The sequence below is a fragment of the Pieris rapae genome, chromosome Z (assembly GCF_905147795.1).
Source record: "Pieris rapae chromosome Z, ilPieRapa1.1, whole genome shotgun sequence".
In the NCBI taxonomy this organism is placed as follows: Eukaryota; Metazoa; Arthropoda; class Insecta; order Lepidoptera; family Pieridae; genus Pieris; species Pieris rapae.
In genome coordinates, this window is record NC_059534.1 from 9,530,901 (window position 1) to 9,602,989 (window position 72,089).

Genomic DNA, 72,089 nt, shown 5'->3' on the forward strand with positions numbered 1-72,089 from the left:
AAATAAAATTAAAAATAACAATGTGTAAGGCTTATGTCTGTTATCTATAACATTATTAAAATTACTCACTAATATAATTAGTTTTTTATAACGTTCGTAAATTTTATAAACAATTAGGTATGTTTAAATAATATAAATATTTTTCTTCACAACATCTTCTTAAAAATATTTAAACATGAAATATCCTAGTAGCGAATTATAAAAAATAATTTGTCGCGTTTAGGTCACATAAAACGTATTCATAATTGACATTTCGAGAAACGCCTGTAGCCTGCTTTATAACCAGAAAATCTGGTTGGTGTAAAATCGTTAGTCATAATTTATTGTTAATAAAAGTATAACAACAAAAGAAAGGAAAAAAAATACGATTACAATTTAAAAGGGGAAATATAGTTCAGTTTTAACATGTTTGACGATAACTCCATACATCCATTAACTGGGCGCCGTGACCTTTATTTCGATATATTTTTAGAAATTGAATTTTTTATGAATTTATTTTATCAACCCCTATAACTTTCATGAGTTTAATACGTTCTATAAATTTTAATAAATCCGAAAAAGTTTTATTGCATTGAGAATCTTATAAAACTTTGTATTAAAGAGTACATAATCGCCATTGTTGAATTGTTCACTGAATAGTAAAGGTGGTTTTAAACACATACACATATTACAAACGAGGTATAAGAAAAAGGAGCCTTCAAAATTAAGATCTTCCATTTTTCAGTTCTCTAACCTAAGGCCAGCTCCATTGAATCCTTTTCATTGCCATACGATAATATTTATCCAGTTTAATTATTGTTACAGTCCGATATATTAGTTGACGTAGAATGCGATCCAAGAATTATGGAACAACTGAAGCGTATGTTGAAGAGAGAGGTGCAAGATTTTGAATTAGTGTCATCGAACACAGGCGAGGAGTTTCCTCCTCCAACACCGCTTTCGGCTGCTGCATCATTTGGTGAGTTTTTGAAACTGCCGATTGCACCTACTTCATAAAACCATAATACTCGCGTGTGTATGACGTGGCTTGCGCATGAAATCGTAGTAGTTGGTGGTCAAATCCTATATCATAAATACTACAATAAAATACGTGATAATTTATGGGGATGATGCGTACGAATCACGGCTGTGTGTATTTTTCTTCCTACATCTTGCATCTATCAATTGCTTCGACAGTGATGGTAGACATTGTGAGGAACCGCAGCAGCTAAGACCATATAGAGTTATAGAGCCACTATAATTTTGTCATATACGTATACAAAGTATATCCTTTCTTGAGCCTATGTTACTAATTTAATAAATTAGCCATAGCCTGGCTACAAGAGCTGTTACTGTGTAAGTACGATTTCTAACACTGCTTTTTTTTATGCATAAATCTTTGATTTTTGTGGCGTTTAGAAGGTATTCGAATTTTATTTAAATTTATAATGATGCATGATACTTGTTTTGCTAAAATATGCATTTTAAGAAATAACATTAACAGTTTGTTATTTAACTTGAAAATAATCGATTTTATCCTACCTATTTCATTTATAAAGCAATTTGGATAAAAATCTAGCATCTTTTCTTCAGACTAACAAACACATAGAAGATTATCAATAATCTACAGAATCTAATCTAAGAAATGTAATGATTTCATTACATATGCTTTATAGATTTCGGTGAAATGCCTTGGTTTCCCCGAAAGATTGCGGATTTAGATCGGGCTCAGAACGTGTTGATGTATGGCTCCGAGCTGGATGCTGATCACCCTGGCTTCAAGGATCCTATTTACCGGAAGAGAAGGGAACAGTTTGCAGCCATTGCAAATAATTATAAATAGTAAGTTAGCTATGATTATTACCGACATAATTATGATGATCATATTTAACGTCATTTTTAATTCAAGCGGAAACCCGATTCCTCGCGTGCAGTACACGGATGTCGAAATAAAAACTTGGTACGTATTCTTCATGTTATATAAAAATCTTTCAATCTTTAAGTCAATTGTACTACTAATTAATGAATTTAAGTTCATAATCATCAGTATTTTTCGGTTTAAGATATTGTATTTATCATTACAATATTCACTCACATGAGAAAACATACTTAATACGAGTACAGTTAAATGTTACGCTTATTAATTAATTGGTAATAATTATAATAAATAATTAATAAAATACAGCAATTATTTTTTTTAACAGTTACACAACACAAAAATCTATCTAATGCAAAAGTAGCAATTATTATTATTTTACTTGTATTGCATTTGAGTTTAATAATCCTTTTACTACAGAAAACTATTCATAGCATCCATATCATTAATTTCTATTCTGTTGGCTATCCAAGTGTTGAAACAAAAGAAATAATATTTTTAAAAATTTATAATAAATCTCAGATCAACCGTGCCAAGAACTAATAATGAAACTCAACTGCTAAACAGCTTCGGATGTAAATCAAACTTGAATTTGAGACAAATGATGTGGTGAAACAATAAATTAGTTTCCCAAGAGCGAGACACTGCTAACTTATTTGTAAAGTCGAACTTCAATCCTTGTGCACCTAATATATGTTTTTAAATGCTAAGAAACAAAACTGGAATTATTTATACACTGTCATTTATACGGTAAATTATAGGCTTTTAGCTTTAAACATTCTGATGATATATTTAACTAATTTTAGGAAGCTGAGTTTTTTTTATTTGACCTACATTTAAGACAAAATCACAGAAACTGCAAAATACCTACAGCAAAAAAGATATGAATTTTTAAAACCTACTGCAGAAAACCTTAAAAAAGGAAAAAAAAACTACAAAAAATCGCGAAACATACATGGGGTATTTTCGTACACACCCAGGTGTGAGGAATCTAAAAAAATTAATGACGTCATTAGTTTGACCACTCTGTATTTATGACTAAAGTTCTTTTTTTAAAGACGTTTAAAATGATGCAAAAGCAATTCTTTCATAGCATATATCAATGCTGTAGTCTTTTAAAAATTATGTAAAAATCTTATACGAAACCGGGTCGCTTATTTAAACCACAATAAAACAGTCTACAATGCGCATTTATTTGTAGATAAAAAAAAGTTCAAATGTACATAAGATAAGAGGTATTGGTTTTATATGTGTTATAATATCTTTGCTACGCCGAGGTATCTTGCTACATTCACTCTAAGCGGCCTTGACTTTGATTAGGGAGGTGCCGGGGTCTCGATAGATCGAAGGCTTTATAATTGAAATCGAGAGTGCCAATTAATTACCGGGTCAATTGTATCAATCGTAACATAACGAGGACGTTTTGTTACGATTTCATCAAACAAGTGACGTAACAAAAACTAAAGTTTTGTTTGCAATCCTATTATTTATCATTTTGTTTGTCTTTATACGAGTATATCTTTCATTTATTGAGAACATATTACTACTATATAATTGCTATTGACAATATTTTCTATTGATTTCAGTAAAAATCTTAATAGACATCATATTTCAAAATAATTCCGCATCAGAATAATGATCAATTATATGCATTGTGTTCAGTGATAGTCTCAGATTACTAAAATTGCAGTGCAAAGCGCTCGTAAGTTTATAATATGAATAATTAACATTTTAATTAACCTCAGGGGCGTTATATTCCGTGAGCTGCATAAGCTATACCAAAAACACGCCTGTGAGGAATATTTGGAGAATTGGCCGCTTCTTGTCAAGTATTGTGGATACAGGGAGGATAATATACCTCAGGTATCAGTATCTTTTCTTTAAATATAATTGGTAAATTAAGATAGGTTGCCAAGCAAGATTTTTATAACGTTTAATCTTACGTGTAGGTACTCCATGAATTGAGAATATTTAAAAGATATTGTCTAAACAATTATTTCATTGTTTATTTTTTTAGATATTGGTAATCAGGTGGCAGTTCCTGCATGAGTCAATAGTATATGTATATACATATGCAAAACCATTTTTTTTTGTGTTCTCGTATATCTGCAATCGGCTATCAGCCATAATTCGCCATGATACCGCCGCACATGGACACTCTCGATGCTAGAGGGCTCGCGAGTGTGTTGCCGGCCTTTTAAGAATTGGTACGCTCTTTTCTTGAAGTAACTTAAGTCGAATTGGTTTGGAAATACTTCAGTGGGCAGCTGGTTCCACAAGGTGGTGGTGCGCGGCAAAAACAGCCTTGAAAAACGCATTTAAATTAAATTATATTCGCATATCAAGTTCTATTATTATTCCTGTAGCTTGAAGATTTGAGCACGTTTCTGAAGCGCAAAACCGGATTCACACTCCGGCCCGTAGCCGGGTATCTTTCAGCGCGAGATTTTCTTTCCGGTTTGGCTTTTCGCGTGTTTCACTGCACACAGTACATAAGACACTCGTCTGATCCATTTTATACGCCTGAGCCGTAAGTACCTTGAATATTTTTATAGAAGAAATATTTTAATTAATAATCCGAAGTATTTATTATCACAGTATATCAGGACACCATGGAAAGTTGAACAACATTCATCATTCTCTATCTACTAATACGACACGATACTGAATGTGAGGCAAGATGAATCAATACTACTGTAGGTACTTATTTGCTTGTTTGGTTTCTGTCATGGCGAGTATGGAAGGCCGGATTCAAATATCACCAATATTCAATGTATTTAGCATAGCTTTAATGATTAATGCGAATAATGGAGCAGTGTTGGCCTAGTGGCTCCTGCGAGCGACTACCTGAGGTCGTAAGTTCGATCCCAGGCTGTGCACCAATAGACTTTCTATCCATTTGCGCATTTAACATTTGCTCGAACGGTGCAGGAAAACATCGTGAGGACACCGACATGTCTTATACCCAAAAAGTCGACGACGTGTGTCAGGCACTGGAGGCTGATTACCTACTTGCCTATAAGATTTAAAAATGATCATGAAACAGATTCAGAAATCGGAGGCCGAGAACTTAAGCGCCACTGATTTTTTTAATGATTAATGAACTACATTACATACTTAATGTTTAACTCGTTTAATGAAGGTCTTCGGCGTAATGGCTGATTATCTTTTAGCAATGCAAGTATGTCTAACATATATTTCACTGAAGAATTATGATCAAATGATTTATCAATATAACAAAAGAAAATATTTTACTTCAGAGATTGCTGCCACGAGCTTCTTGGACACATGCCGCTGCTTGCAAATCCAAGTTTCGCCCAGTTTTCACAAGAACTCGGCCTGGCTTCACTCGGTGCTTCCGATGAAGACATCGATAAATTGGCAACGGTGGGTTTTACTTTTTTCTATTGAATAAGACATAAGAGAACTTTCATTTTCTGTATGTTATTTGGAATAATACTTATCAACAAAACAAAAGAAAAATTATTAATGTCAAATAAATCAGATTTCAGCGCTTTCTCTATTATTATACATACGTAATTATTATGTGAAAGAAAGATGTTTTCTTTCTTTTTTCCTAAGTACCAAATTTGGGGTAAAAATTACGTTGATATTCCATATTCATAATATACCTATTAATGCAATCACAGATAACCTGTCCGTAGAAGCTTACACCTTTTCTATAGCACAATATCATATTAATAAACAAATACGCGTTTACATCTGTTAAATAAAGTATTCATAATTATTGTTCATAGTCTTCATACGTTCTAATAATTGTATCATAATTTTTAATATAGTATCAATCTTTAACAATTACACATACATAGTATATAACTCTGCAACTTACACAAAGGTAATATTTAAATTTATCTTTCTAGCTATATTTCTTCACGGTTGAGTTTGGTCTATGCCGTCAACTTGATGGGACATTCCGGGTCTATGGGGCCGGTCTTTTGTCATCAGTTGCTGAGTTGCAGCACGCGATATCAACTCCTGAAAAGATAATGAGATTCGATCCAGATGTCACCGTGAACCAGGAATGCATTATCACGGCTTACCAAAACGCATATTATTACACAGACTCGTTTGAGGAAGCTAAGGAGAAGATGAGGTTTGTTTATGGTAGACGGAAACAACACAGAAATTCATAGTTGCTTCATTATTGAGAGAATATAATATTGGGGAAATAAAATAAATGAATGAAGGATTATTATACTTAATTCATGGTCGTGCAAAACTATTCCAGGGCATTCGCTGAAAGCATTCAGCGTCCGTTCGGGGTCCGTTACAACCCATACACTCAAAGTGTTGAGGTATTGAGCAATGCGCAGAAGATCACCGCCTTGGTTCGTGAGCTACGTGGTGATATTTGCATAGTATCTTCCGCTATTAAGAAGATCTCGGCTCAAGATTCCACTCTCAACGTTGAGACGATTGCTAATATGCTACATGCTGGGCTGCAAGTAAGTATAAAGTTTTCTTACATTCAACACTGATAAGACTCAGGTTTTTGTTGTAAATACTTGCCTAAACCTAAATTCCAACGCATGCAACAAATCTATTTAATGCATTGTTTTAATATTCTAGTATCCGTCTAGTAAGACATTCTAGTATGATAAAAACTATTAAAATGTGCCTTGCAGGTTAATGATAGAAGCCCACAAAGTGCTTCAGGTGGAAGTTCACCTAACTCTGAACGCGGCCAGTCTCCAAGATCTGATGCTTCTAAGTAAAATGTTTCTGAATATTATAACCTGTGTAAAAGTTATTGCATAGTAAAAACTAGTTTTTCTTAGTTGATTAGTAAATTTAAGTTTAGTAAATTTTTACTACATATAAAATGGCGACAGAATCCTAGTCAGTCACGGATTTATACCTAACGAAATTTTGTTCGCTATCCTATGTGTAGGATTATAAAAATGTTAAACAACTGTTAAATTTTATTAATTGTTTTCAAAAAGGTAATATGACATTTAAAATACGAAATAAATTCAACGATGTATTTTCCTAAATAATTTATGTATCGTGTAGTTGACAAAATATTATTATACAAATAAACTTAAGCATATTATATTATTAATGTACTAATTATTCTTTCTCGTGGGTCACTATGTATACGTGTAGCGATAGTGTAATAGTGAAATAATATGCTTTAAAATAGTATTTATTTTATATAAATATAAAATATTTTTTAACATCGTATATCAATCTAGCTATTTCCATCTAAATTATAACCAAATTGTAATTTTGTAGATGTGATTTATTAAATAATATTTATGCGAAAATAAATGTCTAACTATATATATTTGTAAAAGTATAATGAAATATAAATTGAACTATATGTTTCGTTTTATTTCAGTTTATCACAAATATAATTAATTTTATCTATGTTGTATTAAACCCTCACCAATGCAAAAGCCTGTCGAGTTGTGAAGTCTATTGGTGTTCTTAATTTAAAAAGGAATCCATAGATGGCGCTGCAACTAAATAGTAAAAAAACATGATTAATAATGAAAAACTGTAAATTAAACAGAATCCACTGCAGAAAAATCAGAGGTAAGCTAGAGACGAGTATAGGATTACTTTAGAGGAGGCCAGAAAAAATAATGTTTACGATACAAACTAAATGTATTTTTGCTAATACCAAGATATAACTATTAAATAGAATAGGGTCATATATCCGAGCGTCTATGGAATTTGGCCAAAAATTCAAAATACACAGCGCTAGACAATACTAAAATAGTTTACGTTATACACCTGCGTTCGATTTGTTATCTATTCAACCAGCAATCTTAATTATGTGTGTAGTTTTTAACTCGCCCTTACTATGATTCTCTAATCCAAAACATATTATTTTGATGTAAATTATATGCATTTCTTATTGTTTTTGGCTGGCTTAGCCTAGTTGCTTTGACCGTAGGTTCGAACACTGGCTGTGCACTAAAGTAATTCCGTTCTATTAAACCTCTCGCGCACGTTAAAAAAACATGAAACCTTAGGCTCAACATTTTGACCGCGTATGTTGAGCTCAGCAGGCCGCTTATTTGCTTATTAAAAGGCAATGATCTCGAATTAAAAAGATAAATCATGTGGATTATATTTTTGATTCGAGATCATTGCTGTGTAGCCTAGAACATGAATGAGGTAAACAAATGAGATACATTTTGTATTCCTAAAAATCGAAATACGACTTACAGTTTATGTGTATTTTATTAATCAGAACTATTTATTTGTGACACAAATAGTAAATAAAAAATCAGTGGCATCGGATTTTGTATCTGTTTCGTGATCAATTGTCATTCAAGGCAAGGTGATCAGCCTCCTGTGCCTGACACACGCCGTCGACGAGACCCACGAGAATGTAAGTCACGTAGGTACCCACGATGTAAGTGCGTGCTCCTATTTCACCCTGCCTTCTGTTGATAGAGGACATATCTTTATTTTTAATTTATTTTATTAATGATGATTTAATTGTTGTAGATTTATTTTTTTGACGTTCATAAGTGTACATTATGTTACCTACATGAATTTGAAGTTTGGGGTCTATGTCAGGCCTGTTTTCTCACGATATTTTAGTAGAAAATAAGTAAATAAATTTTCCTTCACCGTTTATCGATTATCGGTACGGACAGCTCTCCACACAATCGTGAACGTTTATTTACTGACTGTCTACTGTTGTGATAGACGTCTATCGAAATAGTTTTTAAAACAGATTTGAGTTTAGTATTGGTAATGCAAATAAATATTATTTAAAAAACTTAAGAATTTGATGTTACGCATGCTTATTAAAGTACATATTTAAAATGTTTTGAAACAACATGTCTATACTGCACCCGAGACCACTACATACTACATGCATCATTATGTCATATGCTATTAGGGCATATGCTTTGGTACCATAAATAATAAACAATACGATTGCACTTAGTACTAGACATTACTACCGCTACCTAAAATCTCCTTGGTGACTCAGGCGTGTGGATCGTATTGAATACAAAAAATAACCTTCCCGATTTTTTTTGTTATATAGGCAGTACTTACACAGTAGTACAACAGTACTTAAATGCGAGATGTTTGCCATTTAAATGTATTATGATTTAAGATAAGATAAAGAAAAAAGTTTTCCTAATGTATTTTCTGTGACAAAAGACATGTCTTTTAATCAATTTTAAAATTTGAAGATAACTTCTTTGAATTCATTAAATATACTCAAAAACTATTGCGAAAGCCCTTAAGATGTTAGTCATTATAAACGTTGATATTTCTACGGCAGTTGGCTTCCTTCCAATAAATTTTTATAACTAAACCGACGAAAGTTAAATGAGGCCGTATTATAATTATTTATTCTTCGCAATTATTATTTTATTTTAACAATATCAAAAGAACTAAAATTTCAAATAAACTACAATTTATTATAACCTATTTATCAGTTTCAGCCTTAGTTATACATTTCTCTTTTGTTTCGTTCATTATTTTCTTTCTACTCCAGCCCGTGCAGGAAGACATCGCTAGAAAATAGCGTACGAGCATAATATGTTGATTGCTAAATCAAAAGGAAAATCCATTGTACAACTAGAGCAACAAGTGTTAACACAACTTAGAAGTTTTTGTATGAAACTTTGATGTTGTACTAAATAGTCCGGTCAAATTAGACCAAAAAATAAAAGTGAAGCTGTATAAATTCCCATCAATCTGAAAATCGGTATGATTGTTTAAAATACAATGAAAAATAAAATTTGAAAGTTCCCATCATTTTCTTGTAAGGAAAATTTTTTATCATCATCGTCAAGGTCAAAGGTAAAAAAATGAGTTTTTCGCGATTTTCATCAAAACGGTAAGTTTCATCATAATAAAAATACTTGTGACAAAAATTGTAGATCATAAAATTATCTACAAAAAATGTATCATTACTTTTTTCTACGAGCCACCTTTATTCTTTTTTATCACCTTTATATTAGTATTTCTATGATAAAACTTACCGTTTTGCTGAAAATCGTGAAAAACTCATTTCTTTTGGCCTTGAATAAAAAAAATTCCTTACAAGGGAATGACTTTCAAATTTTATTTTTCTTTGTATTTTAAACAATCTTACCGATTTTCAGCTTGGTGAAAATTTATGTAGCTTCAAATGTCTAAATTGACCGGACTATAAAAATAAAGCTCTAGCTATCAGAGCTTAACTGATACGTGAAATGCAACTGATAACCAGAATGGATATTTGGAGCCAAGCATGACTCCCATATATCCCGGTATTCGACAACTCACTAAGTATCGACAATCATATCGAACATATCAAACAAAAGATGTTACGTAACGTCCGTAAGCGTCTCACCTTGGTTTTATGTCTTTAAGGGTTAAGAAGTCACATGTGATGACGATCCTTGGCAGTGCTTCTTCAATTTAATTATAACCACTTGAGTTTCTGTCAAAATTGTATGAACGTTGGCAACTGATGTTGTGGTTTATTAATAGATAAGACATTGAAAAATTTTACTACCGATAAAACAGATGATGAAAATTATACCTCACATTTGGAAATACTTAAAACGTAAATAGGGTAAAGCTTTAAATTTTATTCATATTATTTTTCTATCAAAATCCAAATTAAATTACATCTACTTTAGGTCAGTATCATTCACGTCCTATAAGATTATAGGTCATTATTTTACTAATAAAAGATTTTATTAGTAAAATAATGTTCAAAAGGGTTTTGCGAAATTATGAGAATATGTTTGAGTATAATACTAAAAACATAGTTGTCATTTTGTTTCATGTTCTTTGAAACATTTAATTATCTAGGCGGGAGTCGAACTCAGCACTTCTATTCGTATGTCAGGTAAGTAACTAAGCATTGCCATTTATTAAAAAAAGAGTTTTTCGCAATAATACTCGTTGCTGAGTTTCATCAGCGGACGTCCAGGCAAACTATAATCCCTCCAGTAGCAGAGCTGATGTGTCAGTATATATGTGTTTGTTTACATCTTGTGTTTTATATGAAACTAGGCGTAGATATGTTTTGGCATAAAAATCAAATAGATATCCTGCGTCTTCAAAAAGGGATCTATGTTAAGTTATTCAGGAGGGCTGTACATTTATCCTTCAACACAGATGTCGCTTCGCTTTTCTGGAATATAAAATAGTCCTCGTTGGTAATGACCTGAATTATTATGCAACTATTTAAAGACACCCCAGTCTCTTTCATTCAATGACATCAAATAACTGAACTGGCTTTCTATTTCGTTCAAAAGTAGTTCTCATGACTAAACCTGTCAGGTCCTGATAAGCCCCATAATGTTGAAACCTATTAAAAAGACACGTAAACGTCTCCACAGGTCAAATATATCCACAGGCATGGCTTAACGCAATTTCTGCCGTGCTCCACCATATGTGAAACCAGCTGCCCACTGAAGAATTTCCGTACCGATGCGACTTAAGAAGCGTACAGAAATTAAATGAAAGTCTTATTAGGAAAATGTCTCTTCATGTATCATACTTTTTCTTGTAACTGAATATTATTTTATATTACGAAAACAATACTAATATTATATATATATATATATATATATATACTTTCTTTCTATATTGTTGAGCCTGTAAACCTTAGTTCATATAATGTGAAATTGTTTTACTAAAATAAGTCTTACACATATTATTTCTACAACGTTCGAAGATTGTTAACAGAAACAACTATATAATTACATTAACGAATTATGATATTAATGCTAATTATTGTGTTCATATTAAAAGTGGAACATCACGATAAATCGCATCATAGATATTTTTAAACACATAATTAGCCTAAATAAATACCTAATTAATATATAATTTTATTAAAAGAAAAGTGTTTTTTTAAAAATTTCAATAACTCTCGTTCCACATTAAATTTAGAGGAAGGTGAAAGCCATCATCCCGAGCAATTTAACATGTAAAAAAAGGCTTAAAGATATCGTAAAAGACTGCTGATATATTATAATTTCATAATATAACCGATCAAAATTAAAAATAGCATACCTACATATATGCATCTTTACATATTATATTTAATGAATCACTTTCTATGAATATTAAAACCTCTTGCAAATTTAACCAAAATATAAATATGTTTCGATTAAGATTCTTCTGGCGAAAAAGTCGAAATTCAAATGTCAATAACCTTCATCATGTATATCACTGCAATATAGCAAGTTATCATGCATCCTTATTATTTATACGGGACGTTGAATTTGTTTAAATGGACGGAAATTAATTAAAATACAATGAAATCAGAACAAAACCTTTTTTAGTCGCTGTTCCCCGAAAGTTTACTATTTATTCATCCTATAACAGTTTACGTAATTAAAAACAAGACATATCATATTATAAAGTATGAGAAAATATATATATATTCTCCACAATGGCTGCTATAAAGATTAAAAAGAACGTTTAGTTAAAGTGCTCAAGATTAAAAGAGATATTAAAATTCTTTATAAAGCCTCTTTGACATTGACTTTAAATAGCTGGATGGGTTCAAAATTGGAAATGACAATTAATTATTATGTCACTCCTGAAACTGTTCCGTACAAACTAATCGAAAACTTTAAAACTACAATTGTATAGTATCATAAACGTGAAGGTACCATCGACAAGACTGATAACGAAAAAATTAACACTTCTTTCGCATTGCAAATTTGAACGACATGACAAGAATATTGCAATTCAGCATTCTAGGCAAGGCTCACGAAAACAAAATTGAATAAAGATAATATAAAATAAAATAAAAAAGCTTATTTATTTCTTGTAAAGAACAAAGTAAATTAATACTATTTATTTTTTAAGAATTTAAATACACATATTTTTTAAGAAAAGTAAATTATACCTATTTTTTACTATTATTTTTTTGTTTCTATTTCCTAATTATTTTGCAAGAACCCTTCCACAGTTGAATGCCTCCTCCACACAAAACAACAAACCTCAATCAATACTCTATTATACAGAATTATATGTACTGAGAATTTGCTCTGATGTTAAATCATTAATTAAACTGATACCAACTAAATCCTCTTAGAATTGATACCGCAAACATTAAGTCGATCAGATCGTGATTGTATTGTCACAAGTGGTTTGTGGCTGGTAAATGTTGTTGTGATCAGAATTGTGCATATTTTTATTACATAGGAGAAATATTTGTATTTTGGTAACGAAAAACTCAAAATCTCGACTAAATTCAAAATTTGTTTCCTACATTCCCGTGTAATATATATGTTATGAACCTGGGAAAGATCGCAAGTATACAATAAAAATAATGTTTTGCACGATAACCCTTGTCCTAAAATTTATGTTTCGTAATATTTTTTCTTAACTAGGTCCTAAAAATTACCTAGCGTATGACGTTTAACTAAGCCACATTTTTTACCTTTCTTCCAAACAAACACTATGAAATAAGGGGGTCTTCCTTTATTCATATAGGTAAACATGTACACTTATGAACGTCAAAATTATTACAAATTAAATTAATTGTAAATTTACATTTACAACCAGTTCGCAAGTTAAGGGCGTAGAGCGGGTAAGAGAAACTAGCAAGAAACTTTCCGCCACTCTTTTCAATCTGACAAACCAGCCTTCAATTAATTTTTCATTTAGTATTGGCTGATATTTAACAAATAATTCCTGAGATATCATGATATAACTTCCACTGCTAACGAGATATGTTATACGTATGTAAGAAACACATTCTCAAAAATATTTTCTTCAGTTGGCTACTGAGAATGACGAACGAAAGAGTCCTTCAACGAATCGGGACGACACAAAAGTTTATGCAGGCTGTTAAATTACGAAAAGTCGCATATCTCGGTCACATTTTACGTCATCATCAATACGACTTGTTGCCGCTAATAATGATAGGCAGAATTGAACGGCAAAAATAGTAGAAGGCAGTATTCGTAGTTGCGGCACCTAGGGGAGTGTACCGCCATTAAACCCACCGTGCAACTGTTTAGACTAGCGCCATATAACCGGCAATACAAGTTGTTAACAACCTTTGGCAAAAAAGTGACACCAATAGATTCAATTTCAAATTTATTTATTCTTAAAGGCAACACAATGTACACTTTGGAACGTCAAAAATAAATATATATGAAATGCTTCTAATTTTACATTTACTGCCAGTTCTCATATCAAGAGAGTAGAACGGAAGAGAAGAACTGGCAATAAACTCACCGCCAGGCAAGAAAAAAAAAACATATCCTAAAATTGTAAATAATTCAACAAATTTTGTGTAAAACTAAATAAATCAGTCAAGTAAATGGGCGTATTTCATGCAGGATTCTCTTCATTATTATTCATGATTTATTTCATTCAGGATTTTATTTATAAAACATTAAACTTTGTGAGATCCTCCCTGACGCAAATGCTCGCACAAGTTATATAAAACAAAGGCAAAACTTTTCTTCATTCATTGAACTATCCGTGAATGGGAGACGAAAATAGCTACTTATTCACAGAATAATCAGGAGAATGGTTCCATTAAAACTTATTTGTCCTTAGTATTTAAGTAAACAGAGGGCGTCTAGTCCGGGCACAGTATAATAGACAGTAGGTTTAAAAGCCCGTTCGGTTTCAGTTTTAAATTCGAATAATTTTCAAATATTAACGCGATTTCAAACCGTATTACGACCGGACTATTTAATTAGTACCATCACTTTTCCCAATTCCAAACTTGCAACAATAAAAACATACCAGAATAGATATATTAACATTAAAAGAACAGATAATTCTATAAAAATAAATATCAATCAAGAAAATATTTTCTAAAGTGGATTCGTCTATTAATAATATATGAGGTTATTCCACTGATGTAACTAATTTGTGGCGTGGGTTAGTAGGTCAGCTACCGCAGGTACTCCACCTTTGTCACTTGTCAGAACTAATAAACGTACATGAAAAATATATTAAACATGTTACGGTTAATATTAGGGTTCTATTAAGATACTCTCGGAGCGGGCGTGTTAACAAATCTATTTGCCTTAGTCTACGGATAAGGAAAATGTACTTCTTTTGTTTCTTATTATAGTGAGTTATTCCTTTTAAACAAAGGCTAAATGCTACTCTATTACTACTCAATTTTGGCTTCATATTGTTACAAAAATTCTAGGACTCATAAAGTGTACTTATGAGTTAAGCTCTTTTGTTTATTGAGCATAATTGCCTTGCAAACAAGATACTATAAATATGCAAGATATAGTTACAAATCTTAGAAAAAAAATCCTCAATATTAACTCAATGTAAAAAATATATATTATGATACACGAATAATATAACTGATATCATAATGAAACAGTAACGAGGTATCGATCCATTTCTTTGAATAGAATTCGTGTAGAAAGATATTAACTGCAACCTTTTAATCTTAGCCTCAGAATTCTGTATATTTTTCGAGATCATTTGTGTGCCTGACACCCGCAAAATTAATGCTAAGGTCTCTGGTGTAACAGTAAAAAATAATTGATCTTGAAAATCAGTTTTTACTAGACGATCATTATAGAAAAAGGTGGATATATGATATAAATAATCTCATCTATAAATAAATTATATAAGATATATATTAGATTTTTTAAAATTATACTTGGCTTTTTATTATTTTGACTTCTGATAAATCGCAATAAGTAATTATATTTTATGAGTTTTGAGTGGTTCTACAATATAATAATATATAAATATAATATATAAATAAATATTGTACAGATATTCTAATCATTAAAAAAATATAAATATAAATTTAAAAGTAATCCAAAATTAAAATTGTATTCTCCTGCTCGATGTCCATCATCTTTAAACTTCCGATTATTTAAAAAAATAGGACAAATATAAGAAGGAATGTCAAAAACAATTACTAAATTACATAGCAACAGTGGAGTCTACATATTACAGATTAACGTTTAAACTGTTATCTGTTTAATTTTACATCAGGCAAAGATCAAAGCTTGAGATGTTTGGATAAAATCCAGAACAAATTAGACGGTTTTTTTCATAATCTGAAAAATCGATGATTAACTGAAAAGAACAATTCAAAATTCAAATGAGATTCAAAACGTTTTAAATGATTATTTAAGTTGGGTTTAACTGTCTAATGATGCCTCATTCAGTGGGAAATAAGCGAATAAATGCCTTTTGAATCTTATGAAGAGAGCACTTCAGCCAACGTTGAGTACGTTGCAGTTTCAGCAGTTTCAAATCTGATTTCCAACGCTAAAAGTCTAGTTTTAATAATTTATTTTGATTGGGTAATTTAGATTCTATGTAGTCGCAGTAAAGTTCAAATTGTAAATACGACACGAATCCGTAGACTACAGACTTGAAGGGCAGTATACTTGTAGGGATAATTCTAAAAGCTTGTAGTGCGTTACTGGTGTTGTCGTAAAATAAAATTGGGACACTTTGTGGTAAGTATCTGCTAATGTACATATCATATGTATTATTAATGAAAAGTAAAGTTTAGTTACATAAAATGCCAATATCAAGCCACTTATTTATCAATTCATTGACCCCATAATTGGTTAATTCTGAACTTTAATTTGCTCGTACAGCCCTTGTTTGGGTGGAAAATGTTTTGACTAGAATTGGGAAAGTGTGGGACATTGAAGCTGGCAACATCGTTCTTAGTCAACAGCAGTAGCATTTAGTTTTCGTCGCGAATCACCGTTCCCATTTTACATTCAATATTCGGGTACATTTACGCTTTTATATCCACGTAACTATTTTACGACAGTTTTAAAGTTTATTACCACGTTCATATGATTGAAATACGCCATTATAATGTTGTAAATAGTTTAAATGCTTTTAAACAATAGGTTATTAATACGAAAGCTTGATGCGGAAACTTACAATTTAAAGTTATATGTTATACTTTAATATGCGATATTAAAACTTTTATATTAAATTATTTATTTCCATTCTATCTGTAATTTTCATTTATTTATTATTTTAATATTAACACATCTAGATGTGATAATAATTGTGGTGTTATTACTATCCCAATCAACACAATTTCTTTAAACTGTTTGTTTTGTCATAAAGGCTCTGTACGTTCAGATAACATTCAATAAAATATGACTAATTTGTGAAAATAAATATTTTATTTTAATTATTTATAACAACACGCCTTGCGATATATTTATTATTTAGAACTATAAATGTCCTCTGTGACCTCGTATCGTAATGCTTAATTATTTCGAATAATTAAAAATATCATGGGAAACGAAAAATAAACGTTACCACAACATACATGCGTCAAGGTCGCGGCTTGCGTCGCGAGGAATTGGCACCGGCGCGTGCGCGTCGCTTGTGACGCTGGCTGGGACGAGACGTCCAGTTACTCAGTAACCGCTGGACATGACCAAATTATGGATTATCAATGCGTCGTCGTATATACGGTCATCAATATCGCGCCGCCCAAACTTGCTGCCCAAACCTCCGAATTGGGCGGCTGCGTCGACTGGATTAAAAACAAGATTAAAAGGTATTTTTTCATTGTGATTCCATTTTTTCCTAATACTAATATTAATCCTCAATATTTTATTAATCTTAGTTGCTGAAGAGTTTCGATGTATGGCCTACCGTTGAGAGTATTGTAACATTTTTTGTGTTTTATTTACTTAAATTGAAAATACCGAATATTAACGAAAGAATTTGGCTGAAATAGTATTAATGAATTCGCTTTGCTGTTGACTTACACAAAAAGTATGATAAGACATATTATATATTGGATACACATAATACATATAGTAATTAATATAATTAATAATTAATTAATTTGTTTAAGTGTTTTATGATTTTTAGGTAGTATTATACGGTTTGTAGGTATATAAAATTTTAAATTCTGTTTATTTGTTTTTCATGTTGAGTTACACGAATATTGTTTTAATGTAGTAAAATAATGTATACACAGATTGACATTACATTAATAATTTTTAGTAATAATTTTTACATTAATGTATAAACAAATTAAAAAAGTTTGGGCTCTGTGGCTGTGGACTGGCACCATTTCATCTCTTATATATTATTCTTTAAAGTCAATATTATAAAGTCAATACATGTCATTGCTGTACATGTCCACCTAAAGCTAATTCAAGAAAAAATATGTAACGAACTTCATCGAATTTATTATGATATATAGAATAATAATTCAAAAGAAAATTTGAGCTTAAGATTTATACATTGAAAACGATTTTACGCATATTTAATGCTAATCAGCCGTCTTTTGCAAATGCTGATCAAGCGAGAAAATTATTTAACAGCACCTACATTAACAGTTATCTGATTTTTTGCATGACATAAATATTATTCGAAAGTCTCATTATTTAATATCTAAAAATTTTTTAAATAAAATAAAAAAAATAATTTTCCCTTGGCAATTAATGTTACTCATGTTTGATGGGTCATTCTTAAATAATGGCTTAGTAATTTATTTTTAATAAAATAATTATTAATTAATTAAAAAAGTCATTACTTGATTCTTATCTATAATATTATTATTTAATAGCGGATTAGTTTTCAAATAATTTTACTTTAAGTTCTCATATATAATATTTTTAGGATTATTAAATTCCATTCCACTTCTTCATAATGACCATTTCTGCATCAGATTCTCTGATATTTTTTGAGCTAAATAGAATATAATTATCAATAAATTTATAAGTATTATACAGTAAATACTCTCTTATGTAAGGAAAATTAATTAAAGGCACTATTTATAATCCATAATTTAGTCCGTTTATTTTTTTTTAAATTTCAAATGAATCTTAAGAATGACTAAAGCATTGCAATATTTATGATAATATGTAAATATACTATAAATGCCCTTCGCACCTAACCTGACACTTGTTAATACTAACACATCAAATCTTGTAAAATTTGTTTATAATTCCAGAGCGGTAGCAGTATATCTTCAATCTTTGAAGTTAACGCCAAACAATGGTATCATACACGGGAATCTGGCATGTTTATACTATAAACAAGGCTTTATAGATCTCGCTATAGAGACGTATAGGAAAGCTATTGAGCTTCATCCGAATTTTCCTGACGCCTACTGTAATTTAGCTAATGCCCTCAAAGAAAAGGGTCTCGTGATTGAGGCTGAGGAATGCTACACGAAGGCATTGATTTTGTGTCCCACGCATGTTGATTCACTCAATAATCTTGGAAATGTAAAGAGAGAACAGGGAAAAATAGAAGAAGCAACAAATTTATACACAAAGGCTTTGGAAGTTTTCCCTGACTTTGCAGTTACACATAGTAATCTCGCATCACTTTTACAGCAACAAGGTAATTTTTTCTATTTAAAGTTAACACTGGTTTAACACGATTGTTTAGGTTTTATCATTGACCTTGTATAGGAATAATTAATGTTATAAATGTTTAAACATGCGAGCTCGGCGTGAGGTTGACCCATTTTAGATTATTATTATAATAACTTAATTTGCGACGGTTATGTATTTTATTACTACTAAATTTGATTTAAAATCTAGAAATATTAGCTCTGCGAAATGTTATTTTATGTTAACAAAACTAAATGTATGTCGCCAATAATCGATAACAGTTCACTAATTAGACGCACTCAGCCATAGTAAGCACTTTGATTAATCGATTTCAGGTAAACACGGCGAGGCGTTAATGCATTATCAAGAAGCTATTGATATTCAACCGCAGTTCGCTGATGCCTACAGTAATATGGGAAATACGTTCAGGGAGTTACAACAGACCCAAGGAGCTATCATTTGTTTTAAAAAAGCAATAGAAATTAATCCTTTATTTGCTGATGCGCATTGTAATTTGGCCAGTATTTACAAAGACATAGGTGATATAGTTGAAGCAATAAAATCCTACCAAAATGCACTTTTGATTAGAGAAGATTTTCCTGATGCTTATTGTAACTTAACACATTGCCTTCAAATAATCTGTGATTGGGATGATTACGAGCAACGGATGAGGACAGTAATAAAAATTGTTGAAGAGCAGTTAAAAAGCGATAAATTAACATCAGTACACCCACATCATTCCATATTATATCCGTTAACAAATCAATGTAGAAAAGAAATTGCTGCACGACATGCAAGATTATATTTAGAAAAAGTAAGGGGGCTTACCAAGGCAAATAATTCCATTACAAAATACAAAAATCGTTTACGCATCGGTTACGTAAGTAGCGACTTTGGTAATCATCCGACATCACATTTAATGCAATCTATTCCCGGTCTGCATGATACTTCAAAGGCAGAGATTTTTTGCTATGCGTTAAATCCGAACGATGGTTCAACATTCCGTAATAAAATAGAAAATGAGTCAGAACATTTTGCTGATATATCCAATATAACGTCTAACGATGAGGCGGCAAATATAATACAAAACGATGGTATTCATATATTGGTAAATATGAATGGATATACTAAAGGTTCAAGAAATGAAATTTTTGCTTTGAGATCAGCACCAATTCAGATAATGTGGCTGGGGTACCCAGGTACAAGCGGGGCCTCATATATGGACTATATAGTTTGTGACAATGTCTCATGTCCAATGGAAGCTGAAAATGATTTTACCGAAAAGTTTGCTTATATGCCATATACGTACTTTGTCGGTGATCATATGCAAATGTTTCCGCATCTAAAGAATCGATTTAAACTGAGGACCAATAATGATAGTGTATTAAATGAAAATGTAGCTATAATTAATTATATTGAAGATTTGGATGAGTGTTGTATTGAAAAAACAAAAACCATACTAGTTTTCGACAATTATGAACCAATAGAAGTATTAGAAAAAATTATTAACATTCCTAAGTGTGTCATTGAGTTCGCATCAGACTGTAACCAAATACAGGTAAAACCGTTCCAAATTTAAATACAATTGGAAACAATACAGATTTAATCATTTATTTTTAATCTACGTTCCAGATGAATATTGATAATATATCTATATTGAATGGGTTATCAGTGTTGACATATGATTCTAAAATAGCAAGTGGAGAAAAAGTTTGTGATAAAGTGGTCATCACGACAAGATCTCAATATGGTTTGCCAGATGATGCAATAGTTTATTGCAATTTTAATCAATTATATAAAAACGATCCTAGCACTTTAAAAACTTGGGTCAAGATTTTACAAAGCGTGCCTAATAGTCTGCTCTGGCTGGTGAGTTTTCCAGTGGCAGGAGGACCTAATATTCACAAATTTGCCAAAGATTTAGGTAAATATTAATATTTTTTATAGGAATTAGAAAATGTGAGTGTTCTTGGTCGTTGGGACGGTATCACTTATGACCGAGTAGAGTCTCCTGCCCGTTTGCCAAATCACGTAAAACACTTTCATTTCAGGTTTAGATCCAAAACGAATAGTTTTTTCAAGAATAGCATCCAAGGAAGAACATATACGGCGAGGGCAATTGGCAGATGTCTGTTTAGACACACCATTATGTAATGGGCATACAACCACTATGGATATGCTTTGGGCCGGGACGCCTGTTCTTACCCACCCGGGTGAGACTTTAGCTTCAAGGTAAGTTCCATCCGTTTATTACTTGATGATATGAATAAATTACGTGTAATTTATTTACAAATGAACTCGGAAATGCCTTGCAGTTCTTTATGATTGTTGCATTAAATAATTTTCTATTTCATTAGTTCACAAGTGTGATTTGAACAGTCTATCTTGAATTGCCTAAGCCACTTGACCATCACCGCTGACATATATTTAATTATTATTTAAAAAAAAATTATGGTTGAATGTTATATATATATGACTTAAGCCTTTTGCAGTTTACGTATAGCCTTAATATTTTATCAAGTCATAGTAATATTCTCCTTTATGGGTTACAGAGTAGCTGCATCACAGCTTGCTGCACTTAATTGCACGGAACTTATAGCTCGCGATATAAATCATTATGAGCAAATGGCCATAAAAATGGGAACAGATGTCAACTAGTAAGTATTCAATCGATTGGGTAAACAAGTGACATATTGAAACTTAGGTTTTTAAAGTTAATTAGTTACTGTTAAAATATACTACAAAGGAGGGTAATTATTTTTAAAAACCTGTTAATTAATGTCTTATCAAAATTCAAAAACAGGAAGGTAGGTTAATTTTGACGTCATACGTTTTCCTCGTATATAAGGTTATTAATATTCGATGTCTTCCCACCGAGTAGCATTACCTACAACAAAAACCAACTCAAGCCAAAGTACCAGAAATGGGCTCTGGACTCTCTGGACTTCTATTGGACTCAATAAACTGTTTAATGCCCATAAGTATAGAACAGCGTCTTTCCGCGGTAGATACAATGCAACTAAATGCTGAAAAAAATCTGCCACCTCTAATCCGCGAGATTCAATGACATATAAAGCCTTGAAATGAAATGTAAAGCCTTGACTTGTTTACGCTATTGTGGAATTTGCTTAAAGGAGTATTAAGAATACCCATAGAATTTTGTCACCTGCATACTGATATATCCTACCTACATACCCTCACTTTTAGACCATCAAACAACACATATGAATTAGGTTTTACTAACTTAAATGTATTGAATAATTTTTATTAGATATTATGTACTTTTGCCCATCTGATCATAGCCGAAAAATGTCAAAACAAAAACAATAATTTATTATGGAGAAAAATTCTTAACTATTCTTTATTTGAACACTTTCCTACTTTCTGTCTAAGTCATTGAATACTTACATATGAAAAGTTTAGTTGCATTATTTTATTAATTCAAAACAATTAACAAAGGGGGAACGCTGCTAGTATCTTCGGAACCTTGCCTAAAGGGACTCCTTTTAATAATATTTTTTAATAATTAAATTTTAAGGTTAGTTATTAGATATATTTTTATGTATTATGTTAGTTGCATTTGACTTACTTACTTTGAGCGGTTATTTGCATTTCAATCTGTATCTGCTTTTCAGTCGGAAATATATACGAGCTAAAGTGTACAAAGCCCGCGTGAAAAGCACACTCTTCGATTGTAAGCACTATACACAAGGATTGGAAGCACTTTACGAGAAAATGTGGCAACTTTACGAAGACGGAAAAATACCTGAACATATTGTTGTATGAATGTAAGCTATTCAATGAGTATTTCACGTCTTTTAGAAGGTATTTCGGAATCGGAAAAGCATTACAGTATAAAGAATGCATTTTCAATGCCATAATTCTACCTATATTTTTTACAAAATTGTTGGCATATGCGTGTAACTCTTTCGTATGTTTGATACCCGGCAAATAAAATTGTCTGACAAAATTACTCTTTTTGTGCGCATTTAACATTCAGTAAAGGATAACACCGTGAGGAAATCAACATGTCTCAAATCCAAAAAATCTAAAAATGTCAGACAGACTTATTTCTCTATGAAATATTACTTTTTAGCCCAAGGCCCATTTGCTGTTATAGCGCCACTGAATTGTTTTCTATAACTTTAATATCTATGGGATTATAAATTTTCAATTAATTTACTAGGATTGTGTTCAAAAAGTATGAGTATAACGCTCATTTCATGTTACGTGATGCCATTCATAGACACTCACATTATGATAATACTCACAGAAAAATATGTACATCACCATCTTTTTCCCGTTACGTACGTTATTTTCTTGAGGGATCCGAAGTCAAATGAACTCCTAATGTTTTTCTGAAATCCTGATTTACCAGCTCCGTAGTAAAATTTACCAACCAGATTTTTTTTTATCTCGCGAAAATTAAAAAAAATTTAAGAACACGCCCGGAAAAACAAATTACTTCGAATTAAAATAAAACGAATGAAAAATGAATTCTGGGCTTTTGGGGATATTTTCTTTCCAAGGAAAATCGTACTAGCACTATTTTTTGAACACCCCTCGTACTATGCTTTTAATTTTGCCGGAAAAATACAGATGGCGTTAACACCACTATTTTACCAAATACATATTGGCTAGTGTTTGGTGGAGTTTTCGTACTTAGACTCATAAGGTCCGATGTGCGTTATGTCTTGGCTAACAAAGCCAGCCTAGCTCCTTCCAGAAGCACAGAAGTCTCCTGGGAATTTCTCACGGAGTGACCTCACGGCTCCGAGGATTTCTGTATGTTGGTTAGCTACAGACACGCATTCCAGGCCTACATGGGTGTACATGGGTGACTGATTCATGTGCGCTGAATCAGTCACTCTCACATATGGCTTTCTCTGTCGCGTCTAGGACAAAAAGATGTTTATTATATGTGGTCCGTAGATAATTGTTTTGAGATTAGTTCTGTTGTGGTTTAGAAGTCACTTTATCATTAGCAGATTAAGTGCTGGCAGAGCATGTAAAGTAATAGATTTTTAGACCAGAAACTGACTCCATCTATATATTACGCTACTTTTTTTTGGAAACAATATTTCGTTACAATTTTAAATCTGAAACTACGAATATACGTGAATATAATATGCTGTAATCAAACAAACAAGTAAAGTTTATTTTAATTTGCTGACCAAAACTGCCGAAATATCGAGTTTTATTTATAAGTTCATTCCGAGCATTGACAGTTAAAAGGTTAAATTTTTCAGGTGTTGTCTGTCGAAGGTTTGCCGTCCAGAGCTTAAGGAATTATGACTGGACCAGTTACGAGCCATTAAGGCTTTTATAAGGGCATAGAGTTACCATTTCGACGTTGTACCCAGATATTGAGAGTTTATTTATATAAAGCTAATTAAATAGAACAAAAGATACGTATTTATTAGATATTAAAGTTTACAAAAGGATATTTTAATGTGTTGAAAATATTATATTTTAAAAGCATATTTGATTTTTAATTTATTTACCATAGTATTCATTACCTGCAGCCATACAAATTAAGTTTAATAAATTAAGTATTAACACAAATTAACAAAATCCCATGGACCAACAAATCCGGACTCACTTAAGAACGGACGTTTTTGTATTCCCAACGCCAAAACCAAGTACTTGGTCAACTTTTGGTAAAATTTTGCAATCTATGGATTCCAAGATAGTCAAACTACACATATACAAACTTGCAAATCACATTAAATTTACCCAAGACAAATTTTGAAATCTACTGGGGCGTTACAATATATTTTGTCTTGACTTTGAATTTTCAAATCATAACAACTCTCAGATACACCAATACAACCAGCTCCAATACTTGCGCATACACAACCATTCACGCACTCACACATTCACGCATACTTGATGTCTTTTAAGATAAAGTTGTAATACCAAAATTGTTTAGGGTACATGGTACATGTTTAAAATAGGTTTTACCAAGGAATAGTTGCTATCTGGTTCCCACGACAAAGGGACTTCTTGTGTGGACTATACTAGCAATACATAAATTTGGTACCAACCTACACATCATGTCATGAATAAAGTTTTATATTTTTATTAAATATAAGTAGCTAAGGAACGAAAAAAACACAGAACATGAGCTTTATAAGGTTTAATATAAGTGTACTACAATTTATTATTAGTGGAACATTGATTGCTTTGAGTTATTTTTAAAATATAAAATGGCTCAAAAACATAGAATACTTAAAAATATGTACATGGAATAATTTCACAAGAAATACTTTAATAACAAAAAATAGTTTGAACGTAGATTCAAGTCGTGGTTAAATTATCTTTTACCAAATATTATTTTTTGTAGCTACCGAGATCCTATATCCATAAAAGTCTCATTAAAAAAAATCGTTTGCTGTTGGGTGAATCACGAGTTCTCAGCTCATTTGCCGAAATAGTTCAAAATGTTTTACTTGGAATTCTTTGAAATTCTAAATACGTTTCTTTACACGCAGTTACATCGCTTTAATATTTTTCGATCAAAAAGCCTATAATTAAGCTTGGTACATTGCCATGTCACGTATGATAACTCCTGACTACATTAATGACATTTATGTTGACAATAATTTAGCAGTGACATTAGGATTTAGGATGATGGTAAGTATTCGAGTATAATAAATTAACAATATTCAGCTAATTATTTGAGCTTACATGTAAAATGTTTATTTTATATCATGTGAATCGGGTATTACAGGCTTCTAGGGTTTAATAGTGACTAAATATAACAAATAAAATTTAAAGAGACAATCTATAAATAACTGTAGATTTTTTCTATTTTCATAAGTAATAATTGATAGTAGAAATATTTTATAGCCAGGACATTTGAATGCTTGTTATCTGAGATACAGAAAATCAAGACAACAAGAATCTATGACATAATTATTGGATTATAATAATATAATATGTACTTGAAACACGATAAAAATATTAGTTATTAACAAAAATGTGTTCGTTATTTGTCTTCAATAAAGAGTTATCTATTATTTTAGCTTGTTTAACATCAATTTGGACTATTCTGGCCAAAAATTGCATTTTTAATATAATATAAAATTTCAATATTTAAAAATACATCTAAGCAACAGAAAGACACGTTTTCACAAGACAGATAAACCTGGAAAAGACACTGATTTAGTTCCTAGCAATAACTAATTATGGCGGCTGAGAGGTAAACCCGCCTATCACTATGCTTAAATTATAACCACTATTCATAAACGGAAGACAAGAATTTATAACATATTGCAGTAATAACGGTAAAATATTATTTTATTTTTCTATTACAATAAGAAACACATTAACATTCGAGAGTCGTAGATGGCACTTAATGTGTCGTTTCTAAATCTAACATATTGTGACCCATCTTGCGACATAGACAACAAGCAAATGCCGAAACGATCCATGAAAAATTATCTATTTGTATTTGGAAGCTTAGTCGTCTTCAGTCTCTGTCTGTTACATCGTATTTACGATATGACAGAAAGAGACGAATGCGCATTTAATTTGAATCAGTAATTTTAATTTCTATGAGTAAGAGAATAATTATTAAAACTTTATTGACGGGTTCACCTTTCATCAGCATAACTATTGACAAAACGTGATACTAAATATTTAAAAGACATATGTGATCTTAATATGTTGTTGATATTAACAAAAATGGATGAGTTTTATATAAGACACTATTACTTAATATATTAGAGCCTGATAGCCGAGAAGTGACGAAGCTTTCTTCACTTAACTTTTCCACTTAAACTTTTTTCTATGCTCTATGAATATAAGGAGTTGGATTCGTTTATACGTTAAAGAAAAAAAATCCCAGTTCAAGTGAACTTTACTCTTAAATTATGAGTCAAATGTAGTCAAAAATAAGCAAGATTTTAAAGACTCGTTAAGTGTTCGTGGTAAGTTTATCGAATATGCCTCGGGAATTTACATTAATTTTTATCAACGCGTTTTTAATTAGCGCCATTGATTTTGTCAGGCCTAATATGTCTAAATTCATCGAGGTTATTCAGGCTCTTAAGAATGATCATCAGATAAGAAACTCTTTGTACTATGTTACATAAAAAATATTAAATTACATGCAATAAACGATATTTATTCTGCTAACATTACATAAATTAAACGAACACAATTATTGTACAATATTTCATTATTAATTACTATATTATGTAAAATTTATATATTTTAACACAAATATAAATATTCTCAATTATTTAACGTAATAACAAAACAATGAATATATTTTTTTTAAATTTATATCATGTATATACTGTTAGTATAACTTACAGCAGTACCTAAAGTCGTTCATTAAACCAAAATGAAGCCGTGTAACGGTTATCATCATAAATTATAAATCAATCATTTTCATATCTACGTATATATAAATTATAATTAAAATAAGTTGAATGGACGACTTTAAGTATTCGAGCTAAAGTAATAAAATTCAAGAATCACCAATTACAATAAAACAAACGCAAAATTATGTATGATTTTTTTTATAATATTGTATCTAACTATAAGTTTTGACTAGAATCATTCTTAACTAATTAATTTATTTTTACATTGCCTAAATTGCTTACTGGATTTCGATAGATAAATAATTAAATCTAAGTACGACTTTGATCTTTATACATCAGTCTATAATATTTAGTGTACGGCGCTATTTATCACGACCTCAGAAAAAAATTCATTTTAGTACTGTTACAATGATGAATAATTTTTCATTAATTAAATACTACGAAAGCTAAGTATGTAGATCGTTAGCTTATGTTTAAATTTAGAACGGGATTTAAATTTCGAACGCTTCGCTGACAACGCAGGTGCCGAATGTAATTATTTTCTAAGATCGTGACAAGCTAAATCTAATTTCCCGTCTTGGAATTTAAAGTATAAAACTGTTCTACCGTTCTCTATATAATGAAGGCACCCTTGACGCTATATTGAAAAATAATGGAATTTAATTGGGTGCCGCATAACATAAAATTTCGCTTTGTGCGTGAGTTTGTGAGCTTATCTAAGTGTAAATTTCGATCCTTATGACTAATTACTACACATATTTTAGAATTTCGTTTCAGAGAGACGCATTAACTATAATAATTCTAAATAGGCCTATGCTAACCTATACTGTAACTAAAAGCGATAGAGGTGCCGATACAATATAAGGTGTAATTTTTACATATCCAAACAATATCAAAATTTATTTTATTTATATACATTATCCTATGAAGTTTTATAAATGTTTCACTTTGAAATACTTGTATTGCTATTTAATTTTTATAATTTAGGTTCGGTTGGTTGAGCTTCTGTAAAACGTCATCATTATACGTTCAAAATTAATTGCGTATTCAAGTCAATTTTCCATCATTTACCCGTCAAAATGAAATCAAAGGTTGCTTACCTTTGATTTCATGTTGTGGTTTTAAGACTTTGTTCATTTAATAACGATAATCATGAAACAGAAATCTGAGGCCCAGATATTGACAGAATTTTTGAAGTAATACATCTCTTGGCGCCTTTGGATAAATGTTTAGAGTAAATTTTTGCGCGTGCACCCCGTCACAAAAAACAGATAATAAACATTAATAAAGCAATAGTAAACATTTTTGGTTCTTTATACTTAAATAAACTTTATATAACTATATAATCAGTTAAAATAAAACTTTCAATGTATTAATTCAATCTTTTTTCTACAAACGTAGAATACAATTTTTGAAAAGAGTTTTATTTTGTTACGCCAAAGAAATTTTTTTTTTTAAATCCAATAAAATGTTCTTAACCGTCACTTGGTGATGATGGCCAGCGTTCTTGATATTACATTGTAACGGGCATGAGTATGTGTTACAAATTATATTGATGATGGTAAAAACAACAATGTAACATTTAACTTAGGTCTTTCGACCGCAGACTATTCGAACCAACCCAACCTAAACAACATTGCTAATAATTGCTTATTATAATATTAAAGTCGTCTAAAAAATATAGTATCTCTTGTATGTGCAGAGATGCTCCTAGATAAGTTAATCCATATGATTTTATTGCGGCATTTTATAAGGCAAAGTACAATCAGGTTGCTATTATCCCTATTTCTCGGCTTATAATACAGTCTCTATAATTATTTTGAACAATCTAGTCAATTACTACTTATTGCAATGTATGACGCCATATAATTAGACATTACTAAGGCTTTTTGTTTGATAAACTGTAACAGGCTGTTTTAAAATGATCAATATTCTCTAATCATTGGCTATTTTAACACTTTATTAAACTTCATATGATTTAATTTTTTGTGAAATATTTACATTACTATATGTATATATAAAATAAAAACAACCAAATCTAACAGCTCTTTGACGCTTAGAAGACGGCGATTTTGTTTTAATTTCATACCGTGATAGGGTGTCTAGATATATGACTAAAACATGTTTGTGTAATTTTGAGTAATTTGCACTAAATTTAAGATACAATTTTATCTTTATTGTACAAATATTGTCTCACCAATGTAAATAAAACTTTTTTGTGCCTTATATCAATGTATTGATAACATAATTATCTTATTCAATTTAATAATCTCTAGCAAAAATCTAGCAAACGACAAAGAAAAAGGTTCTACATTATGCTATCGATAATACAACAGAATATTACGAGCTTAAACTTAAATTCTATTCCGCACATTGTATATAACTTTACCGAGCCTATTTGGTGTTTATTTATTGCACTTTATTTCTTATTTATAAACAAAAATCTAGCGACGACAATATTTTAACATTGTAAAATTATTATTGCATATTTGTATATTATTAACGTTCCGACAGCTATAAGGCATCTATTATCATTACGTAAAAGAACACATTATAATTATATAACAGTGCTATATATAATATTGCTTTTTCGTTGAGGACAATTTGGTGTTTGCGTTGGGCAGTGACATTTTTACAACTCTACAATAACAGCCGAACGGGGAGAAAGGAAAACGAATGACTGCACGATAGAGCATTTCGTTTGATTCTGATTATCTGATGCCCAATCACAATCGAACGAAACGCCGTTGTTCCGTCTTTTGTTTTACATTCACACCCAGCTTAAGAAACGCATCGGTCTATTTTGATATCCGCTTGTGACGTAACTGATGATAGGGATTCTGCGTTTCAGATAATCGAAGGTAAAAGAGCTGATAGTGAGGGAGCCTCTAGCGAGATAGACTAGAATCCCACACTATCAACATATCTAATGCTCAACTGCATTGTATAGAGATTGCAGTATCCAAAGCGTTCTTTCTACAGTGCGACGAAAACAAATTACACACCTATGGCTACATTAGAAATTGCAGCAAGGCTATTTTCACTTTGAAAAATGTAGGTACATTTTTAAATATTCTTTTTTGTTGTCTGAATACTCTTTTCAGTGTCTTTGTCAACTGTTATATTTAATTCATATGAAGGCAAACAGCGTCGCTGCAGACGTCACAACTCTTTTCAAATGTAACTACAATGCCAGCTCGTTATGATAAGAACGTCATGTGATATTTCAATGCTGTGTGTATGGGCCTATTTAAGAACTTATAATTTTAAACCAAACAACAAATGTGATATATCTCACCCGATATTTTAATTGTCTGAATTGATTGTCACTGTGTGGAGTATCGCATTAATCTGTGTAAAATCATAGAAGTGACAGATTTTCAGCATAAACAAACTAGCACGTTAGTTGCAAGAAAGTATTTCCAGCTGACACTATTGAGTAAATCAAAACAAAAACAATGTAAAATAAAACGGGGTTAAAATCAATAGACAAGATAAACGGCCTTTCATTCACTGATAAAGATATTGTTTTGTCTGAATCTTATTACATTGTTAAATGAAGCACATATTTGGAGTTTATTCCTTAAGAATCGATTTTCATATATAAGGCGCCCGGTATGAGAAAAATATGACAGATAAAATCTACTGATGAATGACCTCGTTACTTTTTTGGTGCGCAACTAATTTGGTTGGATTATTTAAAAAATAAATGATAATTGTCAGATAATAATAATTACATAATTTATCAACATTCCTAATGAAATATTTGTACACATCTGAAATTGACTATTGTGAAAAGTTTAATGTAAAATATTTCGCCGATTAGTTATAATAAATGTATATAAAATGAATAAATATATATTTATATATATATATATTATTTTCATTAATTTGTTAATTTACCCTTTCATATGGTATTAATCTTATTTTAAGTTGGATAAACTCTTTTTGCGTATGTTTAGACAATCGTACTTAAGGAGTAAACTCCAGTCGTGCGTCGGAGCTGACACACACTATTTTTTTTATTAACTATATTTTAAAAAGATTTATTACTTTAGAATAACTTAGTTCCACTTTATGATTGAATGATGTTTGTAAGTTTATAATACGATTTATGGTTTATTAGTAATGTATTATGTAGAATAAATAAATTAATAGAAAATTAAACGTAATGCTACATCGCCTTTTATTTTCTAGCACTAACTACAAGAATACATTATGTATACTATGTCCTGCATTTATAAATAAACAATAAGCCCAATTTATTGAGATGCGTTTGCATTAGTTACATGTAATGATTAACTATTTTTGACTGTTCTTAAATTGCTTGTATTAACACACGTTTCGATGTATTTGTGAAAGCAGCAATGCCAAATAAGGATACAACGATTTTATTTAAAATGCTGTCATACCTAGATTGATTGATGATTGGTATATTTGGTTAATTTAATTCCATTTCGAGTCATATATCATGCCAAGAATCATGCAGTTTCGATCACATATATGAAATGTCAATAAAATGAACAATACTGCAAATCAAGTTTTCACTCTAACAGTTATAAATGATACATAATTATTACTACATTATCCAACTTAGAACTAAAAATTCATGCATTTTAAAGCTGGTACTTAAAATAAACTATAAATATACAATAAAGCCATGAGATACTATAATTAACTATTTTATGATATATGCAACTACAGTTAAATTTTTATTTATCACATGGTCCAAAAACAAATGTATTACATAAGAAAACTAACAGATAAAGCTAATTTGAGCATTAGAATAAATTACTAAATCGTAATTGATATTCCACTCATTTTGCCACGAAATAATAATTTGAAAGATAATAAAAAGGCTCTTTCAACGTTACAACCATTTCAATCCTATTAGAACAGATTCAGTCATTTCTAGCTCCCGAAGGAATACTTACAAAATCCTATCCACTATTTAATACAATTCGTTAATGTCGTGTAGATTGAAGATCGATTTATATACAATTAATCTAAAGCGATATTCTAGCATCTATGCTACGAGCGTTAACTTCTAGAAGTTTTTATCATTGAAATGATACCGCATTTCAAATTATTATTTAATGTGTGCGAGTGGAAAAATAAGTGGTGATAGCTTAGACCCTTCTATTTATCCTCTTCCAGAAGTACCAGATCGTCAGCTACGACATCGGAAACGTGGAGATATATAATCCAGTACATTAGATTGAAGCAGACAAAGCATACAGGGAAAACGATACGCGAATATTTGTCGATGTCCGACGGAGTCATTCCGAGTAACTTGCTGATGTCCTGAAAATTTAGAACCAACATCTAAGACATTAGAAGGGACCATAAGAGTAACATTCGCAAAGACATGATATTAAAAATCAACAAGAGCCATTATTTTAAATAACGTCTATCATTCGCAATGCAGACGCAAGGCCGCTTATATCAAAGAAAAAAAAATCAATTACTGCTATTACCTTTCCAGGTGGTAAAAGCTGAGGGGCCGGCGGATTTTCTTCTTCCGTATTTCTTCCGCCATTTATGGTGTTCTCCAATATTCCGCCCTTCGAATGTACTTTGGGATCATGCACTTTGAATCGAACTTCCTAAAATAAGAAAATAGCAATTTATTATTTAAAAATTGAGTAGCATTAACTTCACTGACTGGAAGAAAATCATAGTATCAAAGAGTACAGTGGTACAGTGGTTGTTATGAGAAACGTTATAAGAGAAGCATGATGTGCTTAAAAGACTGACTAAATTATAATTTTATAATTTTTATTAACTTCTGAGTATAACTTACTGATGGACGACCGGGGTTACATCTTCCAATCGTATTCATTTTCGAAAGCGTGTGGGTATCTGGTGGACAGTCAACTGGCATTTTCTTCTCTGACGCAATCTTTTGAATCGTCATAAATCTCTGTTTTCTCATTTGTATCCTTTTTGCCATATATCCAACCGTAGCATATTCTGTAACGATACAAACGGTTCTACATCTCTCAATCTGTATCACTTAATAAAAATACACTGCATGGAAATCGCTTTTGCATTAAAAAGTATCGCTTTGCAATCGCTTATAGTTTCAATTATTAATTCAATCAATTACCTAATAAACTCGCGAAGACCATAACGAAACAAGTGCCCAGGTACACGTCGATGGACTTGACGTATGAGATCTTAGGCAGAGCAGCGTTCGTTGAGGACATGAGTGTGGTCATCGTCAAAACCGTGGTGACACCTAGCGCCACGCGAGCAGGGGTCGCGTTACGATTTAACCAAAATGATACCCATGATATGATAACAATTAGACCAGATGGAATGTAAATTTGAATTAAATAGTATCCCATTGAACGTACAAATTGGATTTCACAAGCCAATCTTGAGTAGTTTCCTGTAAAAGATTTTGCAAGATTAATTTATAAACAAATGAATTTAGTATAATTATTAACTGTCCGATAAATTAAAAAAAAACATCTTCCTTAGAGTTATAAAGTTTTTATTGGCTTATTATGATTTTGTGTTGCTAACACAAATTCTGTGTTTGTTGTGCAATAATACAAAAGCAGGACGTGAACAGATTCGTGGTTTTTATGCCCAGTGTTTCATGTTAAGTAATGGTATCATTATTCCTTCTCGTTCGTAGTCTCCAGTCAAGTACCTGTTGTAAGCGAGATCTCCATAGCTCGTTGTCGATGGCCAAGCACCTTGAATTGCGGCAGGGACACCTCACTGGAAACGCCCACAGAATTGGGCCCCTCGTTCCATTTGTAACGGATGTCTCGCATGGTGTAGCCGACTGTGCGCAGCGGATACATAAATGAATGACCCCTGACCCATTGCAGTGGGTTTTCCGACTCGAATCGTCTTTCGGTCGGGTCAAAGCCGAGGACTTGCGTCACTTATACGCGTTCTCATGCTAATATTGTGTCATGTATACATGTGTGCACGTGCCGCAGCTTGCACACGGGCGGAGGGAGACGGGGTCGATAGCGGAGCATGGATGGATAATGCGGAGGTTGCTAATAATGCTGTCTATTAGTTACCTGTCGTTAGCGTTACAACTGTGGCGCGTTGTCGATGTCCCAGAACCCGGAATTGAGGTAACTGCACCTCGTTACTCATCCCGACACTTGCTAATCCGTCCTTCCAATGATACCGAATGTCTCTCATTGTGTACCCGACTCCGGAGACATGCCAAACACACAAAACGCTATCACTTACGCTGCGTAGCATCGCGCTTCCCACTCGTAGCCAACTGATGGGACTCGCGGGTAAAGAGATAGCTGAGCTGATTCGAGTCAAATTCACCTCGAGTCGGCTCATCGAGGATGATAGAAAAATATGTTAACTACATTGCTTCAAAAAATAAACTATTCACTAAGACGTGCAGTGCTGAAAATACAATCTAGGTGCTAGTAAGCGAATTTGCAAGGAGTAAATGCATTGAGTTTGCGTAGGTTTGCGAAGGCTTGCGCGTGGTATGGTGGTTGGTACTGGTTTGCGTGCGGTACGTCTGCGCCCGGCTCTCGGTGGTGAGCAGACACTGCTGCCGCGTACCCCGCCTCCTTCGGCCCACAGGTTACAGCGATGTCTCAAAATCAGTTTAGCATAATGCTCGTGAGGACACAGGCTTACAATGCCTTCCTTCTGCGGGTGCTGTATGCGAGAAGGAGACATCCAACATGACAACACGAGGGAGTCAAACGTGTCGACGTTACGCTTGTGCTCATATATCCCTGAATAGCATCTGTGATAAGAAAGTGGTCACAACACATTGGGAAGCCCAGTGAGAGATTGCACAGTGGTAAGAATTAAAGAAATGATTGCGTCATCGTGAACACGCTGTCAACGAAATCAAGTATTAATTTTATTTTTCTATCATCGTAACGTATGAATCAATACGTATGCTGTTTTTGTGTTATATTAAGCGTGAAACTTTGTGATACAAATACAATTACATTTTGTTTGCTATTGTAAATTTACAAGTGTTAATTGGGTATAGATTTTCTGTGATACTTACAACTCTCTATCTCAATGTGACATAATTGACGGTCCATTGGGAAATATTGAAGATTCATAGGGCAAGATGCTGTAATGGTTAATCTGGAACATGATATATTTGTTCTATAATCAAGAAAAATTTAAGTTGAGTTAGATATGAATTTCCGCCCATTGGCGAGCTGAAGGCATTGGTTAGGTTTTAGTTAGTAAAATTGTAAATTAAGTGTGAGTACATAATCCTAGTTTGAGTAATTGTTGTTTTTATTTTTGGGTTGCGTGTTTTAACAGTATACAAGAGATTTATTTCTTCTACGTTAAGACGTAATATTTCTATGCAAAACCGTTCTTCACGGAGAAGGTAAAGTTAAAAATACAAGAGCGCAGTATACAAATAAATAAAGTGATCTAATAATATTTAAGAAAGAGTCGCATTTAAAATACAGAGGAATTTGTTTGGATTTTGTACATTTGCACTAGGAGCTCACAATTACTATTGCGTCATATATAATATTAGTTATATACAAATCATTCATATTCAATGATGAAATGATGAAATTTGCCGTATAAATAATAAGTGTTTTCTATGCTTAAAGTTTGTATAGATTTTCAGTTTGTTATACAAAAAACATACATTTCAGCATTAAAGCGAAGGATTTTACAAATTATTAAATGATTACCGAATTTTAGCATATCAACTGTACCTTATACTTCTTGTAATCGATCCTGAATAATGTATCCTTATAAATTCGTTACTAGTAGTGGCTATGTGAAAATAAGATTGCTTTTCATTAACAAAAAATGTATCGGGCACCCATATATTCTTAATAAATTCGGAGCCTACTGATAGAGTCTCAACCCCGGCTCTTTTCTTATATGCTAGACGCGGATCCGTCCAAAATTGTCGAAAATAAAAGTCCAATGTAAAATCCTGGAAAAGAAAAGATTCAATAAAACGAAAGTATGAGTTTTATATTACATATGTAATGAGTTTTCTCGTAAAAACATCTAACAATGCATGCCGTCACATTAATATTATAGTGGTTATGAAACTATTAGATAACAAGCTGGAACTTTTAATCACAATTTGTTCTAATTTCGTATTCATGAACGACACTTGAGTGGGAATTTAATAGGTATGGCTATGGCATGGTTCATAAATACGCAACATTTATGTGCAGTGTGAGGAAAAGCTATGCGCAAGAGTGTTTCGAAGTGAAGTCTACGAAATGAAGAAGGTTGCTGTTCACATCGACGTATGTAGGTGGGTGTTCGCCAAGCTGGCACCCACGGCTCGATAAAGCAGTTAAATGAAGCTAAGGCCAATGCTTGCACGGGAATATAATTTTGACATTAAGTTATCCCGTACTTAGTCCTTTATAAAGTCACGTTCAATGTAACCTTATATGTATATTTGATTTGGTTTCCACTTGAGTATTTATTGGAAATGTTTATTTCCTTAGCTTGCTACTAACATAAATTAATAAGCGATCGAAATAAACTAGAGCTATACACATAAATTCCGGTGTTCCAATTAACTGAGGAGCGTGAAAAGTAACGATTACGTTGGCAGATTTCCAGTAGATACGGGTACCACAGACACAAACACAACGAACTACGAAATGACGGACAGATAAAATTGTACAGTCATCGCAAGTCCACCCAGTGCAAGGCTGGTGTTCATAGCTCCAACAGTTTACTAATATGAACATGAGCCACAGTATTGATTGTATGAACGAAATACAACAGGCCCTGGAGGCCTAACTAGTTAAGAATGTCTAATGACCCGGGCTTGAGAGAAATGCATTTGTTGGAGTTACGAGAACTGATAAACACATCAGACATTTTATAATATACATTATTGCTTTTCTTAACTCGAGTTCCATCAATGTATAATTTTTAAATCCATTTGAACAATTTTGAGACTAGAACCGACAAACCACTATAAAATATTAACAAACAGAATGCGTGTAAAATTAATAAAAGTGATTGATTTTCATTTATTAGCGCGTTGTTATTTATTAAGATCATCAACGTGCTACCTTTTGAAATTCAATAATAATACCAATAATTGTTTCCTTCAAATTTTTGTATTCATTTAATTTGGTTTTGGCGATTGACATAAGCTCCAGATACACAATATAGTGGTTTGTCAAACTCAGATAAGAAAGCAACTGTAGACAGGGAATTCTGCTCGACAAAACGAAGACATGCTCGCAGCCTCGTATCTAGGGCTGCTCGGTCGCTCGGCGCTGAGCCGAAGCGGCCGAGACAAGCGTGAGCTGACAGTTAGGAGTACCATGAGCACTTCGGAGACGGAGCTGATAGACAGCACATACATGGTGACGCCAACCTCCACTGGCGGACCTGCAATCAAGCCCAATTGTGAGTACCGCTCGCGCCTCGCGCCGTGAAAACCAAACCAAAGGTCTGAAACGTAATGGGACGAGTTCCCGAAGGACGTCGATCGAACCGTGGTCACGGGTGCTACGATGAACAATGCTGGTGATTGTCTAATGCATGTCTATAGTCTTTGAATAAGGTACCATTTTCACTTCAGACAGAGAGCTGATGGAGAGCACGTACATGGTAACCCCCACTTCCACGGGTGGTCCTGAAAACGATAATATATGATACTTTTGTATCTGTTAGCTATGCTAACGGCTGAAATCCGCACCGCTAGGATCTAATCCTCTAAATTTATATTTTAAAACCTCCACTAGATTTCTACCACTTAAATAAGACCTTATCCGGGTCTCTTTTCTTCTTCTGTCTTTCTTCTCATTCTTCATAAAAACTGCCGGTCAAATGTTACTGAACTTTATATATACATGAAAAAGGTGTTTAAATAATCAAACAATCTACGTTAAAATAAACATTAAACTCTGAAAACTCTTGTAGTGTTAAATAACAAGATGTGAGATATACAATTTTATCTCGGAGAGTGCCGGCTTATCTTTTGTTCGAAGATAGGGTGCTTAAGTAGAAGTTTTTTGATGCGTGAAATTCGAAGGTAAGTACTTCGCTTCATTTTATTTCACGAACATTTATTATTAAACGTCTTATAATAAATTCGAATATAAAGCAATATACATTATAAATTGACGTAAACATTAATTAACATAAGCTTGCTTGTGTGTTTATCGTGTGTAATTTGTAATTTTTACTATATGTAATTTTGAACAAGTTTTCATTGTTATATTGAATCTTTGGTATTGGACCCGGGAAAACAATTTATTGTCGAAGACATCTTGCGTTGTTCATTTAAATCTTCTTAATTATATGCATTTCTAATAGTTTCGGGCTATTTACAGCCCCCCTCTATTTCACTATGCTGTCTGTACTAAAACTATCCTTTCTTGACAATGGACCATTAAAAAAGCAACAATGGCCACTTAAAGGTTTTATAATGTAATTATAAAAGTCCTTCAGTCTCAGTTAAAACAATTTACTATAACAAAGAAACGTGTTATCAAAACTACAATTGCAATTTATTGCTCCAAGTTTATTGCGAGTATGGCGCCACTCGGTTCTAACTATTTAAACGCAAACGAAATGTCCAATATATCATTATAGCATCAAGCGGATAAATCATAATCGTTAATGATACTCGGTTTAATGAGTATTGTTGTTCTTATGAACAATTATGTTAGTTTAATACAAGAATAAATGGGTATTGTATAAAAAAAAGTTTCGTAATTAAAATTATCAAGAACTTAGATTGAAGAATATTAGTCATATCAAATAAACAAATTATTCATTAACGATACTTTTTTGAGAGCATGCAGTTCCAATATTCAAAATGTTGCCTACTCCTCTGTTAATTAAATCACTATGACCTATATATTCTGAAATCTGTTGGACCAATCGGTAAAATCTAAAACGATTAATTTCAGTATAAGTAATAACTTATATTGGAAAATTGGAAATACGTTAAACTTAATATTGAAATCTGAATCGGTATTTCTGCAAACGTGTTTTCGTGTATGATTAGGATATATGATTAGCGATTATAAATATACCTTTGAGAAACAATTAATAATTAGATTTTAATCTTACATATCTTATACCTTCCTGTAAAAATAACTAGAATACTAAGTATAGAAGAAGTATATAAAATATACCATGCATAGTGAAAAGTAAGTTTGGACCTGTTAATTGAAGTTGAGTTGCTGTTGGAAATCTGTTTGTATTGTTCATTGAAAATTTAAATAAAAGTAACTTACCACCATAATTCGGCCTAACTCTTTTATCATAACTTATACTAAAAGAGTCTAAAATAGCTGATATATTAACATCTCCAAACATGCCACCCCCGCCGGAGCCTCTGAAACAGAGAAGAAATTCATTTATTTACACTAATATTATAAAGAGGAAAACTTTGTTTGTAATGAATAGGCTCATAAACTACTGGACGGATTTTAAAAATTTTTTCACCATTCGAAAGCTACATTATCCACGAGTAATACAGGCTATATTTAATTTTGAACAAAAATAGGGTTCCGTAAGATATTAGGGTTTTTCGGACACAAGGTGTAAAAAATCAACCAAAAAGTTACTTATTTTGCGTACCCAGCCTAAACTATTAAAGATAGAACCATAAAATGTTTAATAGTTAGATAGAACCATAAACAGTAATTGTAGATCTTATGAATATCTACAAAAAAGTCCGCGACACACTATACCTATCTATGTCGAGTGAGGCACAATAACCATAACTGATATACATGGCAAAATGACGTTTGCCAGTTCAGCTAGTAATTTATATTTCGTGTTTGTTCCATGATAATACGGTATGTAAAAAATTTAAGGTAGCATATTGGCACAGTTGAACTGTCATTTTCATACAAAGGACTATCCACAGATACCGATCCGACCTACCATGAATAGCTTGTATCGACTGATGGCTATTACAATCCGTCGATTGGTTATTGGCACACTTTTTACACCATTTGGATTAAGATGTCTATGTCAGATGGTCAAAAATGGATTGAGATAGATTATTGGGTTTGCGCGTTAGTAGGCCTAGGTCATCCCATTGTTCACTAAAATTACATCAATCGATGAAATTAATTCACACAACTTGCTGTATAAAAATTATCATTATATGAATAAAATAACATTTAAAACTAGACCAGCCCATATTAAAAGTATAATACGAAGTATAGATTGCAACGAAATTAAAACCTATGCACTTTGTTTAAGGTAAATGTTTCACATTATTTTTTATGTACAATCCCTCTTGTAATTGATTATCTGTTTAATTAACAGAAGCTTGTTTGTGTATTTAACGTGTGTTAATGTAAATTTGAACAAGTTTTCATTTAACTGAATCAAATAAACTGTATATTTGAAATGAAACGAATCATAATTACCAGATTAATTTATTTTATTTTTATTGAACAAACGGGCAGCAGGCTGACCTGATGTTCAGTGAAACCGTCCCGCGGCCCATGAGAGAGAGTTCGCGATTCCGTTGTCGGCCTTTTAATTTTTTTTTGTTTTTATAATTTAGATAAATAATCTCCTTGATATCATTATGTTAACTTAAATAAAAATATACCCCGTTTTTGTATTTCATATTAAAATCATTAATATATTCGTTAAATAATATAATATTCCGATTTTAGTATTGCTCTGTATATACCGTCAAAACTGTTAATATTTACAGTTAAAAACAACAAAATACCGGTTATATTGACCAAAATCAAAGGTCCCTGCTGAATTCTATTGTATTAGGTTCTTATTAACAACGTTATCGGCTGTTAGGACTATCGTTGTTTACGACCAAATATGAGTAGTCCCTTCGTGGTCGTTATAATTGATTTTGACCAACCAATAAAAGAGCTCAATTGTGTCACATCAAATTGACTATTTGTTAATAATTTCGATTATAAAATATAAGTTCATCACTAATTTATATTTATCACTCTAGCGAAAATAAATGAACGTGAGAGATTTCTTTCGCCCCTAGTATAGGAAGAGTATTTCAATATAACATCTATAAAGGCATAAAGAGGCAGACATCGCTTAATAGCGGTAAACCCGCTCGTTGGACCTATCTATGGAGCTATGGAGTTTATTGCCAGTTCTTCTCTTCCGTTCTACGCCCTTGATTTGAGAACTGGCCGTAAATGTAAAATTAGAATCATTTAATGTATATTTCTTTTTTTTGACGTTCATAAAGTGTACATTATGTTACCTATATGAATAAATGATTTTTGATTTGATTTATCTTTGATGCCTAACTATTGTTGTAATTTATGCAACAATTTCTTATATTTTTAAATTAAGAAATAATTTTAGTTAGTTTAATTTTGCAAACCTCTGATAGTTTTCAACGTGGTACAATCAACGTTCAAACAATTCAACTCGCTATGAATTCTTCATTTCGAATTGTTCACAATTCGTATTGATGTAATCTATTTGGAATTCAGGCTTATCGATTCAACCAATATTGTATTTTATTCAAAAGATTAGAGATTAGTGATATTTTATTCAAAATTATTAAGTCGTTCAGATTAAACATTATAAAATTAACTTAAACTAATTAAGGAATTTTAATTTAATTATATAAATACTATTATTCTTTCTTTTTTTAATCAAAATACAAGTATGAGAAAGTTCTGTTATAGCTAGAGAGTTCGTTAAAATAAACGCATCTCAGGAATTACTTTTTTGAATAAAAACATGGGTTTGAATTGGGTAGTAAAAAACGTGAGCTTCGCTTGTAAACGATGGAAGTTTCAAAAATCATCATAGTCTTCATTCGCTTCACAGAATTGTTGAATAATATCTTTAAAGGTGGATATTTGTTTTAAATGAAATAATTATTTTCAAGACATTATCTATAATTATATATTAATCATAATTCATGGACTGTATCATCATGAGTAAATTTTGATCAAATAACGGATAATTTCTTCATATTTTAACACAAAATCGTGTTTGACCCCTTCTAGGCAGCATCAGGAGTAATAAAACTATGTGTGTATCTACTCGTGCATGAGATATGAAATATTCCGGTCATTTTCTATGATTTTAGAAATTGCATACTTTATAAACCAGACATAACGAGACTGCTTGTCGACTCTCGACATTTAGTCTGAAAAGTTCAACTTGCTATGCTAATAGTAGACTCGTCGCCCGGCGAGTCATTACATTACTACTTTTCAACCACTTTTCTCAAAAAGGTATACGTCATTTCTGGAGTTAAGTGTAACAAATACCTTTTTGTTCAGAGGGCAAACGGGCAGGAGGCTTAGCTAATGTTAAGTGACCGCTACCCATGGACACTTACACAGCCATAAGGCTCGCACGTCCTATCTTGAAGGACCCTAAGTAAAATTGTCCAAAAACGCTTCAGTGGGCAGGTGGTTCCACATATTTATCTACTAAATAGGCATCTTCTTTTTGCAAAGATTGCTCCACATCGGGAATATTGGGTATTTCTACAAAACAAGAATTGCTCGAAACAGAAGCTCCGGTCAGTTGCTATCTCATATTTGCATTTCATATAGTTAGGTATAATTCACTGAAGCCAAGACCATGCATTGAAACGTTATCCGAACAAAAATTCTCCTCTTTTAAAACAGATAATATATTAAATTTTACAAAAATTAAATAAAGCCACGATAATCGAATTTTCACACCAAAAATTACATATCGGTTCACCCATCACTTGAATGTTATTCAATAAATTTAAGCTGTGTAATTACAATAAATTGTATGAATCGTGGAAATGTTGCACATTTCGTATTTGATTTGATTTTACGAATACAGTTTTATTTGTAGAATCGAACGAGAGTATTTTTTTAATAAAAAGTTTATAGTGGTTTTAAGTACCTCGTATATAAATTTACTATTTTAAATATTTTGGTAACATATAAAGCATTTTAATAATAATATTTTTTTTAATTGGTCGAGTAGCTTACGTTTTAGACATAAAACACATACTATAGATTTCTCTTAAATTACGCTTGATTGTAGTGTTCATTAATATCTTAAAGCATTTTAATATTTATTTTGCTTTTTCCTTCGATACGGTTAGACATACATCTTTGGTACAATCAAACAAAACCTATCAAGCTATATTCAGTCTCATTTTTGCATTATTACATAGATTTTTATTATTGGACTCAGATATTATCAACTATTTTGTTAAAAAAGGCACACAGTCTAGAAGTGGGATAAAGTATAGAATACTTTCGTTAGCTACGTATCTGTCAAATATTTGTATAAACGACCTTTTAAAATAAAAATACCGCAGGTAACCATGATTATCATTTATACTAGAAAAATAATTTTAAAGATGGTAATAAAATAAGGCCGCACTCGCATCGGCTGCGTTACCTTGATTATTTTTAATTTTGACAAATACACTATGTTATTTTTTAAACTCTTTACGATATTTATGAATATTAGAAGGAATTTTATTATGTTTCTGAATATGAAAAAAGTTAAATGAAATAAACTATTAATTTCAACTTGGCAGCTCTTTTGATTTAAACTTAACTTAAGGTAAATGCAATTTTGCTTCTTATTAAAATCTGAACAAAGTTTAATTACAAAACTTCCATAGACTTACCGGTAAACAAACGAACAAGGTATTAAAATATTGTTCTGTATATTTTGTGTTGCCTCGATATTTATGTTGTAGAGTAACACGGATTTCAATAGTTGTGTAAATATTTCAATAATTGGATGAATTTGGCACTTACATCAAATAATGATTAAACACAATTATTTACATAAAGTTTCGAGTGATTTCCGGCAACCGTGTTATTTACATGTGGTAGTTTCATGAACTTTCAGCTATAATATATATACCAGGCTAGAAGCCTTTTAACACAATAAAGTGAAAAGGATAATTATAACAATAAAAGGAAAAATGATGCGGGCGATCTGAGGTCTGGAAGGGGAAAGGGGTGAGTTTTAAGGGTAAAAACGGTTTATCTCGATTTACGGAAAAACTAAAACTCATATGGAAAAAAGTCAAAGGCCAAAGTTGTAGATAATAAAAAGATCTCAAACTTTTTCTCATAACCTCAAATTTATGTCTAAAATTTATATTCGTATTTTTTTAACACCTTAAGTCTGTACTTTACAATTAATATCCAATAAAATTCAAAATTTTCATTACAATATCTATTTTCTTTATATAAGCTAGACTAGAATGGGAAAGAGCGAGCTTCAGGTTAAATCCTAAAACAATATTCTGAGGATAAAAAGAGTAAATAGGAGAAGATATGCCCATCTCCTACCTCCTATGAAGTATGTACCGCAGGCTTTTGAAAGTCACATGTCAACATTTCGTTGAGGCCCGGTAGAATGCGAACGCGACCTCGGAGCCTCTATGTCGCGTATTTCTAGGAACTACTCAAGATGCTTTGATGGGTATTCCCAGTCTTAGAATAGCAGATGGTGTGGGTCAAGTCAACAACTTTCGGGGGCAAAAAGCGCAAATGCATACCTTGAATATAAAACAAAATACTTAACATAATATTAAGCCTCAGTGTGGTCCAAGCGGACAAAGTGCCACATTTCTCATTCCCTTAACGAAGATGGCATGGAAAGTACATAAGAGGATTTGATCCCTTGATTATAAATTAATAACTTTATATTTTTTTATTTATAATTATTTGAGTTGCTCACGGAATGCTAGTCTTCTAACGTATCTTCAATAAATGCTACAGACACGGAATTTTGTCGTAAAAAAATTAGGGGACTACAAACAAACGTTAATTATTTAAAAAGCTTGTGAAAACTAGATACATAAGAGGTAAACGTAATTATAATTACTTATTCATGGCCTTTAGTAACACAGACTCCAAAGCTAAACCTTTAGCTCCCCGCCTCATATAATATGAATAACTTTCATTAAAACGGTGAAACCGCATTCTGAGCGTTCTAAAAATAGATGTGCTGACAGGACGAAATCCGCGCATGGCATCCTGTATCACAAACATGAATATGCTAAAGTATTTAATGTTGACGTAAAATAAAGTATTATTCATGCAATAACGTCCTTGCGATAGCGTGGTGAGTAAATAATTTCAAATTGCATGTTAAATAAATATTCTTCATGCAATTTGAAATGATTTATTCCATTTATACAATAATTTTGAATTTACACGAATGTTCAGTGCTGGGAAATACGAGTATAGTGTTACATGAAAATTATTTTTAAAACATGACAAATGGGTTTCGCTAGTTCTAGAACTAGTATTTTAGTTGTCAAGGGACGATCTTGAACGTAATACGTAAGAAATATTTGAATTTATTAAAATTTTAATAAAATCTAGTTCCGATGATCTAGTATCATTTGTAAAATCAAAGAAGTCTAACACAATGAAAGATTGCAAGAAACAATGGGACTGAACATAATTGGATAGATTTTATTTTATTTTCAAAATGAAATATCAAACTGTATTGATAAAAAAACGTGTAGCACTCGGGGACTGTTATTATATATAGCATTTTTTTAAGCAACTCAAGAAATTATTTTTATTTATTTAATTTTAATTTATGCAGTTTCTTTTCTTTGATATTAATTCGATCTACCACTCTACCAGACTGACACGCCTATATAATCCGTCTTACTCACACGAATACCGGCTGCACTGGTACTTACGCTACGTCACTGATCTCGTCAGATAGATGTGAATCGCAGTATGCGTTCTGTCCCGCTCTAACCCGTATTGGCCGCTATATTAGGTCATCGTGTTAGGTTTTTATTTTCGTTACGGAATTTCTTGATTCGGTTGCTGTGCTTAAAGCCCGCGAATATAATAACTATAACATAAACTTATTAACAGTAAAAGATACATGGTAAATAAAATTTCTTCTGTTGAGGATGGGGCTCAGTGCATACAAAATTTTTTTTTTTTGATTGATCTGAAAGAAGCGTGCTGGTTCAAGACTTATAAAATTATACATTCTCGCCTACACAAATTTAGCATAATATTTATTATTCAAAGCATACGTCTCACCGTATTCTAACAGACTAGACATCTAGACGTCTGTGTTATTTTGAAACACGTTTATTCTCATGAGAACAGTTATTTGTACATTGTCTGGGAGAATTCCCGCAGCTAGACTGTCAATATTTTAGTTTAAAGAGAATCTTATACACAATTATAAAATACCTTTAAATAGTAAATTAATTTGAGTATATGCTATAGTTGAATTTCTAGATTATGTGTATGTAAGCGAAATTTAATAACATATGAATTAAATTTAAAGTCTAAGGGTTCTGGGCTGTCTTCAACTCTAATAAATAGATAGCAAGGTTTTGAAGTGTCTGTAATATGACTGACGGCTTCAAGTGATCGACTTTGTGCAAGACGATCACTGCAATCTTATTTTCTTTAACACCCCATATTGTGATTGGATAATTAATAAAATAATATGTGAAATGGCGCAAAAAACTAGCCAAAAGATTTTTTTAAATACATGCTTCGACATTACACGTTCCAAATTCAAAATAGTTGAAAGGTTGAAAAAATTGCATTTTCTTTGTAACAGAACTTATGGCCTGACTGATATTTGTCAACAAATATCAGCTAATTATGGCCTGGCATATGGATGCGCTATAATTAAAATGCAGAAACAGAACATTATAATAGTTTTGAAACTACTGAAATTTCCAAGGATAAATACAGTGTATATAGAGCTCGTGGGTGCGGTCAAGGCCGGCGCCACCTACTCTATACAAGTGAAGTAATTGGCAACATTACGTACTAGCCTTCGCCCGTGATTTCGGCGTTAAATATTTGTTGAATTGCGCAGTTTACGCTGGCAAACATAATAGAGTCCGGTTTGTCGGTCCTGTTAAAATAAATAAGGATTATATATTTGCTTGTAAAGAAAAAACGTTTGAAAATGAAGTTATACAGCAATTTATGCTACATAATAGACAGTATTAGATATTTTAATATTCCAGTAAAACCAATAAAGAGTAATGTATTTAAATTCAGTATTTATAATTCAGAAAATATTTAATTAGACTAAAATTCATCTGTTGATGCCTCTTCGTACACCGCCACAGCGTAAGTACAATTTTATAGAAATAGACTTCACAGAAAAAGAAGCCTTGGTAATAAACAATGATTGTAAGTTTCAATTTCGTGACTTGTTTTAATTTTACCGCATAAGCATTAATATTAGTACTTTTATTTTTAATAAATGCCTAAATATTTAACTCGGTTTGTGAGGTTCGTTAATTCACCGCAACGTTTACAACTATTATTTTATTTAATTGAATAAACAATTTAAATGAACGGTTATCATGGAATGGAATGTTTAATATCAATGTCTCCTTTTTAATCGGCCAGAATCGTCCGATATATTTAGCACCAGTAATAGAAAATCTCTCCTCTCCCCAAAGGACAGTTAAACTTTAGAGTACATAAGTTTATTTTTATACTCCTGTGGAATAAATGTTCGTATGTTTACGCTCAATAAAAATCAGTGATACATAGAGCTATGTTGCTATCATTTTTGGATAAAACGTTATTCATTTCAAACAAAAATTTATCTTTCTTTTCTTGTTACCTCTATTCCGTTCTAGGCTATTTTTTATATTAACTAAAATTCATCTAAATGTAATTAACATCAATTCACTGCACGTACACTATGATAGTTGTTTGTTCAGAACTCAGCATAACCTCTTGCCATAATTAGATCTTACGTCCTACTTGTACCAATAAATAGTTCTTAATTATATTGGAATTCCGAATGTGTACTTAGTGCATTAATTATATTGTACAGTTTAACAATAACACTGTTCAACGGTCCAAGTAAGCTATGAGTGACTTCACCAATTAGCCTGTAAATATAATAATATTAAAAAATAATTTCGAATATCCTAATAAGGATATTAATATCAATGTCTCTTGTCTTGGTTATTTGTTTAGTTTGTGTGGATCTCGGACGGTTCCCTCTGCCAATTTTCGAAAGCATTATGAAGTTAATTTTAAGCGATTGTTAAAGATAAAAGAACAAAAGATCACAAACGAACGTAATAAGTATCATAAAATATAATATCTTCTTAAGTAGATATGAACGCATCCACACATTATCCATAATTACTTTACAGTGAGAGCATAAAACAAAATAAATACAACATCGCGTTCTGTTTGATTGTGATTAGTGAACACGTCGTTATTCCAATCACTCATCTTTAATTTTTTTTTTTTAATTTTTTTCTTTTTTTTTCATTTCATTCACATGCCAAGCAGATCCCACGAATTAAACTTATTTGGAACGAGTTGTAAAAGCAGGCAACAGCAACTCAAATATATCTAACAAATTTAAAATATCAGTTTATATTGCACATTCATAACACAAGTGTATTTTCAGAATTGAATTGAATAACGAAACCCAACATTATTGTAACTGAGTATTATAACATTATGTCAATCAATCACGCATAAAAAATTGACACACTAGAAAATTGTATACCAATTTGTATGAACATTGATAGCTGCCTTCATGTTCTGTAATATTGTTGTTGATAGCTTATTTCTACAAGGGCATTGTTCTGATAAATGCCCATTTTCTTGTTTTGATTTTTTAATGTCAGTTATTAAAGTTTGAGTTTTAAAGTTGAGTTGTATTTATTGATTTCAGGTTTTGCTTATAGAATTTATATTTGAAAAGTCAACGTTGAATCAATAGGGATTGTAAATTTAAATTTCGAACACTATGCATTATAACTGAGTACATATCTTTTTATTTTTTATGTAATAGAAGGTAAACCGATCACAATTCAGTCTACTTATTCAATAAGCTTTTTGCTTGTTTGAATGTAAGTAAAAAATATTTACTCGACAAAAATTCCAATTCCAGTTCCAATAAAATTCCTCACTATTTGAATATCTAGTTATTGGCTGAAAATCTCAAATATTTATACGAATATTGCCAATATTTCAGCGTTGAGGCTATTCCTGACAACATTTATGAAATTTTATATGAACACTTGACGTGGGAATAAAATATTCCATTCCGAGAATTTCATTCATTTCTTTATTATTTAGATTTGTAGATAATAATTTTTACAAAGTTTATTTCTACAATCAAGTTGCATACAAATCATACATCGTTTTAATAATTGTACAATATTAGAAATTTAACAGTTTTTGCTTGTTGAAGGTCTGCTGAAGCTATTTACATACACGAATACATTTTTGAGGTCAGACCGACACGCGAATCCACACTTTATTTGGGAACAAAATAGGCGAGGCCATTGTATCGTGTATTATATAACTATGCATGCATAGGAAATTTATTCAATAGTAAAACGTTATCAATTGCTTATGGATAAAGAAACATGTAAACTTCTATTGGATAATAAATTATATACTGTGGTTTATTTTCTACTGATATTATTTTTTCTTTTATAGTTGATATTTTTCGCTGCTTGTGTGTAGTTGACATTTCACAACCTGCGGGTCCTGTTTCCGTTTCCAGAAAATACGTCTCGGGTTAAAAGGCACAGAACGAACACACACGACCGTGAAAGCCCACATAATCAGTGATCTTATAATAGTGAACATTTTTAATTACAACAAAATTAATTAGGGCTAAGGGGAACGTGACAGATTGTGCTAATTATATAATTTTGTTAAATTTTAATATAACCCTGGCGATACCGTATCAAATAAACATCCACTGGATCCATCATTATCCATTAATTTCTGCATGTGTTTTATTGATAAAAAATCTTTATAAGGAAGGTCGGTTATGGACTACAGGTTTCCTAACGATCTTCTCCTTTAGGAAAATCCATTAATCTTTAATCATACCATCCCCGCTTTAAATCAATAAACATACACAGCAGCTTAACGTAGATCATAAACTTTGTATTTTGAGGCATTGTTCATGGCTGGCAGTATTTCGATAGTAAACTTCGTTGTTCGCGGAAGCTGTCAGCTCCAGGTTCTCTAATTGTGTCAACCAGACGCTTGCCAAGATATCTAAGCGCCTGCGCACTTTTGCTTTGATAATAATTACTTTCCAGTACTAGTTATAACTTACATAAATTAATATAAATAAACAAGAACATAAACTAAGATAAATAACAAAAATTTCATATGTTTTAGTATAACATATTAGGTTTTTCTAACAAGTTATATTTTTTTACATTTTTTCATAATTAAGAAAATAATATCTTAATGATCTTATAACATTTTCGATACATTAAGTTAATTAAAAGTTATAAGATAATTTTTAAAACAGAACTTTGACAAGGGCTTATAGTTTCGCGCAATGTTAAAATATGGTTAATATATAGTTACTGGGTACATTAGCCTTAACATTTTATTAATGGTAAGTAGGGTAGACACGATATTAATAGGTAATACGTTTAGCAATTGTTTTACTGATAACTTCTAACAAGGAATAACCTGACCAGATGGTGCTGTTCGTCGGAGTTGGAAACTTTGAGCATATTTTGTTCTTTAGAGTTACCGTCCCCTACTAGGGAGCCCGGAGATCAAACTGGCTTACGCCACAGATGGTTATATATATATTATAAAGATAATATTCATAAACTGTTTGTATTTTAGAATAAATTATCTATGTAATGTAAAATTTATATTTGGCTCAGGATAGTTGGCAAACGAATTGTAAGATAAAAGATTTGGTGCATTCAATGCTGAGCGGAGGAACTTAAACAGATTAACCTATATACAGGAGTTTTTTATTCTGTTACAAGCTATTAGGCAATTGGAGACTTTGTTGGTAGTAACTTAGGTATGTGATGTCGATGGCGCACTTTCATTTAATTACATATATAAATTCAACGGGTAATGTATTGTTAATTTACTTCAATTTGTTGTTATAGAAATACAGCAAATTTACAAGAAAAGTTATTAACGCCCGAACCCAATAATGTATCCGATTGAAGACTATCTGAGATCAGACCGTGAAGGTCGATCAATCTCCTATTTGCATACCAATAACCTAACCCTACGAAGACAATTAATTTTTGTCGACGGATAGAATACAATCTCTTCGCTCTTTACACTCATATTTAATAATCTAAAGTAAATAAAACCGTACAAATAATATTAAAATATACGTCTATGTTTAAAATATATCAAATACTTTTAATTATTTCTTAAACTGGTGGTTTAGCTTGTATCGACAGATGGATATGTAATGTAACAATGATTGGTTATTAGCACATTCCCCTCAATATTTGGATTAAGATGTCTATCTCAGTTGGTAAAAAATGGATTTAGATGCGTTTTTGCGTAAGATTCTTCTCTTGTATACTACAGCAAAGACTTCTTAATACAATTTACAAATGGATGGAGACTTATTTGTCTGTTCTCAGGCTTTACATACCTTTTATATATTAACTTATATTTATATGTTGGTAGATTTTTATTTAGGAGTGGTCGATAGGTATTATAATGTACTTCTATCGTATTCATTTTATTTAAGTAGTTGGAAGCAAGCAGGCTGTATTCTCACCTAATGTTGAGTGATGTAATAAGCCCATGGAAACTCACAATGCCAGAATGCTCGCAAGGGCGTTGCCAGGTTTTCAAGCATTGGTATGCTCTTTTTTGAAGGAACCACATAGTAAGTGGTGGTGCGCGTTATTTGTATTCTGCCTTAACGTTCTTTAAGTTAAGTTAAAGATAGATGTATTTTGTGGAAATGAATAAGCTACACTTTATTTGTTACTATGTATAAAAATAAATGATTTATGTCTTTATTATATAGGTATAGCAATGCTTTAGACGATGGTTTACACTAATGTGAAAAAAACATTTTAAAATCTGTAATATATAATAAATACTTTTACTTATTTTATCAACAAGAGCACTAAAAATTTTCACAATAGTTTGAAATTGAGCGTGTTTGGGAAATAAACACAGTTAGTGGCTGAAGGTTAGCTGCCGGAGGGTTGAAATGTGTGCCACGAATACAATTTCCTTTTGATTTTAATTATTCGTGGGCAATCAGCCTGGGGCACATTTATTATCGATAAGAATTTCAGCTCTTTAAAACATCGTAACCTATTAACGTGGGTGAAATGTTTTTATACTTATAAAGCAAGTTTTAACTTTTTTATAATGTATGTGTCGAAATTTATCTATTCTGCTTACATTGAAAATTGTGTTACTGCTGCGATATATAAAAAATAATATATCTATCTTTGTATCACACCTTAAACAAGCAAATAATATAAATTTAGAGTTTTACAAATAGGGTATATGGTTTGAATTCATTTATTTCTATTTGGAATATAGCTCATTTATCAAATAAGGCTTTACGTTCATACGTAATAAAGCCGATAAATTCGGCCAAGCTTGTTTAATATATTTTACACTTAAAATATATTAAACAAGTATACACTTTTACATTTCATATGTTAAAAAAAGGGTTAGACAACTTGTCACTGGTTACTGTATGATGGAAACAAAATGTCTTTTTTATTTATATAATACTAGCAGACTCTGCCAAGCATTTCTGTGGCTAAGGTTGTTTTTGTTGTTATATTACATAGTAGTAAACTATTCAAGGGAAACGGTAGGAGAACTTATGTGAAACGTTGGTACTTTTAACAATTAGCGTCATCTGTTAGAATTGTATGAAATAATTAACAAACATTCGCAATAAAATAATATTGCAGGTATAAATTGAGATGTAAGCTTCTATCTTTTGAGTTAGATCAAACTGCACACGGTGTGCAAATTTGATTGATATCGGTTCGGTTGATAGAAGTCCATAACGGACAAACAACTTCACACGTACTTTATATATATTAAGATATTTGTAAGTATATAAATATCTAAAACATTGAATTGTTGTTATAGATAGAAGGCAAAATAAATTCCAAAGTTTAGAGGTTCAAAGAACTGTTGTAAAATAATGATCGCATAATAAAATACATTATCCTCAAAGAAAATATAACAAGAATATTACGAGCAAATCCATTTACCATCGTAAAATCATTTTCTTATTATTCTGATGTAAGCATAAAATATTAACTTATTATAAAAAGCTTTCCAATAATGAAGGAAAATAGCTCAGAGCGAAAGCTTTATGATATTTTAATAAAGTTCCTACTTAGAACGACTGCACAAAATAAACCCAGATAATAAAAGTTATAATATTATTTGCCTCGGAAAATATTGAAGTGTGAATTAAATATTTTCCCCGATAATTGCCCAGCATCCAAGGAATATAAATACGAGACGAGAATAATTAAATATGTCTTAGTGCGATTGAAAATTTATTATTCATATTTTTTTAGTTTTATTTTGTTACAGTGCTAATGTAATACTTGAAGACGTGAGTGGATGAAGGTGTTATGTCGTATTTTCGGTATTTGGTGTTCAAAAGAGCAAAAAAATACAATCACAACATCTATCCATACAAACCCTCGCGTTTATAATGCCGATACATTAAAAATGCGAGATTTCATTGTATGTATATTTGTGGTATTAAATGAGTTTAATGATCAAGTTTGGCTAGTGTAAATAGTAAATAGACACTGGCTACTGGTTTAGTCAGGGCCTGATTAACCTTTAGGCTATTTATGCAGCAGCCTTAGGCGCGACGATCTACGTCAAATCGTGTCTTTAATAGACCCTGTGCACCATCCCCTGCATATTGCAACTAAACCGAGAAAAGGCTAAATCAACTGTTAACTAGATCTACAAGCAGATGGAAGATTTTAGTATTCAAATTAGATGAAGAATCGGCGGTACGAAAAATCTGTAACAGTATAGATACCAAAACAGATGAGTGTTGCCACCTGCAGCTGCAAGGTCTTCAGGAATAAAAAGGGTTAAAAGTTACATGCGCTCCACACTCCGCCAGAAAAATGCTCTGATGCTTATGTACATAGAATGTTGTTTTGTAGAAACTATTGAATTTAAAAAAAAATAAGAGGGCGTATCCAGATAACAAGTCTAGGGCGATCAGTCTCTGGGTTTAGGTTTTATTTATCGCTTTACTTTTCAAGTAAATACGATAAAGAATGTTAAACGATATTGTGTTAGTATTCGATGAACAAAATTGGATTTCATAGATTTTTAGATAATAAAGGTTTTAGAGATTTAATTATGAATCAGACACTTAGGTTCGGACCGTTTGACTGAAAACTAATGACCCTCATGCTTCAAGCCTGCGCTTGTCAAGCACACTCTTCAGGTAATAAATGGATGCAATCCACGTTGCTATTTTAGAGAGATTTTCCAGTGAAATATTTCAAGTATTTGTAAAATATACGACGAACAATTACACAAAAAAATGAGCGAAGGATGATTTTTATTTTCTGTGTGTTTGTCTCTGTTATCAAGTTTTTGCCGCGCACCACCACTTTGTGGGACTAGCTGCCCACTGAATTATTTCCGAACCAATTCGACTTAGGGTCCTTCAAGAAAAGAGCGTATCAATTCTTAAAAGGCCGGCAACACACTCGCGAGCCTTCTGGCATTGAGAGTGCTTATGGGTGGCGGTATCACTTAACATCAGGTGAGCATCCTGCCCGTTTGCCCCCTTTCTAATTAAAAACAAGTGATTATGGCCATATATATACATTAATCCATGCAATCAGCCTTATTCAGCAATCTGAATCCAAATATCCAAATCCAATAATGTTTAATGTCCCTCCGTAATTCTTAAACTATCAGACTGCAGCAAGTTTCTCCCTTTTCAGCTGATTCAGACAGTCTGTCGTTTCCAAGAGGCCCGAAGCTAGTTAGCTAGCGAAGAAGTCTCCTTTTGTATTGTACGATTGATCTTTTAATGTCTTCCTCGACAGTGGTAATTCTCAAATATTTATGGACTGCAGAATTCTGTGTTAACCATGGCGCACCGCTCATATTTCGCAGTGTTTTATTTTGTAGCCGCTGCAGGATTTCCATAGATTAATTGAATATTGCTTATACAGTTCTTTATATGAGAAGTATATTTTCCAGAACGAGTGCGGCTTTTCTACCTAACAGCCAGTTCATGCTACGAAGCCTACCAGTAGCATGCTTCTTCTTGGATTTTTAAATGGTCTTGCCATGTCAAGCGTTTGTCCAGGCGCATGCCAAAATATTTGGGTGTAGTCCGTTTTGGCAAAATATATATGTGTAAAAAATATTTTCTCTGTAAGGAAACTGAAGCACGCAGTAATATAAAATATCAAACCTTACTTGGCAGTCAAATCGACACGTATGTAAAATTTTGAATGCCCTTTGTAATATAATTCCTGTCAGTTCCGATTCGGAGAGTTTTTTAGTATTATAAATAACAAACACCAGCAATCCCTATTAACTTAGTTGACGTTACAAAAGGCATTAATTCTTTTCTATTAAATTTAATTTTAAGACACTAATGTTTGCGGACCAAACTATTTGGTTTGTGTATTTCAATACGTCCAAGTCAGTGTTAATACGTCTGTGTTTGATGTATACGACACTAAACTGTAAGCCACATATATACATCAGATGTCAGTGGTAGGTACTAGGTAGCATTCAATTAACTTCAAGACTACGTCGTACATTTGTGCTTATATTAATCTTAATCCGCATTGTAAAGCAAAAAATTACTAGTAAAGTCAATTATTGAAACAGTTAAATTATTTGTCATATGTCTAATGTTTAAAGAACTTTATTTCTCCTTGCAAAAACATATATTTTATTTACATGAGAAACACTATATTAATATGTATATACCTATATATACGAGTGAGATACACGTCGCCATTAGCCGTCTCAATTTTAGTCAACTGTGTTCACTCTAACATGCATATGTCAAATGTTAAAATATATATTTTAGAAGTCAAAATTCATAAATTACAATATATTCAATAATACTACGTAAAAATAACATTCTTTGAATTGAAAATTAAAAGCCATAGAAAATATAACAAAATAACAGAAATATTTACAGATTCAAAGGCAGGTTTTGAATATATGCGTACTGGCAGCGTTCTCGTCTTTGAATAGCTAGTCTAATTCTTTGTCCGAGGTAGCTGCCAGCTCTTCGGTCTCCTGTGATTTCGACTAACCTTTTAGCTGTTTTCTTTAAAAGCCTCATAGCACTAGGACCCTACGGACCATGGGTCTCAACACTAAATGGGGCAAAATCATATTCGAAGTCTAGATCCATGTATTTGCATGCTTTAGCTTTTTCAGCATCACAAGCCGCACCAGCTCTGTTGTTTGTTCCATGTAGATGGTAAGAGGCCAGTGTACAAGTTGCATCCCATACAAGTACCATCTTCCATGAAATCATACTCCTACCGTCCAGTCTCTTGCCATACAATTTGTAATACATGATGTGGTTAACTTTAATAAATAAACAAAGCTTTAAAATTAAAGTTCAAAGTATTACTGAGCAGACAAAACTAAAATTTAATATGACGATTGCATTCGTAGCATATATTGTATTCTTTTGCATAGAAATTAAAATAAGCTCGCCGAAATTTCAAAAGCTCAAAATAATCTCTCATTTCACTGAGGTAATGAAAATTATTTTCATTCTACATAAAACTATAACACAATTAAACCGTGGCATATAAGAAATTTGCTTCGAATCTCTATAGCCATACATACTTACTATGAGAGGACATTAAACATTATTTAATAGAACCAACACGCTCGTGTTATAAATAGCATACTGTATTAACAACCGCATAATCCTACTTGCTTCTCTCTCCTGAAGCACTCTCGTACGTGAGAATAGATCTGCGGAAAGTCGATTCCACAATTCTCTCGAGCGTGGAATTGAGTTCCGTATAAGCAAGCTATCGGAATACGGTATCAGCTCGTGTATGTATAATGTTATTTAATAATTAATTTAAAATAAACAATGTTTACATAAGTTGTTATAATTCTTGTAGGTTCTAATGCCGGCTATTTTTTTTAATGACTGGTAACACAGACGTTTAAGTCATAACTTATTCGGAAAATGTTCAGTACTTTGGAGTCACAACACTTTACTAAATTTCGTCAGTTAAATTGTTTGAATTGTATTTTGTGTATAATTGTGTAATTATAAATAGGTTTATAGGATGTTGGATCTTTTAGTAAAACGTTGAGTGGCGGCGGGCTCGAATCCCGGTTGTGCACCATTTTACGTAGGTGCAGGAAATATAAGGAAAACCGGCACATTAGTCGACTAAAACTCAAAAATTCGACGCCGTTGATGGCTGATTACAAACTGATGTCCATTAGACAAAAATAATAATCAAGAAATAGATATCTGAGGCTCTGACTTCAATGGCTAAAATCTTTCATGTTTTAAAACTATTTTTAATTTTGAAATTCCGTTCAGAAATAAATAAATAAATATTAACAAAAAAAATACTAATATTCTATCCATGTATTATATAAACCAAAGTCGGTACAAAAATATCGTCACTTTCAGACATAAAGACTTAAATTGAAACCCTTTTCAGCTTTTCTACCTGCTATATCTTGTTTATTTAGTAAAGTAGGTTCTTTCAGTAAACCGCCGTAAGGAGATCATATAAACAATTTTCCACGCTAGAAAATTCTATTAATATTAAAAGGGAACGAGGCTTTATCGGGAATTTTTCTCAACAATATTATAAGCTCGCAAGTGTTAAGATCTAAGGATTCAATAATATTGTATTCTTTTAATACATTTAGTAATTTACTAAATATTTTTAAGCTGTGGTGTAAAGATATAACAGTTTATTAAATTATAAAAATAATTTTAAATGGTTTCAGTGCGACCTTTTTTTTACAGAACAGGGGGCAAACGGGCGGGAGGCTCACCTGATTTTAAGTGATACCGCCGCCCATGGACACTCTCGATGCTAGAGGGCTCGTGAGTGCGTGGCCAGCCTTTTAAGAATTTGTACGCTCTTTTCTAGAAGGACCCTAAGTTTAAGGACTTCCCTGAGTTTGAAATGAGCTTTCTTTCTTTCTTTCTTTCAGTGTATTCTATCGCATTTAATATTTGCTGGTATGGTATGTAAACCCAAAATTACGACATATGAAATCGAATTTAAAAATATATGCAGAAATGTAAATACCCGTCCGAATTAATAATCAGTTTCATACTGATAAGCATATAACTAAGCTTATCACAAAATATTAGGGCAATTTATAATATCATTTTATATAATAGCTTGTACTCTAGCGTATTACGGCATTGTTTACAATAATGGTGGTGATATTCTACGATATGATGTCAATTCAGCGTTAACCTAGTTATCTAAAAATAACTTACATCGTTCTATTAATCTTTGCGATAAATCGGGGATAAACTAAGTGATTGTCCTTTGTAAGAAATTTTTTATGGAGATTTTGAAAAGTATTTTCTTCAGAAAATTACATGTACGGAGTTGGTATAACGAATACTCATAATAAAAAATTTTCCCAAAATACTCTAAATATGGTTACGTAATTTGAGTTATTTTTGTTTGAATTTTTGTTTGAAGTTGATTTTGGTTTGAATTTGGTCTAGTCATTGCAAAAAACTGAAGTAAAAATAACATACTCTCATATGTATATTTATTATGTATGTTATATACATAATACGAAAAACGGTTATACTAAATTAATAAATAAAAAAAATATAATTCGATTTGTGTAAAAAATACAAAATATATTTCTATACTACTCTGTACAATTGTTTTTATATATTGTTATATACAGCGTATGTTATATTATAAATAATAATACAGGCATCGTAGTTTTAATTATATGTGAAGTCAAAATAAACTTTGGAAAGATTGATGTTATTAAAACAATAAAAAATCATTTAATACTTTCAATAATTTATTTTACAATTTTAAAAATTGTTAAACGCTGAAAAAAATAATGTTATATGTTGTGTTGTGTTGTAATTAGTATTTAAATAATAGTTACTAATTTTTATTATTTAAATAATAGTTAGGAATATTATGGTAATTACGAGAAATCCCCAAGTTATGCGTTTATAATTTTATTATCCAAAAATATAGGATTATACTTATTTTGTACATAAAAATTGTAATTGTATTTATTCATATATCCTTAGTTTTGTACGTACTAAAAGGTGCATGTGCCATTGTTAAAGCTAATTAAATAAACAGAAGTAATGCTTTAATTTGAAATTGAGATCAATGTACTTAAAATTTTAAGAAAGCGTTCGTTGTACTCTTTAAAGAGTTTGCGACGTCTGGCCAAATCTTTTTCGAATCAATAAATTCTACTGCACGGTACACCGACACTCATTCATTTTATTATTTCATATACCTGATTTTAAAATCACATTTCACAAAAATGTAGATTATTTTCATCTATTTCATTCCAAATAAAGGATTGCTTAAAATTAATGCATTTCCAAAGGCGTAAACATTGCAAGTTGTAAACTAAATATCAAAGTGCAACTACCAATCATGTTCGAGAGACTCGCGCAACATTGCATTTCCCGCTAAGTTGAACTATCACTGACAAAAGTTTTAAAAACATAAAAAACTGAGGTAAAAGTAGTCAAACACGGTTTAACTATTAAACATTTGGTCCCAGAGCAACTTTTGGCAACTTTTAAAAGTTTTAGGAAAAAAATAAAGTTTTTAGACAGTTGTCTGATGGTGGTTGAATCTACTACAAAAAAAAAAATATTTTCGCGCTCAGTACTCACTCGACTGGACTGGCATGTGGCAGCACAGCGATCGCGAACGCTAAGTAAAGCGCTTCGCTACGCCAGCGTGCGCTCATTTCGCGTATTGTTGAACCATTTACGGCAGCCCGGACAATCTACAGCCGCCGAGGTTCCTCGGCGGACTGGCACTGGGGTTCGGAATCCGAGACTGCTTACTGAGTGTTTTCTATCGATCCATGCGTGACCCGGACACCGCCTGTCCCAATATCGACCATAGCGCCACCATACGGCGACGCGTACTCAACTCTAAATTACGCTTCGATACCGTCGCATTAAAACTTCACGTGCGCGGAAAAAGTATCGCTTATATTTTTTTTAGATAAAAAAATGTATAAGCCTACGAGCCTACGAGTGTTAGACTGATCTGTCACCCCAGCCCTTGTATACAAAAAAAAATCTAGTTAGTTATCCACAAATAGGGTATGATCAGTCACTTTTATCTGACAGAAGATTATCGAGTATTTACAGTTAAACACAGATATAAAAGCATTCTGAAAGTTTAAAATTTAATATGAATAATTTAATTACATTATTTATAATAATGTTGAGATGTATGAATTACATGTCCGAGATGCTCATTTTGTTGTTTGCTTATTAAGTAATAGCTTTCGCAGTTTCCTCAGTTTGTAAACGGATTCTAGGAAATGCTGCTGTGAGTAGGTACAATTTGTTTGGTAAGTACAACATTGCAACGGTGAATGAAAAAAATTCTCGGTATTCAAATAGTTGTAAGAACTTAAATGATATTAGACGACTTTTATGCTGTTGAAATAACATTTATTAAATACAATATTTAAAGTAAATTTAACTTCAACGTAGATTGCAATAAAATGATAGCACATTAAATTGGAATATAATTTTAAATTCGCTCGTTTCAATGTATAAGAGCGACTATTGCAAATTTAAATTTGCATTAAGCGATTCGAAACACTTTAATTTGTAGAGGGACTTACGTATAATTGATCTTAATTATCTAAATTCAGAAATGTAGGATGCTATCGTTTCTCTTTTACTGTGGTTTGTTTCTTGATCGCTATCCTATATATCTTAAATTATCTTGCAACATCAGGTTGCACATTACATTACTTGATTCTTGAAAAAAACGCAACAAAAGCATTAAAGATGATTTGGGCATTTATTATGAAAACTTATTCGTGAATTTTTAGGGATCGACTTGACTGTTATTCATAAAAGTTAATTAGTTAACAAATACTTTGCTTATAAATTTTCAAAGAGGTTTATGAATATCTGTAAGAAGATAATCAGAAACGAATCAGTGTGAAAATTAACTTGCGAAAGAGGGACTTAAAATATCCATTCTCAAGCACCTTTTTCTCATGCAAATATGAAGACCCGTTGAGTGGTCGTATCTACTTATTAAGGTGTCTCACGCTTTTGAAAGAGAAATAAGTGTGAGGGTTCTTTCACTGAAGAATGGAGCACTACTTGAAGATGACTTAATTTTGGAGACGACTGTAGTGTAAACTTTTGAAGGGAGTGTACTATAAAAATAATATATAAGGCTTAATATATGTTATAACTAATTAAAAGAAACTCTTATTTCTGTATTAATCCTTAGGCGGGTAGGCGATCAATCTTGATAACGTCTCATTATCGACATATACAGGATTCTTCGGAAAGAAAAGCAAATTAATAAAAATGTCTCGCAATTTTCGGATCACGCTAGTTTTTCTTATTGTCGTTTCATTTTTGTTAAAACATTTTATTTTACTCCAGTTATTTACACTTTTGTACGAGCATATTAATTTTTGAAATACAAGGAACTGATACGAATATTATAATTGTGGAATTCATAATTGCGATAGCAACGTGTTTCTGTCCAATTATTTTAATAACTCACATAATATTGGTTCATTCATCAAAGCGATAAATTTATATATTTGATTATTGAATAATATTTAATTGAAAATATTGTTTAATTACAACTTAACAAGGTGGTATTATATGATTGTTTCTGCTTTATTTTTTTTATTTTTATACGCATACTATTATTACACATGTGGACGATTTTTTGGGCCCAATGCTTGCTGTTCTTCTTCTTTGATGGATAATTGATGGCTGCACTATTGGCAATTAATTGTCCGGCCATCACAAAAATGTTTTAATGCAGATGATGGCCGAGCAATCTATGGCCGGGCCATGTGTTGCAATATGTCAGCAATAGTATGGCCCATGATGCAGACTCCTAAACGGGCCACACATACCGGCAACAATGGCTGATGAAATCACACTTGTCGCAGCAGCTTATATTAATTTTAAAAGAACAGAAAAAGAAGAGATTGAGGATTCGACCTTATTTAAATAGGCGTGAAACTGTAGACAATTTGAGTCTAGCAGTAATAAGCCTTGATAATAAATTATTCAAGAACTTGGCTAGAATTTCAAAAGGCGACTTTGACTTTCTCTTAAACAAAATTGGACCAAAAATAAAAAGAAATGATACAAAGAGAAGAAATGCTGTTCTCATACAGCAATACCTGTTTCATCGCCATCACGAGATTTGCGGTAACTAACTAACGGTTTTTGGCAACAGGAGATTCATTTAAAAGTTTTATGTACCTGAGTGTTAGATTTCAACTTTTATTCCAGAGGTGTGTACAGCTATTATAGAAGGATTAAAATAATACATCAAGGTAAGTTAACATAGGTTCATTAAATATTTTACTAATAGGTAGTAACTATTATGTACTTTTTAAATTAAATAATAATAGGTATCTAGTAGCAGCATATTCGTTTTTATTTTCGCCTTTTAGTACGTGGTTTTGGAGTAGTATTGACGGCTTCCAAAGTGTCGGTTGTTTCTGATTCTACGACTTCACGTGGGTCAGCACTGATGTCAGTGTGGGTAGTTTCAGTCGCCTGTGAATGCATAAAATTGTTAGTATATCTTTAAGCCTTTCAGATGCCGTCAGGAGTAACAGAATGGAAACAAGTTGCAAAAGATTTCGAGGGAAGAAGTTCAATTTATCAATCGATATGATACATACGTAATACAGAGATATGTACATTTATAATGACTAAAATACTTTATTAAAGTTACTTACGTTAGAAGTTTTCATTTTCACTATGTAATCCTATTTTCGTGGTATTTTGAATAAAGAGAAACGATATCGCATCTTAAGCAAACCACTTTACTGTTTTACCGCCAGCACTACCACTTTTCTTCTTTTTCTCCTCATTATTTGCGTAAGTTCTTAGGCTTCTGAATTTTTTGTAAGCCTCGTTACTTGTTATGCCAAACTTTTCAGCGATTTCATTCCATGCATCTTTTTTAGCATTTCTATCTTTGTATGTGCCGGTTTTTATTTCCCACAACTCGGGGTGCAAATGTATTTCTTTAATAAAATCAGTAATTGTCTTGTTAGACCAGTAACCATTTTTACGTAGTTGTCAAAATGCTGATCGCAAAACACAGAATATAGCAACAGGCACACTTCACTCATAGCAAACTTCATGTCGCGTAGAAAAGGATACACTATGCCATAACAAAGAGAGTGACTGAAACAACAATAGAACTGGCTGTGCAATATTGCAGTTGAATTCGATAGCCTAGCGATCGTCCGGCAACACATCGGGGCAATATCGGCCATAAGTGGCTACACAAAACATGTTTGGCTATATGGCCGGGACATTAATGCAATATTGCATAGTGTGGCTGTTTTGTATTGCTGTTTGCAATGTTGCCGGGCCATGTGTTGCAGCCATCAATTGCAGCAAAACATGGCCCGTTTAGAAGCGCCAATAATTAAATGATTACAGAGAAAATAAATTATAGAATTAAAATAAACTAAATTAGAAATATACAAACATTCAATTTAAAAATTTAAATAATTCTACTGTGCAATTGTTTTTATCGGTGATGAATCAAAATTGACTGTAGCACCTTACACCTGAAGACACGTATACTGTGTGTATGTACTTAAGCGTTGTTTACTTGATAGAGATCTATTTATCTGAGTGTTAGTGAAATACATGGTATAAATATTTATTTTTATTTAGAGATTTAAACCAGTGAGTTGAGGTAATTAACCAATTGTTTGTAATTGTTCGGTACAAAGTCTATTTGTTTTTCGTCGCATGTTGACAAATATACTAATAATGTTGACACTATAAACATTGCGAGCTTGTTAATCATTCACATAAAATAATATTGTGATGGCTCGATAAATGTTAGTTGTAGCCTCAAAATTATATGAATAAAAATACATTCATATTTTAATTTTTTTTATATACATTACGTATTTATTGTTATAAATGCTGATGGCTATTTAAACTCAATAATGAACTGTGTAAGAAAAGAGAAATAAGACAACAAAATCTTGAAATCTTCAATTAGCATTAAAAGTATTAATAAGCAATCTAAGTAACGTATAAGATGCACAAAACGTTATAGTTACTCTGGTAAAATACAGTTAACAAAAATTAGTCTAAGGTGAAAGTCTAGTATTTGAGCGTAATAATAATTACAGAATATATGATATCTAGCGAAAACTGTATTACATTTTCAAGCTACAGAAGCCTTCGAGATTTGTTGTTGGAGCAGAATGTTGCGGATACCATGGACTACAAATTCCAACCAAATAAAGAGCATAAGACTGTCAACTTATTTACAAACGGGTTCTTAGGTACTTTGTCTATATACAGACAACCGGATATATTCAATAAACTGGTAATGTTGCGAAGGAGTGAGGGCAAGAGTCGTTCCGGCGAAATAAAGGCAACTATTTATTTGTAGAGTTACAAACACTTGGAAGAGATACTGGTCACTATCAGAAATAATGAAAAACACAAACATAAAAATGTTTTACAAAAGAAAAGTATATAATGCCTGTACTTTTACCGTGCCAAACATACGCATGTCAAACCTGGTCACTCACCGATAAACAATAAAACAAATTAGGAGTATGTCCGGAGTACGTCCGGAGTACGTCCGGAACGTACGTAATAATCTCTCCCAGTATGCGCTTTCCGTTTCATCCTTAATTATGCTTAAACCAAACTTGATCAAAGCCAAATCCCTAAGAAGTTCTAGTGATCCATCGTAGGGTAGATGTAACGAAATCAGTTGTACCTTCTTATATATAAATTTCTACGGAACTTCATTTGCAACCTTTTAATAATAACCGTATAATATCTTTCATACACATATGACGGTTCTAGTTTCAAGAATTTACGAATATAGCACCCTAATGGAAGTGTCCGAGACGCCAACTGAATTTCTTAGGACTTACTTCTCCTCCTCCCGAGAGCAAGAAGAGATATATAGATATACATAGTAGTATGGTAGTTACCAACGGCCTTCATTTGTTTAATTGTTTAAAATAATCAAAAACTGGCAAATAAGTTTTAACAGTTTTCTAGATATGTATTCATGTCATTATAAATCCTTTATAAGACTATTCTCAGATTTTTATAATTTCTTGCGATATAACGCTTAAAATAGTGCAAAAAATAAATGCATTTGCTTTTAGTACACTCCGCCTTGCCAACTCTTGGAAAATGTATTGTATCATAAATACTAGGTTGCTGACTCGGGCTTCGCTTAGAAATATTATAAGGCTAGAGAGTTTCTTTGGTTAAACGAAACGGTTAGTTCCTCTGCTCAAGTTGGAACTGCATTTGTATAGATTTATTGGCTTTATAATTAAATGGCAATATTCCTTTCACTTAATACTTTGTTAAAACGTATATACTTTATAGATTTAGTTTTTGTGAAACGTAATGGTAGTAAAAAATCCATAGAATACTAATTAGAATTCATCGGATATGGGATACAAAACACATAATGCACTCTCTTAAATGCCATAATTTCTATGAAAATAACTGCTGAAGTAAGACTACCAAACACCTACAATAGACAATATAGCCTAAGCCTAGATAGGTAAGCTAAGTTATTACTTAATGTAAGCCGTAAAATGTATCGAAGGCTTTGATCATATGGATCGCATAACATAGGGTTAAAAATAATCCCTGCAGAAGATGGTTGCCGTGATTTGACGCTTATTATGAATTGTTTTTTGTGAGGTTATCGAATTTTGGAAAATTTTGTAAGGGTTAGATTACTTTTATTATTAATTTAGCTTTTATTAGCTTAAAGTTTTGGATTTTTAATGATGTGTTTTGTCTTTGCGAAACGTTAAAGGCGTGAACCGTCTATATGGTAATAGAAAAATAGTTTATTTATGCGGTGAAAATGCTTAAATAGAAAGGTTAGGTGGGATTGTCACAAAATCCTCCCAGCTTTTATTTATCTAACTTAACATTAAGACTTAATTTACTTTTTTTTCTTCAGTTACGTATTTGTTGCTTTTCTTATAAATATCGTTTACTCATTTGTTTTATTTTACATAATTAAACCGTAATAACATTTCTAATGACTTAATATGTGTAAATTCTCATCGTTCCTAGTCTTTAAAAAAAATATTACAATTGTCGAGCAAATGGGCAGAAAAATTATTCTTAATATTTAATTGTCAATATAACAAGGTATCATCCAAGTAGGGAAAACAAAATCTGTAATCATTGCAGTGAAATTTAATTTATATTAATTATTTATATATAAAAAGATAAAGCAGTCTATATCCTGAAGCTATTATTGGTAATGAAATCCTCGTTTTGAACATCTAGTTGCAGATTTAGTAATTTATTCTAAAAATATATACGGACTTGAAGAGGTTTGTGGGACGACTTGTGTCTAAATTTCGATTACGAGTATACGTTCTTCCTAATTTCATTGAAAGTATAGTATATTTTAATAAAATACACCCTTACCTTACTACTATAATCTCTCGTTTATTTTAAGTAAAAAGAATTACATTAATAAAAAAAAATTATTCAATAATGCAAGCTTGTTATTTATCTTTTTAGTTATTTTTTATAGAACAGGGGCAAACGGGCAGGAGTCTCAACTGATGTTAAGTGATACCGGCACCCATGGACACTCTCAATGCCAGAGGGCTCGCGAGTGCGTTTGCCTTTTAAGAATTGGTACGCTCTTTCCTTGAAGGACCCTAATTCGAATCTTGTTTGGACATGGATGCCTATGACAAAACTATGAACCAAATCAGAAAGTGTTTGTCAAACATACTGTAGGCAAATTAATGTAGTCTGAAAGTAATTTGACCTTATTTTATTATCTGTTGTAATTAAAATCTGAGTTTGCTATTAAACTGAAGTGACAATGGGCGGGGCTTATAGCAAGATACACAGATCTGGTGGACTTTGAATACATATAGAAAGGTCTAAGTGGAAGTAGATGAAGAGGACGCCCAAACAAGGTGTATAGAAGTAATAGAAGCGGTAGCGGAAAGCGAATGGAGAAAGAAAGCCATACACAGAGTCAGTTGGAATAAGCTGGAGGTACTTCAATGTAGCTGGGATATAGGATAATTATAGTATGAAATGTAAAAAACGTTAGCTGTATATATTGTTATTAATTTTGCCATGATTATAAAATTAACGGGCTTTTATTATTATTACACTATAAATGCAAAGATATTTCAAAGTAGCTATTACTTAAACATCGAAGCAGTCACCAAATGCATCCGATTTCTTCGACTTACTGTGTGCATAGCATTCCAATACATTGAAAGTTACGTGTATTTGTAATATTTATGATGCGGAGTTCCGACTTGACTTTATGCACTGCATTGCGACTTTTTAATAGCCTAGTCGTCCCTCTAAATCATATGAGGCCTCTACCTGTCTCTGTTGATAGAAGAAATGTAAAATGTTTCTCACGGAAAACTTAGCTTTGTATGTTTATGGCATTTAAAAGTTATGTTTTATACTTTGATGCAATTTTTGGTTTTCGAAATCTCGTAACATGATATTTTAATATACACAAAAAAAGTGTCACGTTCTTTGTTCGCTAGGTACTCCGAAACTACTTAACCGATTACAATCTAATTTGCACACCGTGTACAGTGTGAATTAACTTAAAAGATAAGCTTTCATATAAACATAAAATTCTACTGTACGTGGGTATGTTACTGAACTCATTTTAAACGGTTGCATACGGATTGATTATTTTTTTTTGTATGTGTTTGGTTGGAGCCTTGAGGTTTAGTTTATCAAATCAGCCCGGCAGATGGCGCTCCAGTCGGTACTTTCATAATTTGTTTACTAACCTAATCGCTTGAAATATCATGCAAGACAACGTCAGTCGGGTCCGCTAGTATTTCTATGTGTTACATAATTATATTCACCGAAAGTAGATCAAGTCATGTTTCACTAGGATAAAATATATTATAGTCATAAAAATTTCTTTCGATATCTTACGTGTTAGCTTCGTCGTCGGCGTATCCAGAAGAGCAGAAGGAAACTGCGAGATATTAAAGTTTTTCCTATATCTTCAACAAGAAAACTAAATAATTTTTTTTTCAGCATAGCACTGATTACTCCAAACAATTGACTTTATTGACCAAAATTTGAAAAATAAAAAGATGAGACTTCTTTCCCGCTACCGTCTGGGCGGACCATCGACTTTTTCGTGATATGAAAATTGGAGTCGGAGATCGAGACAGCAGTTTCAGGTGTGCTGCCCAACCTAATACAAGATGCTTTTCAAAATTAAAAGCTTTTAATAAAAAAGTTTCTGGTCCCTTATCACTAAAACGGCGGTTTTAGCAAAGTATTTTGGACTAAAACTTCCCAGCTATAAAGTTGCTACCAGTTCTTGAACCAAAACCGCCGATCGGACCCATAGAATTTGTTTTTTGAATCTTAAACCCATGAGTTTTCGGACAGACAGATGTGTCCTCTATTCGGAGTACTTACGCAAATGTTTATAAAAATTCCCTAAGTTTTATTTCGAGCGGATAAAAGATGCCGATCGATAAACTAAAACATGTTAACTAAGCTAAAGCTTAGTTAACATACTAAAGTATAATTATATAATTAGCATGAATGAAAAGCTGTTACGCTGACACCGAAGAAAAAGACTTGTGTATTTAATAACGACAACAGTACTAATAAATACCAAATTCCAAGCATATGAATATGTCATAATCGTCTCAGTGAATACAATAAGATACCATGTCCTCATCAGTGTATACATCAGAGCATATAGCATACATCATCAATCTACATGCAACGTTGTGGTTATGCGGTCTGTGGTTAGATGACGTCCACAAGCTACATAGCAACAATATTATCCCAATCTGATCTAATATTAATGTGTTTATTTAATACTAGCCATTCTCAGTACGGTATACTATTACTTAGTAAGAAGAGAATACAAAATTTAACCTCATTGATTTTTGTCGTTCCACAAGTGACTGTTTTTGCATAGTATAATATGCATGTGGAATATGTGGAACCATTTGCCCATAAAAGTATAATCTACTTAGGGTCCTTATTAGAAGAGTGGATCTGTTATTAACAGACCATGAATTCTTCAATTACATTACATAGTATGTAAATAGCTGAGATTGTTTCAGCAGACATCAGTCACCTCACAAAGCAGTGAGGTTGCTTTATGAATCTTATCGAGGAGATTTATGTGCTTCTGGAAGGAGCTTGTCTTGCTTAGTTAGCCAGAACTGTCTGCAAAATCTTCCACCAACTATTAAGCATTAAGTAAATATGTAGTTTGTTTTATGTGCATAGCAATGTTTGTAACCGCTCTTGTACAACATCGATTTTGTAAATCGACGGTGAACTAATACTGCATTCCATGCACATACTGATACCTACAGCTGTTAACCTACTTTACTTTGATACATACCCAATCCAGCCATAAGTTACAGACATTAATGCATTTTTTAATATATTATTGTTAAAATTTAGACGTACCTACTTATTTATTAAAGTCTCAACTCAGGCTCAGGCCTTTAATCTGTTTGGCCACGAATCTTTTCTGTTCTTTGACGACGAAGTAATGCTGTATATTCTGTTGATACTACGATATACAAACAGTGTCTGGAATGACTGAATCGACTGACGGCTCCATACCCACTTTGTGCAAGGTGATTACTGCAATCTTAGTTCCTTCAAATTCCTATTATTATATAAATAAAATAAAATAAAATTATTATTTATTCCTGGTATTACCTCGTATTGGAATTTGATAGTTAAAAAAAATACGTGAAATGCCGCAAAATCTAAGGAAGTTTTAAAGTGATATACGTATATCACTTTATAACTATTTTAAATTTGGAACACGTGTTCCAGATTCAAAATAATTGAAAAGATCAATAAATAAATATGTAACAGTATTTATGGCCAGACAAGTTATAGATTTAACTAAATATTAGATCTTGAATTAGATTTTTTCCCCAAATCAACAGATTTTAATGCTAATCACATTAATATTAGTTAATGAAGTGTGCCTGATACGTTTTTAGCAATGCTTGTTAAATAAACTGTATTCAGATAGAACTTTGTTATGCGAAACAACTACTTATAAAGCTGTTTATTTTGTCTCTCTCTCTCTCTCTGTGCTCTGGATACTGAATTGATTTTCTATGAAATTCTTTATAACCCGAAAAATTAAAAAACATTTCGTACTAATACGAACACTGCGCTTGCGATGATAGACATGTATATGATTGAGTTCTTAAAAAAATGTTTAACAATTTGACAATGCCTGCTGGGATAGAAATCCCGTCAATAAGAAATAAATTTAAGTCTGGACTCTCAATATGTCCTAAATAATACTAGTACTACTACTAGTATTATGTAGGACACATATTTTTTTTATTCTAAGCAGCACTACGGAGTAAGATATAATAACGGCATATACCAGTAATTTTACTATGTCGTTACTATGGTTTCTTAATTTAAGTTTTAATATAGAAATAACAAATGGAATATAGTAACGATAGATAACGAAATACATTCGGAATATATATTATATTTAATACCATGCATTTGATGTTTTAATTTTTCTTTTTCATATTATATATATGAATTATAAAAAAATATGTTGTTAACTGACATCCAGTAATATTAAAATCTCGAGACAAACAATCCGCGAAAATAGAGGACACCGTGAGTAAATTTTGCAAAACCCCTTCATCTTTTAGTTGATGGAAATATATACCGATAATAACTTTTTCTACAGCTGTGATACTTTTTGACATTGACAACCCCTTTGTCTTCAGTCACCACGACCACGCGAATATCTTTAATACATAGCGTCAATCCGTTGAAAACATTGAAAAAAACTCAGAAATATGTCCCTGTATCAAATTGTCAAGGCTAGTAAAAATTCTAAAAGAAATTCATACTAAATAATTTAAAACAGTTAAAAATTTTACACGTTTTCATACAATTTATAATATTTATAAGAGCGTACATTTATTGGATAACTGTCGGAAGCACCGAGTCATTTAATTTCTGACGTGGAATTCTCCGCTATATGAAATTAATATTTTGGAATGCAACTTATTACTTTACGAATTTGAAATGAATTACATTAATTGGTTTATTAGGGGTGGCTTTCCAGATCGTTGTTTACAACCTGTAGTTTGAGAGTTTTATCTATATATCCAAAAAATATATAGACTCATACATTTTTATTTCAATAGTGTGTAGTTAGTAACTTTTTTTATAGAACATGGGGTAAACGGGAAGGCTCCCGTGATGATATGATAACGCTGCCCATGGACACTCTCAATGCCAGAGGACTCGCGAGTGTGTTGCCGGCCTTTTAAGAATTGGTACGCTCTTTTCTTGAATGACCCTAAGTCTAATTCTTTCGGAAATACTTCTATTTTTATTTTATAAAATAATGCAGATGAAGCGTCAAACGTCTGTAACAAGAATTAACGATTAGCCTTGCTTTATTACGGCTGTCAATTTAATCTTTTTATATACTGAAGAAAGTCCCGATCATGAGTTCTTTTGGACCCATAGCAGGTAGAGTAGAAGGCTCAAGGTAGTAGGGGTTTCGTAGCAAGGTATGAGAGGTCCTGTACTTTGACATCCTCTCGATGTCTACGTTAA

General features: G+C 31.9%; 3 protein-coding genes across 4 annotated transcripts in view; 2 read left to right on the forward strand and 1 right to left on the reverse strand.

Moving 5' to 3' along the window:
- LOC110999042 (tryptophan 5-hydroxylase 1) overlaps window positions 1–6,789 on the forward strand; it is a 7,655-nt gene extending 866 nt beyond the window's left edge. The window contains exons 2-10 of the mRNA XM_022267920.2: window positions 805–958; window positions 1,656–1,821; window positions 1,889–1,939; window positions 3,601–3,718; window positions 4,222–4,385; window positions 5,116–5,242; window positions 5,737–5,969; window positions 6,105–6,321; window positions 6,502–6,789. Coding sequence (XP_022123612.1) covers window positions 805–958; window positions 1,656–1,821; window positions 1,889–1,939; window positions 3,601–3,718; window positions 4,222–4,385; window positions 5,116–5,242; window positions 5,737–5,969; window positions 6,105–6,321; window positions 6,502–6,591 — 1,320 coding nt within the window. The 3' untranslated portion in view covers window positions 6,592–6,789. The remainder of the gene's footprint in view (window positions 1–804; window positions 959–1,655; window positions 1,822–1,888; window positions 1,940–3,600; window positions 3,719–4,221; window positions 4,386–5,115; window positions 5,243–5,736; window positions 5,970–6,104; window positions 6,322–6,501) is intronic.
- Window positions 6,790–16,989: 10,200 nt separating this feature from the next.
- On the forward strand, window positions 16,990–24,607 carry LOC110999046 (UDP-N-acetylglucosamine--peptide N-acetylglucosaminyltransferase 110 kDa subunit). Of its 2 annotated transcripts, XM_022267925.2 has the most exons (8): window positions 16,995–17,351; window positions 18,762–19,156; window positions 19,485–20,707; window positions 20,782–21,073; window positions 21,201–21,381; window positions 21,702–21,806; window positions 22,785–22,937; window positions 24,399–24,607. In XM_022267925.2, the coding sequence occupies exons 1-7, from the start codon at window positions 17,236–17,238 to the stop codon at window positions 22,933–22,935; spliced, it is 2,463 nt and encodes an 820-aa protein (XP_022123617.2). In that variant the 5' UTR covers window positions 16,995–17,235; the 3' UTR covers window positions 22,936–22,937; window positions 24,399–24,607. The 2 variants fall into 2 exon arrangements, with proteins under 2 accessions (XP_022123620.2, XP_022123617.2); XM_022267928.2 differs by lacking the exons at window positions 21,702–21,806; window positions 22,785–22,937; window positions 24,399–24,607 and having other exon boundaries at window positions 16,990–17,351; window positions 20,782–21,018; window positions 21,201–21,340.
- A 7,049-nt stretch (window positions 24,608–31,656) lies between these two features.
- On the reverse strand, window positions 31,657–60,227 carry LOC110999040 (gamma-aminobutyric acid receptor subunit beta-like). The gene is made up of 10 exons (XM_022267917.2): window positions 60,099–60,227; window positions 39,710–39,810; window positions 38,030–38,097; window positions 36,188–36,414; window positions 35,506–35,588; window positions 34,144–34,281; window positions 33,592–33,876; window positions 33,286–33,455; window positions 32,960–33,088; window positions 31,657–32,786 (listed from the first exon to the last, which is right to left on the reverse strand). The coding sequence occupies exons 1-10, from the start codon at window positions 60,173–60,175 to the stop codon at window positions 32,622–32,624; spliced, it is 1,443 nt and encodes a 480-aa protein (XP_022123609.1). The 5' UTR covers window positions 60,176–60,227; the 3' UTR covers window positions 31,657–32,621.
- Window positions 60,228–72,089: the final 11,862 nt, after the last annotated feature.

Bases quoted from the DNA above. Each gene is read 5' to 3' on its own strand.
- LOC110999046 (XM_022267925.2), top strand. From the start codon at position 17,236: ATGGATTATCAATGCGTCGTCGTATATACGGTCATCAATATCGCGCCG. The intron at 20,708-20,781 runs GTAAAACCGTTC...TCTACGTTCCAG, and splicing joins CAGACTGTAACCAAATACAG to ATGAATATTGATAATATATC. The intron at 21,807-22,784 runs GTAAGTATTCAA...TCTGCTTTTCAG, and splicing joins ATGGGAACAGATGTCAACTA to TCGGAAATATATACGAGCTA.
- LOC110999040 (XM_022267917.2), bottom strand. From the start codon at position 60,175: ATGAGCGCACGCTGGCGTAGCGAAGCGCTTTACTTAGCGTTCGCGATC. The intron at 35,589-36,187 runs GTACAGTTGATA...ATCATGTTCCAG, and splicing joins TCGATTACAAGAAGTATAAG to ATTAACCATTACAGCATCTT. The intron at 33,089-33,285 runs GTAAGTTATACT...TTCTTATTTTAG, and splicing joins GTAACCCCGGTCGTCCATCA to GAAGTTCGATTCAAAGTGCA.